The 71410-nt window shown below is 37.3% G+C and overlaps 6 protein-coding genes and 1 long non-coding RNA gene across 9 annotated transcripts; 2 read left to right on the plus strand and 5 right to left on the minus strand.

Moving 5' to 3' along the window:
* Positions 1-945: 945 nt before the first annotated feature.
* LOC135593151 (lysM domain-containing GPI-anchored protein LYP6-like) lies at positions 946-4562 on the minus strand. Of its 2 annotated transcripts, XM_065082989.1 has the most exons (6): positions 3650-4562; positions 2462-2578; positions 1790-1907; positions 1541-1702; positions 1428-1459; positions 946-1326 (listed from the first exon to the last, which is right to left on the minus strand). In XM_065082989.1, exons 1-6 carry the CDS (start codon positions 4299-4301, stop codon positions 1064-1066), a joined length of 1344 nt encoding a protein of 447 aa, XP_064939061.1. In that variant the 5' UTR covers positions 4302-4562; the 3' UTR covers positions 946-1063. The 2 variants fall into 2 exon arrangements, with proteins under 2 accessions (XP_064939061.1, XP_064939062.1); XM_065082990.1 differs by lacking the exon at positions 2462-2578 and having other exon boundaries at positions 3650-4559.
* Positions 4563-8941: 4379 nt separating this feature from the next.
* LOC103998153 (separase-like) lies at positions 8942-35434 on the minus strand. Its single transcript, XM_065082991.1, has 27 exons — positions 34603-35434; positions 34338-34515; positions 34140-34247; positions 27613-27747; positions 27045-27538; positions 26766-26880; positions 26542-26667; positions 24716-25012; positions 24513-24632; positions 24199-24420; positions 23969-24079; positions 23680-23826; positions 23195-23566; positions 23005-23094; positions 19053-19310; positions 18852-18975; positions 17872-18759; positions 17483-17723; positions 17282-17384; positions 16947-17135; positions 13470-13525; positions 13142-13371; positions 12802-13048; positions 12174-12567; positions 11379-11618; positions 9841-9928; positions 8942-9721 (listed from the first exon to the last, which is right to left on the minus strand). Exons 1-27 carry the CDS (start codon positions 35382-35384, stop codon positions 9201-9203), a joined length of 6876 nt encoding a protein of 2291 aa, XP_064939063.1. The 5' UTR covers positions 35385-35434; the 3' UTR covers positions 8942-9200.
* A 4889-nt stretch (positions 35435-40323) lies between these two features.
* Positions 40324-43827, plus strand: LOC135593152 (nitrate reductase [NADH] 1-like). The gene is made up of 4 exons (XM_065082992.1): positions 40324-41421; positions 41515-41655; positions 41965-42197; positions 42290-43827. The coding sequence occupies exons 1-4, from the start codon at positions 40422-40424 to the stop codon at positions 43598-43600; spliced, it is 2685 nt and encodes an 894-aa protein (XP_064939064.1). The 5' UTR covers positions 40324-40421; the 3' UTR covers positions 43601-43827.
* Positions 43828-45878: 2051 nt separating this feature from the next.
* Positions 45879-47752, plus strand: LOC108953764 (uncharacterized). Its single transcript, XR_001979723.2, has 2 exons — positions 45879-46318; positions 47407-47752. It is a non-coding gene; the product is annotated as an uncharacterized LOC108953764 (long non-coding RNA).
* Positions 47753-48594: 842 nt separating this feature from the next.
* LOC135593153 (thaumatin-like protein) lies at positions 48595-49683 on the minus strand. The gene has a single exon (XM_065082993.1). It carries the CDS (start codon positions 49507-49509, stop codon positions 48754-48756), a length of 756 nt encoding a protein of 251 aa, XP_064939065.1. The 5' UTR covers positions 49510-49683; the 3' UTR covers positions 48595-48753.
* Positions 49684-53143: 3460 nt separating this feature from the next.
* On the minus strand, positions 53144-56352 carry LOC135594267 (uncharacterized). 2 transcript variants are annotated; one of them, XM_065084668.1, is made up of 8 exons: positions 56265-56352; positions 55750-55947; positions 55579-55634; positions 55407-55485; positions 55190-55328; positions 54132-54245; positions 53535-53770; positions 53144-53450 (listed from the first exon to the last, which is right to left on the minus strand). In XM_065084668.1, exons 2-7 carry the CDS (start codon positions 55920-55922, stop codon positions 53579-53581), a joined length of 753 nt encoding a protein of 250 aa, XP_064940740.1. In that variant the 5' UTR covers positions 55923-55947; positions 56265-56352; the 3' UTR covers positions 53144-53450; positions 53535-53578. The 2 variants fall into 2 exon arrangements, with proteins under 2 accessions (XP_064940740.1, XP_064940739.1); XM_065084667.1 differs by having other exon boundaries at positions 53145-53450; positions 55407-55488.
* Positions 56353-62006: 5654 nt separating this feature from the next.
* Positions 62007-63982, minus strand: LOC135594066 (probable auxin efflux carrier component 1c). Its single transcript, XM_065084489.1, has 6 exons — positions 63109-63982; positions 62813-63029; positions 62643-62728; positions 62379-62536; positions 62174-62250; positions 62007-62076 (listed from the first exon to the last, which is right to left on the minus strand). The coding sequence occupies exons 1-6, from the start codon at positions 63980-63982 to the stop codon at positions 62007-62009; spliced, it is 1482 nt and encodes a 493-aa protein (XP_064940561.1).
* Positions 63983-71410: the final 7428 nt, after the last annotated feature.

Below are 71410 nucleotides of genomic sequence, written 5' to 3' on the forward strand. Positions count from 1 at the left end.
CTAATGATATTATATTAATTAATAATAACTAAAAAAATTAATTAAAAACTTAAGTTATGAAGATAAACCTTAGAAACTAAAGATCTTAAATTAAGTATGACCAAAATTTAATATATAAAATATAATCTTAATGATTCCAAAGATAAATACGAGAATATAATTAAATTGGATAGATAAGAAATTCTTTTAAATAAAAACTTTTGATATCTTTAATCAATTATATAACAAGACGAATAGATCAATAAATATATTATTTATAAAATAAAAATAAGATATTTAACATAACGAAGGACATAAAAAATCTTGTGTGATCTTTGAGTTTAATTTTTTTTTATAAAACAGTTATAAAACCAATAATACTTTATGGATTTATGGATCTAAATGTTAGACAAAAAATAATATGTACAAAAAATTTGTATTATAAAAATAAGAATGTTAAGATGAGTGTATAATGTTAAAAAAATAAAAAAAAATACTTCTATTTGTAAACAATTAAACATCATTTCGAATAAGATAAAAATCATTTAAGATAATATAAACATAATATTAAAAGATTCTAAATACGATGATAAAAAAAGATAAAATGATTAATATTAATGATAAAAAAAAGTAAAAAAAATACATCAAAAGATTTTAATAAAAATTATAAATAAAAATTTAAATATTTTAAATTTAGCTAAATATATTACAAAATGCATGTGGACAGATACCAAACAGTTAAGACTCACTATTTCGTTATTGTTGTTATATCAAAAAAACAAAAACTCTTCTTCATATTTACTAGAAGGAATACAATGACAATATCAGCCTCTTCTAGTCTTTTTCTGCAACCTGATCTTTCTAATCCACAAGATTTCAGACTGTCCCTTTGACTATAGATACTCGTTACAATAAGACATGGAAAAATTAGTCAGTAGACAGCTTGAGAAGAATGGTACAACCATCTGTTCCAGCTACATGCAAAAAATTAGGTCTTGGAAAGTTAAGATACATCATACAAGCTCGCCAGTGGACCAAGACACGGCAGTACTGACAGATTAAATTTAAAAAAAAAAACAACAATTTAATATAGGAAGTTGAAATGAACCAAAGAAAAGGCAAACAAACATAAAATACAGCAGAATGGACTAACGATAGAAGCCTCAGATGTGCTTCCAGCAGGACCAGAGGCAGGAGCAATACCAGAGAGGCCAAATGTTCCAGGCACCGAAGACCTTGGATTTGTAACTGTACCACCAGCTTGGGCTGGCGATGGTGATGGAACAAGAAACGAATCATGCAGTACTGTTGTCGGTGGGGGTATCACTGGAGGAAACTGATGTTTTCCTGAGCAAATAAAACCAATCGCAATATTATGCTGCATCAGCACTTTGAAATCACATGTAAAATAGTATATAAACTTTAAAAACGGAAGTAAAAAAGATTACCTGGACACTGAGGTTGAAGAGATGTGGTTAACCTGCTCGATTAATCAAAAGTCACAACACACATCTTGAAAAAAGAAGATTAGCAAGATTAAAGAATAGCAGAAGCTGCTTACCTAGTGACAATAGACCCATTTACAAAGCCACCATAATTACAAGAAGTGACACTACAACCAGCACTAGTTTGTTGGGAAGTGAAATTTCCAAGCATAAGATTGCTGTTACTACACTGCATGCTCGAACATGATACTGCTAGGGAGGCTGGTGTGCAGTACAAACTGCAACAATTTACAGTTAGCTGGAAATGAATCAAAATTAAGAAACATAAAGTGCATTAATGGGTAACAAAGCGAGTTAATGATTACTTGAGATTTCCTGGCCCACAACTGCATTGGACACAGTGACTAGCAGTAATGGCATAAGTCCCATTAGCCACAATCATACCATAATCCGAGGCGCTATTGGGAAACATTGAAGCACATGCTATACAAAGGGGAAAACAAGTCACAAGCTTTAGCACACTAAAAAGAGTAATAAAAACATCTTCTGAAAATGTTTGATGTAAGGGCAACCACATTGAGTATAAATTTACAATTGGGAACTTGTAAAATTTCTTGGAGATCTTTGATTAGTAAAATCAAATATCACTGGGTTGTCAGACAGATATGACATGTTTGATTTTTCTAATTTGGAATTGTTAAAAAAATAGACCACAATCATAGGTTATACTACCAATAAAAACATTTTAAATAACCAAAGATACATAATATTTGTGTTATGTATGATGCGAATTATCACATGTAACATGTCATCTAGCATGCCGAAATCTAGGTCTGTGTTAACTTTGGTTAACAAAGTTGTATCATATTGTTTATACCCTTGCTTGTTAAATTGGACCTACTAAGTTTTTATATTTTTGTGAAATCCTGTTTTTACAACTTTTTTTCTGCATAACAATGTATTATGGAACTCACATTACACAATGTCAATGTTGTCAAAAACACTAGGCACTAAAAGGCGTCGAGGTCTCAAATCACCTGAGGTGCCACGCACTCGCCCAAGCAAAGCAAGGCTTTTACTTTTTATCCATTTATTGACCAAAACTTTTGGATTATAATTCTTACACAGGTGTGTCCTTTGATGGTGCCCTTTTCCTTCTTGCACAACAATAAATAAGAGCAAGATTAATATCTTAAATATCATTCCTAGCAAGCAAATAGGTATTTTACTACAATATGACCATTATTGATAATCTTGTTAAAATCATAAAATACTTCTGATGATGTCTAGTTGTGATAAGTCTACATTAGGAGGTTTTCCTTGACAACTATAACAGTACCAAAGCTGTGGCAGTCACCATTCCAAGTAATTCCAAGTACTTGCGGAAACACATAGAGATAAGTTGCCTACAGTGAATATTGAAAAATGAACACCAACAGGCAATAGATTATCCCATGAGAACTAGGTTTGATCATATTAATACTGCCCATAAACCAATTACATTTGGACCAACTTTCATGAACAGAAAAAACTCGATAGAGAAGACTGCTTTACCATCAACATTAATTGAGAAGCATAAACCAGTAGAGTCATTTTTCAAGATTCTGGATACATGTGGCAGGCATTTAATATCTACTTCATTAGCAACTTCAACAATTCCACCGGGAAATTATGTTTATTAATTAACCAATCATATAGCATTCAAGAGTCGTCACCTAGAAGGTGGCGATCATCAACACAGCCCCACTGGATCAACTCTAACGAGGTATATAGATGGGTACTCGTAGTAGTTCATTTAACTTTCCACCAATATCCTGTTTTTACTCACATTTATTCTAAGTCTTAATAGGACTCTAAGCATTGGACGATCTGGTTAGACACATTGCATGCTTCTCCTGTTTCTTTGGAGGTCAGGGCTCCGTGCTTCAAGTTGGCCTACGGTGTAGTCCTTATTGCAACATGGTGCTTGCTTGATCTAAGGACAAAGGGTCAGGTTGAATCTAGCAGCTCATATCAGCCCGATGACCAGAACGAGCATCATCATCAAGATACTAGAATGATCAACCAAGCAACCAACTTGAAAGCAACTCAATTGAAACTCAACTTAATCACACGCAGCAGATGATCCATAGAGGCACAAACAACAAAAATTAATAGGCTGGTTATAGCAACGATCTGCATCCCCCACTATAACAACAACAACAACAACAAAACAGAATTAGTACCTGGCAGCGGTACGGCGAGTATGTCCCCTGGCCGGATCGAAGGGCTCGCCATGGCGTTCACGGTCATAATGTCTGTCACAGTGGTGGCGTAGCGGGCGGCGATGGCCGGCACAGAGTCGCCCTGTTGGACGACGTAGGAGAGGTAAATGGCAGGGAGGAAGTTGTCGGTGGAGTTGAAACAGGTACAGGGGAGGGGGATGACGAGGGTGCTGCCGGCGTCGAGGTCGGCAGGGTCGGGGATGTCGTTGGCCTCCCGGATCTGGTCGGGGGACGTGAGGCCAGCGTAGACGGAGCCGGCGATCGATCCGAGAGTGTCGGCGGGGCGGACCGTGTAGCTGGTGGAGATGGAGCGGCGGATGCCGCCAGAGCAGGAGCAGGAGGCGGGGACGCGGAGGAAGAGGCCGGCGGGGAGGATGTGGTTCTCGGCGTCGGGGACGGCGATGTCGATGGCGTTGGCGGCGAGGAGGGCGACGGGGTCTGTCTGGAAGAGGGCGGCCACCTCGGCGACCTTGAGGTCGGCGTAGAGGGTGTAGCCCAGCAGCGCGGGGCAGGCATCCGTCCCCGTGCACGGCTCGATGGTAGACTTCGCCATGGCGGCACCCGCCAGCAGCGAGACCGAGATGAAGAGGAGCAATAGATGCTTCTCCTCCATCTCTTCTTCTTCTTCACCTTCTTACCTGTGGCGCTATAGGTTTCCCTGCTCCTTCTGGGAAGCCAGACCGTGGAAGCACAGTTTCTCTTCAGCAGCAGCGACGGATAGAGAGAGAGAGAGAGAGATGGCCGGAATGAGAGCGACGAAATGTGGGCTTAGCGGGGAGTGGAAGAGAGGCAGAGAGGAAGAGGGACACAGCTACAGAGTTGAGGGCTTTTCTGGGTGCAGCGCCAGATCCCTTTTTCCACTGAAAATAAAAACGAAAACTACTTTTGGCGCTGTTTCTCCGGTGGTTTTTCTGCATAGTTTTGAATCATAATATGACATATATGTCCCCCTAAATTGCAAGATCCAAATTAGACACGATCAATATGAATATATTAAATTGAGTAAACAACATAATATAATAATAACATTTAAGATACTATGAATATATATATATATACATAGGAGTGATATGTTACTTTTATAACTTTAGAGGGATGGATATGTAAAATTACTCATTATTTTTTAAGGATAATTCATGACAAAAGTAGGAGTGATGGAAAGGGGAAGAGGAGTCGACAAAGCCGAGTGCAGGGATTTGGAGTTTTGTGAGACAGGTGGGGACGGGTTTGGCATCTCGGAGTTGTTCTCGTGATGCCTCCGATCCGCGGATCAACACCCGTTATTTGGATCCTAGACGGATCCGATCGAAATCCGACCCAATAGCATCTTCATGTATGCTATGGTAATTAGAGAGGATCTCGGTCCTACGTGGACACACCAGTATAACTACACTAAGTGAAGGTGGATTGGTTGATGAGATAATTAATTCACTAATTCTATTGAGATGCTTTGATATCATAATGTGGATTCATAGTACTTACACTAAGTGAAGGTGGAATCATAGTAATCACTCATTCCCTAATAATTACTGTATAACTACATTGAATCATTTTCTAAAACAAATATATTACTAAAAACAAAGGGGACCTTTTTGCACTGAACTTTAAGAAGCTATTTGTATAGAATAAAAATTGCAAAAAAAAAAAAAGGAAAATTGGGCAAAACCAATTGTTTCATGCATATTTACTAATATCAACTCAGTAATTGTTAGATTTAAATGGTTCCATTGTTATCTTGATTCCAATCCAAGGACTTAATAGATCATACTAATTTAGATCTAAGCTTTTATTTTTTTATTTTTTTATTATAATATCTTAATTAGTCTCAAATAAAAAATAAATAAGATTCGACTTATAAAAATTTGATGGGTATATTACTATTAACTTAAATCTAAGTTATTTTGATTAGTAGTTTAAGTCAAATAAATTAATGGGTCTATTAACCCATTAGATTCGACATTTGATACCAAAATTGATCTAATGTTTAAGCATAATAAGAGAGTTCGAGTAGAAAAAGATTATTCGTAAATAAAGTCAACTCATTACAATTGTAAAACTATCGTTATGATTTGATTTGGACTATGTTGGATTTTAATAAGAATATTTCTGAAAAAAATATATATATTTATATATATATAATTTTGATTAGTCAAAAATAAATAAAATTAAGATTAATTTATAAGAATATTAAATCAATTTAGGTTAAATAAAATTGATAGGTCAATCAATCCATTAGGCCCTTAGGCCCGGATAGTGACATGTATAATAAAAAAAAATTCGTACTTTTAAGATATTTAAAGCTCAATTTATAGATCTTCCCATTTGATAAATATGATCATTGAAAATGTTTCTAAAAACAAAAACAAGTTGTTTGTTAGTGTTTATAAACATTAAAAGAACAGATCCTTAGTTCTTTAGTACTTACTATTCACACTGCTTGCAGCCGATAAGACTGCAACAAAAGAGCACAATAAATGTCATCGTACAAGCTCGCATGACGGGCGAGGGTCGCCCTTCTCGAAGCCGCAGTTGTCCGAGCGCTGCCCGACGCCTGACTTAGTTCAACTCCCCATAAGCCTCCTATCACCATTAATGCCGCCTCAACCCTCTCTCGCTCTCGCACAGAAACAATTAGCATAGCAAGTAAAGCTCTGAGAACAGTTGTAGAAGGTCAAGGAGCAGTGACTTGTTTATTTGACGGCCTTGGCTTCTGTTGTTGGAGTTGTGTGTTTGATGATATCAACTCCCATAAAGTCATAGGCCAACCATGATGTGCTACATCATGAAAGTGGGGCTAAATCTGTGCCACGGCCAGCTGCCATGGCTTTCCAGAGCTATTTCTGCTATTGCCATGGAAACATGTTCATGGTTCTTTATAGCTCTAGTAAATGCATGCACCGTTCCATCTCTCTCTATCTCTCTCTCTCTCTCTCTCTGGAGTAGTAATCTCAGAAGCAATTTTGAATGCATGTTATTGATTTTGATGTTTCTTGTGGGACTCTGTGGTGCAGCTATCACAGTGACTAAAAGGACTCGGAAGAGAGAAAGCAGCTTCCTTATCGTGAAAAATCTATCTATGGCATCTCCATTCACTCTGCCCACATGAACACTGCGTCAGAAGAGCATTTATGAGAGCCCATATAAAATCCAAAGCTCATTAATTTACGTCAGTTACGAATAAGAGCTTGAGAAATATGAATCACGTGAGAAAGAGAAGAAAACAAAATGATCGCGTAGTTAGTGCTAATGAAAGCAAATGTTAGGAGAGAGTCGAGTTGACAGTGGAAGAAAATGGCAAAGCTGTTCTGAGATAAAAGAGGCTCCGACATGGATTTGCCGGGATCTAAAGTCTATGTTGGGGGTGGAAGAGATAAACCTATACTAAGTAGAAAAAGAAATCAGGCAGCTTACATTTGAACAAACAAGAAACCCAACATGGAGAAAGAAAAGCTTCGTCGACACATGTTTAGCAGCACCCCATCGATGATTTTTGTAGGTTTCGATGACTTCTACCCCTTGAGCAGAAGAAAAGTAAACAGGTGGTGGAAATGCTTACCATCAGGCTGTCAAGCTTCAATGCAGGGCAAATGTTGGCTGAGAGGAATGAAGCCTGGTCCGAGTTCACTTAGCCTCGGCTAAGAAGGAGGTCTACTGAATCAGGAGACAGCATGTGTGCCTAAGTGACCTCGAGCCGGGCAACATTCCCCTTAACCTAACCTCGCCAAAGTGCTAATTCCTACGAACACATCAACATCGAGAAGTTCCACAGGAACGAAGCGCAGTCCTATGTCTTCACACCTTCGGTAGAAAAGATAAGAGGCAGAAGAAGAAGAAGATATAGAGGAAAAAGAGAGAGACAGAAGGGGGATGAGGTGATGGGGAGAGTGAGAAGTGGTTGCTAGTGCTTGAAGAGACGCAAAGGTAACTGCACAATTAAATAAGGTTCCCATTTGGCACGAACTGCCCAACTCACCATTAAATATCATTGCAACTGCTTCCTCTCTCTTTCTCTGAGTGAGATATAAACCAAGCCATTAAACTGTCTTTGTCTCTCTCTAAACCCCAGTTACTGAGACTATCTTTCTTCCATTTCCCAGGAGGATATGGACTCAGTTACTGTTCCCGGTTGGTGTCAACAGGTGATACCTAATATGCACGCTTTTTCCCCATAACCCGACAAGGGACTGTAGCACACATTGTTGCTTCTCAAACTCCGCAAGCCTTTCATCATTGCCTTATTATTTGTTCCTTCAACCATCCCACTCCCCATAAGTACACGTCTTTGACTGTTCCCGCTCTTCTTGGATCTTAGGCCGTGGGTTTGTTGTCTAGGGTTTAGGCTGTGAGTGCTCTTTTTCCGATAAAGAAAGAAGGGTGGGGAGTTCTGTGCTGCTTAACAACCACATCACTCGTATGATGAGACTCATCAGATCGAGTCCTGTGAATGAACCTGTCTCCTGGACTGCAGTTTGGTCAACAGGATCCACTTTCGACTGTGGGTCAAACATATACATCTTGTCTCGTGGATATAGGAGAGCAGCATTCGGCTATAGGTTGTGACACTCTTCCCCAAGCCATCCTTCGAGAATGAATGCATGAGGTCTCATCTTACAGTCTCTGTCAACGAGAAAAAGAAGAATGGGAATTAGTCCGCACAGTTGTTCTTTTTCTAATGAAGAAAAACCCGGAAAAAGTCATTTAATAGACACATAAATGTCTCAGGGCTCAAAAACATATTCACCAATAATTTGTTGACTCCGATGATACAATTTACGCAACATCAAAGAAAATCCCAGAACCACATTAAAAGGACATCCATGTTATATTAAAATGCAAGGACAAATACATTGGTTAGGAACTTTGCAAAGATAGATTCATATTAATCCCTATCTTACCACTAAAATATAAGTAAATGTACTTTGTCTTGACTCATTAGTATTAAAAGTTTCCTATACAACCACAATTCAAATTTTTTTTGTTATATTCTCCAATATAAGTGAAAAGACCAGATAATGGCATCTTAGTCAATAGGAAAAACTAAGTCAAAGAAAAGATTCAAAAAAACCCTAATGAACATTATTCTTGTGGCTCTCGAGCCTGTTGTTTTATAATGCCCCGTTGCATGATTTCATTGTTGTAGCAGAAACACTAGCAAGAGATTTATGATGGCATTTCATTTCTAATACCTGTACAAAGATACAAGGGATATGTTCCAAATTAATTTTCCTAAAAACATGAAACACCAGATGGATGTAGGAAGCAACAATAGCACCTTCTATACAATTCAATGCAATATGCTACAATTATCGTAACATGCTTTAAGTATACAAGGGTATGTAAAATTTGAGTGTGCTAGGGTGCATACGCAGGAGTCTTTTTTTTTGTCTCATTGCCGAAACCAAGGCGACTGCTTAAGTTGATACGGCGTGAGACATACAATGCAGCATCCAAATGGCTAGGTTTGCCTGGAATATTCCTTCATGTACAAGGGCGATATTGCTCGGAGACCACTTCATGATGGTGATTTCTTCCATATAACTGTTGGTACTCCATAACAAACAGGAGATGCTCCAATCAGCATAGGGAGTTTGCATGAATCTCGTGCTTGGCTCATGAATGACGCAATCCTGTTTCTCCTGCAACCCCGGTTGCTGCCATCAGATAAATTACGCAACTTTCCATCGTACACTTTCCTTCTAGTCTTGACAGAGGTCAAAGCGACATCGTCGTCCATGCTCATGCAACTAAACTGTTGCACTAACTGACCATCCCTAGTGGAATTGCTAAGGGCAACTAATTCTTCGTGCAACCATGACTTAAGCAATGCCTTTCCGAACCGGTCAATATCCTTGTCTGTCACATCCCAGAGGTTCGCAATGACAGAAGGCGAACCAGCAAACAAATAGGAGAGAGGAGCACCTTGAGGAGCATAACACCCTCTATGCAGAAGTGAACCGCTGCTACAACCCATAAGAAGAGTGGCTGCACAATGATGCAATTTCTGAACTTCCTTTTCTGGAATATACTGGGTACCTGCATAAAAGAAGTTTTCAGGAATTAAGTCATTAAAGTAGCCACCCCAAAAAGCTGGGGATCTGAAGGACTGTTATTGTAGTAATAGTAGTCGTTGATGTAGTCTCAAATCAACATACCACTTCCATGACCAAAGTAAAGGAACAGATCATGATTTTGCAAAGCCATAATTAGCTCTTTAGTATCAGGAAGGTTTCCAGCTTTCCCCTGTAGCAAATTTATATGACAAAATTCTTGGATTACCGAACATAAAAAATCATGTAGACAAAGTACAACATGATAAATGATTGATCCAATACATGAGAGACCATAAGAAGTTTAATGACATTTTGGCCTGAACTTTATCTTTGGTCAAAAGAACAAACACAATGCAGCGGAAAAAAGGCTCCAAACCAACAAAACAAATCCATATCTGGAAGAAGTAAATTCTGTTTTACATGTAATCTAAGTTCCACAATCATTCTAGACACAACTTAATTGAGTGCCAATTAAGCAATCCCTATTCATTTTGCTGCATCTACAAGCAATTATTTTATATGAAAAAATCAAAATATCTACATGTTTACTTCCACTCATTAAAAAAAGATGCCAAAAAAATTTAATTCAGCCACATGTATGTCTTTTGCATTCAACATAACCAAATCAAACCATTGTAGTCACTAGAGCATAACACCAATGATATGGACATCGAGGCTATCAACTTCCTTGTGCAGCTCAACTGAGCCTCAAACAGCAAAAAATTGGCTGATTGCACAACATGGGTGAATTTCACTCCATTGCACTAGAACACAGTTTTTGTAATCAGGGTATGAAACATCAATATGACCTAAACATGAAAAACTTGTTTCAATGCCAGTGCATATGGAGTTGTTCTGGCCTCAATTCCAATGTCACAAAGGTCTTATGGATCCTCGAAGGAAAGAGGCTCAATTTTACTGATATTCTTTATTGCATAATTTATTCTAGACTTCATTTGAACAGAAATCCTTTTACAATTAGGATTTGTATTTTTTTTCTATAAAAAGAAGGCCAAGCCCAAGTTTTACGATTAAATTTTCATATATATAGTATCATTTTTTTCTCCCTATTCAAGTATTCATGCCTCTTCTCTCCTCTGTTTTTTTATGTGTGGGGACTAGAGCGAAGTCAGTAGGCATCAGAACGAATATTTGAAACTTGTGGAGAGGTTATCTCTACAATATGGGTAGTTGCTAAAGAAGGAACTAGAAACATGTTGATCCTGAAAAATTCCCACAGTGAGCATATTTTACATTGTGGTGAGATCAATGAGTTGACACAGATCAGGAACTTCTGTGAAACTAGCATAGCCATCGCCAAGAAGAGGGTTAGTTACCAACAGTGTGAATTTGATGTTCCAGAAATGATATGCATAACAGTTAATTGTAAGAATGCATAACTATGCCATGTGGATTTAAAATTTGATACAAATAATGTTTCCCAAAAGAAAAGGACAAAAAACAAATGTTTATGGCTCCCTAGAATATCAAATATAGTGACAAAAATCTGTCAAGATTACTGGAAAATAGAAAATCTTTTCTATTTTTCTTCGCAGTGCAAGGTAGGGCTCAGTAGGCATTAGTTAAATTTCTGAATGAACATGTGAAATCAAAAATAGAATAAGATTTGATCAGATTACCTCCAACTCTTGGTTTCTGAACCATTGCTCAAACTCCAATTGTGTATCATTGAGATCTCCACTAGGGTTTAACAAGTAGTAAGCATTTAAAGGGTCAACAGCAGGAATGATGGTGCCAAATCCGCTGTCTCTTTTGTGATGGGAACAGCTTTTGTCAAGTGTTAAAAAGATACTGCTTACGGATGGCATGCGATAAACTTCCTGACTCCTCAATATTGGTAGGTTTTCCCATGGCAGCATCTGCAATCATTTGTCAAGTGCCATCCAGCTTAAATTATTAAAAACAAAAACTGTCATTGATAAAAGAATAAGTTTATGAAGTCATACAACGAAGTGGAGTCATGTAAAAGTTTGCTGATGGATATTACAAAAGGTGCATCAATTGTGAAACAAATAAAGTTCATGGACACTTTTAATTAGTAAAATGTACAAGTTAAAAACAAGTATAAGAAATGCTGTTATTGCAATATTTGACGATGTTGCACAGGTCTGTATCCAGCTTTTACTGGTTTGATGAACAACCTGTTGCTGAAAGTTCCAAGAGTGCTAAAAAAAGAAGCATTCCTTTTGGACAGTATCACAAACATGTCCTTTGAAGATATAAGAGGTGCTTAATCTGCAGCTCTATTCTGAAGCATTTTAACCAGTAACCAGTATTTTATAGGGATAGGGCTCATGCTCAGGAGACAGCACAGAATTGAGCTTTCAAGATTGAAACTAGACAAGGGTCGATGCAAGAGAACATTAACTCACAAATCTCTTATGTAAGAAACAATTTTTATTTAGATGAGTCACCTGAACATCTGAATCCAGTACTATAATTACTGGCTCTCTTGCAACTTGTTCTGCATATTCAGCTAATGCTTCTTTTATTAAATCATGAATGAACTCAGTTGCAAGTCCTGTCTGTGCAACAGCAGAGAAAGCCCTAAACCTTTCCTCCCCGCAGCATGCACCCCGACCAAAATATCCCTTGTATAATAATAACTGATTGATGCACGATTCTGCATCAGCTACAGACTTCGCACCACCAATGATAGCACTGATGAGAGTATAATTTATTTCAAATCTGCCTTCAGATTTCAGAACATTGATTAATTTGTGAACCAATTTCTCAATACGGTCTGGGACTGAACGCTCACCCAAAAGCAAACAACCCCAGGGTCCCAACCATGAAATTTCCATGCTTCTGTATTAAAACATTTGTAGCAATCAGTTTCGTATAAACAATATCTATTTGGGGTGCAAAGTGTCAATGATGCAAGAAGCTTCCATGATATTATATAATTTAGTCACGCAAATAGTAAGAATTATGCTCATACTATTGCAACAAAAAAAACACAAGGTGCAAGATAGACATCAACAATAAAAGAAATGAAACAAATAAAAGGAGTAATTAAGAATAACTTATTCATAGTCTTACTTCAGCAATTTGTTTAGGCGGTTGTTAAGCATGGTTCTTTGAGACCACCAGCTAGCATTTTTCATCTGTATATCAGCTGCTGCAAAGGTCGTATTAGATAGTAATAAAAAGTTCTCTTCCAATAGCTGTTTATAAGATGGCAATATACAGTCTATAACAGTGTAACCCCAAGGGCAATGCCAGTGCTTGATAGATCCTGTGTCGGCATCACTGAATTTTTGGTCAGAAATATCTTCAAGTTGAACTTCTGATGAAAGGTAAAACAGAAATACTTCAGTTATATTTTCTTTTCTGGTAAGAAGTTAACATCTAATATTTTGTACATAAAGAACTAAATTACCTTCCTGAAGGAGATTCACAGGTAGTAACATAACAACTGGTTGGCTGTTACCAAGCAGTCTTGATAGAAGTATCCAAGCCGGAAAAAAAGAAGGTAGAAGTAGCATTTCACCAATGAGGTTTGCATAATCACTTCCGAGCATACTTAAACAGATGATTGGGATAGTAGGGAGACACTTGAAGAAGCCAGTTACATGTTCTTCAAGATCTTCGAGTTTTTCTGGAACAAACCTACAACCAAAACAGGGATAGAAAAAGAAATATGATGTTGTAACCATGTTAGTGTTGACATGAGTTAAAGAACAGTTTGCTGGTTAAAACATTTAAACCTGAAGAATTTGGATGCATCAGCAGTGTTCTCTGTCATGCTAGCATTAGGAAAGACCTGAAAGACGAATGAGATTTCTAGTTAAACAAAAAGAAATTTTTCTCCAAGCTGAAGAATTGATTTACTTGTACAAAAAGCTGTGAAAGGGACAAGTTAATGTCATCCTCACAATTTGATAATACCTAAAAAGTTAAGGAACCAAGATAAATGCATTCAGTACACAGATACACCAGTAAACCATAGAGTAAAGTTCTTAAAAACTCAAGGCACATTGAAAGTACCTCTTGGAAGCTAGATGCAAAGCGACACAATTTATTGAAGTATAAATGAAATATAACCAACATTAAATATTTGTAATAGCCAAAATATATTTTTTGGTTCATTAGCCCAAAGATCACATAGTTATAATTGTGAAATATAATAATTTTGTGCAAAAAATAAGCAGGAAGGAAGCTTAAGAGACCATAAAACTGGTAATAAAGGAGAAATAACAAATAAAGAAATAAATACAAATATGAGGCAACAAGTTGAGATTTAAGCCCACATGATCAGTTTCTATTTCCCTTCCAATAGAGGGAAATTTTCTCTTGTGGTTGTTTTTTCATCTGTCCTCAAGAAGTTCAAAATGTACTCCTTACCCATAAAACCAATACAATCGCTTGTACCACAGAGATGTCATAGCAAATAATGAAAAGAGAACTAAATATTGCAAAGGTGCACTAGGCCTTTTGATAAAAAAAAAATCAGATAAGATGCATGCCTTAATAAAACTGGTGAGCCTCATAAAAGCAAGGCCCAAAAAATGTGCTTTAGTGAGACATTTGCCATTGATCCAACCATTCCACCAGATTAACTGTTCATGTACAAGCTGTAACAACTGCCGCATGAAAAATGGCTCCTCCATCCCACCCCTTGTGGACTGTTATTTATCACAAAATATCAAGGTGAAAACTTCTAATCAAATTACAAGCATTTGCACTACTTATTTTAATAATCCTCTTGTTTGACACCTCTACTATGGCCTTTCTTAATAATTGTATTGAATCAACCACTTCCATCACTGTGATCTCTATTGATATGAGTAGACTTTCACTTCAACTGCTGATGACAATAAAAACATCCTGAAAGAGCACCGTTGGGTGCATTGGTAGTTGGAGATTGAGAAAGCATTCCACATACTCCTAAGTCCGTAGGGACTTAGGAATATGTGTCAAAAGGTTCTTAACAGAAAACTTGTCCTCCATCTACATACACTTGTGTTCCTTTTCTGATAATAAAAGCTTCGCTCCATTCTAAGGACCTCAACCCTCGTCTAGACTAATCCTCATTGAACAATACTTGAGGCAAGGACTTACCTTGCAACGATCACCCTTTTTGGAAAAAGTATTCTTAGTCTTGCCTTGCTGTTAAATTTGTGAACATCATCTTCCATTTTATAAAAAAATCATAGTGGACTTGGTTTTCATTCTTGACCTCAGCAAATTTGTCTCAATGACATGATCTGGGTGAGTGATATGTTGAAGTCTCCACACTTCTGTCATTCCCACGAAAATCAGATTAGGGACTTTTATGTAATCCAAATTCAAAAAGATATAATGATTATTCCTATCATGATTAGGGACTATTATGTAATCCAAATTCAAAAAGATATAATGATTATTCCTATCACAGAAACTCCTTAACTGTGATTAGAAATGAACTGGCTCCAATATATTTTTCTCATCTTCTCTTCATGTCATTTCATTATAAGCTTGCCTGATAAGCAAGATGCAAGGTCAGCTTTGTTGCTGCCTCATTCTAATCTTTGTCTTGTCGTTAGCTTTTGGTTTCCAACTTATGCTTCTGTTAAAAGACTAGCATGTCCCCCTTTTCATAAAATTAGATAAACAGTAAACCCCACAAATCCAAACTTGGTTATACCTTTCTGACAATTTTTGACAAACATGAGTATATCATCAAACTGGTGAGGAGTCATGTCCATTCACAATCAGATTAAATTTGACCTCAAAAGCACTTAAAAAGATTTAATGAAAGAGTTGCTGGCTGTTCTATCCAACAGGGCCCCTGGTCCTTGTTGCTTTGCATACATTGATTTTTTATTTTTATTTTGCTTTACAAGATCAATAATAACCTCTCTTTGCATCCAACTTGCTTACAAATGGTTTCTTTACAATTTTGCATATCTTATTGTTGAGTGTTTCCACTAACAAATGGTTCACCAATACGAGGAGAAGACTCCAAGAAATGAAGTGAGAAATTATTTAACAACTAAGATACCTTTATTGCAATAGATCAGAAAACACACAAGCATGCCCCTTGAATTTACAGAGAACTCAAATATAGGAGTTGTGAAAGAAAAGAAAGTAACATTAAAATTAGACTTTGTAGACTCCATAATGTAGATACAAGAATTAACTGCAAAAACCAGCTTGATAATCACCCAGAAGAAAAAGAATAGTCTATCTCATTCTGCATAGAAGTTGGGTTGAGGACTTTAAGTCTTCCTTCCAATAATGAATTAGATTAACCTTTAGTTTCGGATTCATACCCTTGATAGGAAAGCATTTAACTCTTCTCTCCAAATCAGTGTAGTTTCTTTTTCCTAATCCAATTAGCATTTAGAATTATTTGGCTGGAAAATTTATCTCCAACCTGTCTTGGGTTTTCTCCTTGTTTTGATCTAAGTCATAAGGGAAAAAAAAATTCCCCAGGGATATGTAGGAATCATACAGGCCCTTCTGGGACTCGTGCAGTATGAACAATGATTAACCAAGATGGCATTATGCCAAAATAGACCCAGGGAAGTCATGGGCTGAGCTAGCAAGTTGGTAGGCCTGAATTGTGACACATATCTAGGAATGAGTCAGAAGGATTGTAAAGAATTTCTAAATTCAAATTTGCTTTTTTGACAAAAGTCAATTGTCTAAAATTTAGTAATTGAATTTCCTAAACATTACTAAAAGTATTTTGAAATTTGTCAACAGTAATCCTGTTGAAAAATAGCATATAATAGAATACATTTATAGATACATCAGCATTAATTAAGGTGTGACATCTCATTCAAGAAATAGAAGTTAAAATTGATATTTTTAAATTAGATATCTTACCATGTTTTCTGTATAAATTAAAAGAAGAAAAAAATAAGGAGAAAAAAATGGGGCTAGGAGAGAACTAGTAAAACTTGTGGTGCAAGAATCATATAACTGATTCTTCATAAACACAGCTAAGTGGTTACCTCAAAATAAGAAAAGAAAAGAAAATGCCCAGTCAACTGCCCACTAAGAGAGTTATGGATTGACAGAACCATGTTTAAGATTAGTTTACAAAAATTATCAATAAATATTGAAAAGTCAAGCTATCAATGTAATAGCCATCTGAATAAAGTATATGCAAAACAAGTTCTGGCATATGGAAAGAAACCCTGCACAAACAGATTAGATCCATAATATCAAGGACACTAAATAAATCACCAACAAACCTCAGGAGTCTTAGAGCTGCAGGCCTTGTCCCTTGAATAATATTGGCAGTGTAGATACGTACCAACTGAGACTTGATGGAAATATGCAGCCCAATGGTTTAAAGAGATAGAATTTTCAGTTTGCAAAGGTAAAGAAATTGAACCATCAAGTGTCGTGAGCAGAAATATGGAAGAAAGTAGTCGAGAGACCTGTACCATAAAGGAAATAAAAAAACAAAACTGTCTCAAAGTGAAAAATCGTTGACAAAAAATGAAATATTGCTCATGAAAATGTCACCGCAATCAACTGATAAACAAGCTTCCATGGAATATAAAGTTAAGAATATGCTGAAAACCTTCTGAAAAAGCAAAGGGCTTTCTTGGCAGAGTATGAAGGCTCTAAGCAACCACCGAAGGACAGTGGACATCTGGATCTTGGAAAGACTGCAGCAAGGGATCCTAATAAACACACAGAAATAGATTAGAACAGTATCAGTCAACTCAAGCAATAAATATAGTAGAAACTACCTATATACTATTATCTAGTCCAAGCTCACCTGGGATGCTCTGATATGATGTTCTTCAAAGAATACCAACTCATGTTATACAGTACTGCTGCACGTTCAATATGAAAGAAATCACCTAAACTTTCATCCACAACACACTCAATTAAGCTGGAATCCGGCATTCCACAATGCTTTAAGGATTTCCAATTGAACATCACCAAAACACATTGACCAAACACTTCATGTACTTCATGCTCGCCATGCTTTCCATTGTGAGTACCTAAACACTTTGCTAAACAAAAACCACATACAAATAACTAAATGCCTGAAATGCATATTGATGAATGAACAAACAAATGGCATTCAGCAACTTCAAGGAGCAAATATGTCAAGATGGTGAACCATCTCGTAAACAGGCTTTTTTTTACCAAGTTCAGTACCTATCTTAAGGAGCAGCATCAGTACAAGACGCCGACGATGACATTCCCAATGCAGATGAATGATATTTTGCATGAATCCAGTTTCCATCACTTGATGGATTAGGCACCTCCAACACTCCATTTTGCTGCATTTCCATTCTTCTTTATCTCCACAATCAGCTTCAGCAGCCCCATTGTGTTCCTTCAAAAGCTCTCCACAACTGAATGCTTCAGTACAAAGCTCATGATTTGCAGACCCATTGAACTTGCTATATCCTACAGATGTGGCATTCATGACATTACTGTCTTGGTTACTAGAACCATTTCTCCTCGCTTTAGATTGATGATTAAGATTTTTTGTTGAGCATCTTAAAGATTTTTTAGATATGTTCTTGACTTGTGATTTTCTGTTTACAGTTTTCAAAAGGCTTATCTCATCAGATTCCTTTGGCACTTGCCGAGTATGAAAAACACTTTTATGGCTATTCAGTGAGCGGCAGATGTTGCATACAGATGAGTTTTCTTCCTTGGTAGATGAGCATAATTTAATTGTCTGTTGAATTCTGTTACTGGCTTCCTTAATAGAATCATCATTTTGTAATATGCCACCATTAGCTTCTGGTTTCTGACAGATGTCAATGCAACTCACCATCTCAGCAAGTTCCAGCTTTTCAAGAGCTGATCTATATAAACCCAGAGCATCAGATAAGCTTCCTGTGGACTTGATCTGAGTGCCTTTGTCAAAGAGACTTCTGTATAAATCACCAACTTGCATATCGATTGTAACCTCAAAGACCATTTTGCAGCGAGTGCATGAGATAATGTTGTCATACTCCACAAGCAGCTTCTTAGCAGATTTAAGCTCATTTTCGGCCAAGTCCCATTGATGTTTCCTACGATATAATTGACCTGACAAGAAGTTCCAGAATTGATGTCCACAAGCAAAAAAAACATAGATGAAACATCAAGGACAGCTAAAAGAGTATAAGAAGAAAACAAACCTAACAGCATTGTGAAAGCAATTGCAAGGACTGGGAAACCTTGTAAACAGGATATGTTTTTTCCTATTCGAAAAAGGCATTCTGCCTCAGCACCATTACCAGTTGATTCATGGATAATCCCGACCTGCGAGTTAAATTATTTGTGATATCTAAGAATAAACAGATGATGCTAGATTATAACTTAAACAACAAAATATGAACCTGAAATGTACTTTCAAGGTAGCATCTGAGAACACTCCATGGACTAAGAAGAGAGTCATCTAAGTTCCCTGATTTATTAAAATCTGGCCATACGTCAGTGATAACATTGCTAATTGGCACAAGGCTGATGTGATCATTTCTGTATTGAGTTACTCCATCAGACTTCGATTGCGCTGACTGTTCAACAACTGTATAAATGAATTTCCTCCGTAAAATTTTGTTTCTCAGAGAGAGTGCCTCTTTCGCGTATAGAAGAGCCTAAGCATCATATTCCCATTAAGATATCACAATATGCCAGAAAAAAAATTAAAACAATATACAAGATTGGAAGTATTAAGATGTATAGGTGAAAATGATCAATTCCAACTGATGTGATATAATGATGAAACCAGCTCGGCAACAAAAACTAAATGCGTGTACTATGTAGCCATTATTGTAGACAATGAACTTGGTGATAAAGTGATAGGGTGAAAAGAGTCAGAAAAGAATTATAGCATTAAAATTTGTGTTAGAAGAAGAGATATTGAATTTGTAAGTATTTATACCCCTCAAAAGGACTGCATGACCAAACAAATGGGAATTCTAAGAAAATCTAGATGGAATTAACCAGTTTATGACTTTAACTGAAATCTTTTTCATTGGAGAAGATTCAAATTGTCATATAAGGATTGAACAAGGAAAAAATTAAAGGAATGTTTTGGATTCGGGAGAAGAACGAAGGGAAAGTATAATTTTAGATTTTGCTATATCCTATGATCTTATAATCATTAATACCCACTTAAATTTTTTTAAAGTAATCCTAAGAAATCTTGACTCATCAACATAGTTTGATGCAAACAGATATATATTTTAGGAAATAGAAGAGGAAAATAATAACTGGCTGTCCTATGATTAGATGATGGAATTTAAAAACAATAATAATACAAGGCCTCTTAGAAGTAAGATTGAAACTGAAGAAGTTCAGAATTCGAATGGAGACAATACCAATACCATGTGAAGATTAATGACCACCAGAATCAGGAGGATGACAAAGGAGATTCTTAAGTAGTCTAAAGGAGAAGGCAAAGCTTCAATAGAGAGTTTGCTGTGGCATGAAGAAGTTCAATTTGTGATCCAAAAAATAATAATAAAGGTTTACAAAATTGAAAAAATGAAAAGAAAAGAATATTCATTATAGCTAAAAAGAGCAAAAAAGTTATAAGTACAACAAAATACAAAGTTAATGGTCATTCTTATGATAAGCATGGTATTAAGGAAAAGGAAAATGACAATTATCAGATTATTAAAGCTAGGGAAAGGAAGAATCTTAGTTAGGTTATAGAATATTTATAAATAATGAAGCCTGAAGGATGCTATTTAGTGAATGAAATGGAGATTAATGTAAGTTTGATACTTTGTTATCTTACACAATGAATATTCTACAGATATAGAGATAAGCAATAACAGTAAGTATAAAGTTCATATGTCTGTCCTAAATTCAGAACAAACAAAGCAAAGAAAACTTTCAAGAGAATAAAATTAATAAGAGAATAGGACCTGGTTGGTAGAGTTAAAGGAATCAACCAAAGATTAGCCTGACTAGTTTGTGAACAAAATTTTGATAATTAAATAAATGTCTAACAAATGGAGCAAGAGCGTTTTAAAGAATTGCTCAAGTTATGTAGAAGTTAAGCCACACTATGAAACTTTGAAAAAAAAAAAAAAACAAGATGACTAAAGGAATATTAAAATGTGAATAATTATTTTCGATAATCAATTTGGTCTATAACCCAAAATTCAACCATGAAAGGTACTTATTTATAAAGGAAATTAATGAAAAACTATAAAGAGAAGAAAAATATTTGCATATGGTTTCCAATCATCGAAAAAAATTATGAAAGAGTTCCTAGATAATTATTATGGTGAGTTTTCAAAGAAAGGGTTATCCAGCAATTATATCTATATATGATAAACGACATGTAAGATAGAGTTTTGTAATAATAAGAGAAGATAACTTCCATAAATATAGGGTTGTAACAAGTATAACCTCAAGATATCTTTGATCTATTATTCAACAAGAAAAAAAGTCCATAATTAAGTATTATGATATGTAAGTTTTGTAATAATAAGAGAAGAATTGAGTATCTTTAAAATGAATAGGCAAGAAACCCTTTTTTAAGTAAATGTCATAGATGTCTTGAATCTATTATTCAACAAGAAAAAAAAAATGTATAAAAAACACTGTTTATGAAGTAAAAATAGAATGTTTATAGTCTGTTGTGTGTGTGAACTTTTGCTCCTGACAGTAAATAAAATTTATAAGTTCGACGAGCAAGTATATGGATCAGAGTGTTAAACAATCAAGAAACTAGATGCATAAAATAAATAACGTAGTTGAGATGCATTTTCATGTTACAGGAAAAGCTTAAATAGAAAGGTTTTCATTTGTGAACAATTAGTTACAGGGAAAGGAAAGGCGTACGGGTGGCCCTCTTTGGGGGTAAAGGTGTCATGATGCTATCTTGCTTCCTTGGTTGTCTCGGGAGAGACAGATCCTTCTCTAGCTAAAATATCAATACTGCTTACTGTTGACTACATAACTCTAGCTAAAAGAACTCAACAAGTAACGACGCAAGACATACATTAGTGAGCTCTTTCGCACGACATTCTGTTGCTTGTTTACTTGTTTCATTCATATTTGAAAGAAGGACCGCCCTAGACAATGGTACTTCATTCTTGCCCAGCACAAGATAAATAGGCATTACCGCAACAGTGAAATCAAATCCATCTATCTTGCTTGCATTGTATGGAATAGATTAAAAAACACTGTATTGCTTACTTGAACTTATTGCCCGGTGCGCAAGCGCAACATTTTCTACCTATTGCTTGTTTCAGTGACTAGCCCCAATTTCATTGAATTTAAGATAGCTACACTAATATGGGAGAAAGTCAAAAACCACTAGAGACTCACTCCTATAATATCTGATTGATGTCGGCACGCCGAAGTAATAAGCTAACGCACCCCCTCTAAACACATAATGCTTGCTCAAACTCTAGTCATCCTGGGTAAATTCCCCTACACCTCCTACAAGTATACCCAAGCCAATATATAGGGATTTCCCACACACATTGGTACCGTAACCTAGCAGTGACAAAACATGAAAGAGACGCTCAACTCAAAGGGACTAGATAGGGACACTACACCTTAGGGAAAGACCCACTCAGAGCATCTAGCCTTTGAAAGCAACTACCATGCGCTCCCCCTCGTTTTAGCAAAGCCTTTTGTAAGGGGACGTGGCTCTTCAGGCCTTTGGCTCACTTTTCCAAGTTCCAACTTCTTCCCTAGCAGTTTTTCTTTGATCCGAAATCCGTTATTGAATTCTCTCTTCATAGGGCAGCTAGAATAAAACTTGTTGATTGAAAGGTCTTTCCAGCTTTTTGAAACTCTTCTGGGTTCGTTGGAACACTCAGGAAAGAATTCCACTGGCGCGGGCAATCCTGTTTTCATTCTCCAATTCTTGTACAAGTCTAACAGAGTTCTTAGAGTAGACTTGGCTCATCTATGTTCTTCATTTTAGCCTAAGAACATAGACTTGCTCGCTCCTATCCTAAGAACATAGACCTGCTACTATACTGATCTTATGGGTTCAATTGAAAAGAAATGACAAAATCCCCTAAAATTATACAAACATGTTTAAAGAAATCCTTTTAAATTTTGTAGTAGATGAACCAAGTCTATTAGATTTAGCAGTACAAGAGAGAAAGACATACAAAGAATTTATTAGAAACATCAAAAAAGAGAATTTTTTGCTTGTCCCTTTCCCTTAAAAAATCCCATCAACCATAGCCATTCTCATACTCAAACATCAATGAAGCTTCTACTATCATGATTACAATTAGAGTTCAAACCTCCTGGAAAACCCTGCCTGCAGTAAATATATAGAGAAATTAAGAACACACCCATATACATTACCTCAGAAATTCTTCCATTGGAGAAAAGCCTTTCAGACAAATCATGGTAAAGATAAGCAGCAATGAAAGCAGATTGATAGGTGAAAGGAACCTAAAACAGAGAAACAAAAGGCTCAATAGAACGTAAAGTACTTTCTCCGATCCATGAAGACAAAAACGATTAGAAGTTTAGTCATTTCCAAAAGAATTACCTCAGCAACTAGGGATGTTGCAACCTCTTTAACTTCTTCGGTACTAATTTGTGCACCGAAAGGTCTTTTGGAAGAATGTCCAGTTGCTTCAGAAAGAACAAAATCATTTGGGAACAACTTCTGCAATAACATGCATTGCGATGGAGGATGTTGTTTTATGCAATTTATCCAATAATCCAAAAAGTTGACATGTAAACCAAACTGTTCTGAGATGTTCAAAACAAAAACTTCATCAATTGGAGAGCTACAAAGTGAATGGTTAAGCCTTCTGTTAGACCATAGCATGAAAATGCATTTCTCTGACAACATATTCTCCGGCATGGAGAATCTGATTATCACCTTACAGATTTCAAGTTGAAATTTCAGGCAACCCTGAAGAGTGGCATAATCATAGTAAAAGTTACTGCACAGAATTGATACCAGCAAGCTGAAAGCAAGAAAGTTTTGACAGACAAACAAGAGCATCTCCAAAGTTATCATTTTACCTTTACTGACAACAAATCAACCATAGAGCATAAGAGGGCCAAAATACTCGTTGTTCCCCATTGATGGTAGTTGCTAGGAGAACAATAACCTTGGACATTCATTTCCGACCATAAATTCAGTGCGCAATGAACATTATGCAGGATTACCTGTCCAGACACAAAAAAGTTAAGATACGGGAAATTCTATTGTAGTTCTTAGTTCTTACTCCCTCTGGCTCTAATATCCACAAAGACAGCATCACTAACATTTGCTTCAGAGAGTCCTAAGAAATGCTCATAGAAAACTTACACCACAGTCTTGATTAGCCTCCTGGGCACAATGTGCATACAAGATGTATGTGAGGGCCAATTGATGAGAAACTGAAGCAATATCTTGAGAAGAATCATCAGTTATGAATCTCTGTTACATTTAGAATGAGATGTCAACCACTTATGGGCATGAGATTGAAAACAATATTATGCAAAAACAAAACAATCTAATAAAATGTGCAATAACAGAGAAGGAAAAAAGGAACACACAAGTAAGGAAATAGCTTCAGAAAGGCATTCAAGACACTTGCTTAAGCCTTCTGTTCCATGAGCCCTAAAAGTCCTTCCTTTGGTGACTAAAACCCTAGATCTTTGCAGGTTATAATCTTTCGAGGTATACACATCTTTTAAAAGAAAATCCATAACTTTTAATTCCATTTTTTGACATAACTTTGGATTTCGAGATTCCATCAGGTTATAGGCAACAAGTTCCTGCAAGAATTCAGAAAGCACTCAGACAATTTGCAAATAAAACAAATTACCAAAAATTAAAGCAATCACAAAGAAAAAATAAGTGTCCAGACCTGCTCAAGGATTATGCTTATTATTTTCATTGACCAAGTCGAATGATAGTCCAGTAGTGAGGAATAGAGAACTGGTGCATTATCAACCGCATCAACATCCTTAAATTCTTTACATGTGATCTAAGCTTACAAAAGGAAAGTCAAAAATTTAGGCCAACCTTATAGCAGAAAGTAAAGACTATAAAATAAATTTACAGTGTTACCTTAACCCACTGTTTCATCAAGGTCAATAAGCCAGTCATGTCATGGAGTATATCTTCAGCAGCAGAGAGTTTATAAAGACTTTTAATGATGATTTCTTTTATGTTTTTGGCACCACATTTGTAAAGAAAATCAATTACTGTAGCAATCCTCGACAATGCATCATTAATGGCATCTTTATATTGAACTTCAGCCATATTATCGCTGTAGACTCCCTTTGACTTAGATGAGTACATACCGCACATGAGTTTGACATATGTCCATATTATTTCAATACACAATTGTAATGCTTTTGACGCCTGAAAATGAATGATGAAGACTTTTAAATATGCAAACGGTCAGACATCTATTAGAAGCAAATAAGAATATCATGATTAAATGAGACGTAAATTATACAAGGACAATGATAAGAAGAAAAAACTCTTCTGAAATGGAATATAAGCTAAGGCAAAACCTACATTGGAGATACATGAGCAGCTGATTGAGCCAAAAATTGCACAGAAAATAAACCAATGCAATTCAAATAAGTACAATCCAATCAAGATCCATCCCACAGGTTGCATACCCCTGCCCCTCCACCCTTCCTTTCCTCCTCATTATTTCAATTGTCACCATCTCATAATCACAACGGGAAATGACAACTCATTGCTTTACATTCTACAGTAACATCCTTCACCTTCCCTCAAGGCTTAAAGTATCAGTTTTTTGCTTGGCCCAATCCGTAAAGTTTACCTTTTCAACATCACAACTTGAGTTTCAATACCTTCAGCTAAATAAGTTTTAGAAAATAATAAATGAATCGAAATAAGAAAGAGCAAGATAAAAAAAGTGGCCAAATGTTTTTAAAATGTGTCTATTTTCCTTGGAAAATTTTTAAGCCGCAGAAAGTATTATCAAAGAACTTCACCAGAAATTAGGTTGAAAACATAAATATAGAAAATTCTGAGTTATAGAGTGATCATTTTCCCTATAGAATACAAACCATATGGGTTATCCAAGCTATACCTCGAGAATATACATATTGTACAACAATGTGAACTTTTCTTGATATGGGCTCCACAATTGATGACACAGTAATACGAACTTTGAGTGTTAGAATTACATACTTAGGTGGTTTGATTGCATTCTAGTAAATAGCTTATAACACCTTGTTTATGAAAATGAAATAGTCAGAATTTTAAAACTTAATACAGGCAAATAAAATAAAGGAGTAATTTGCTCCCCTCAAACATGGTAAGCTATCACTTCATTTCTATAACTAGAATAGGAAAATCTTTGCACAGACACGTGTTCATTCACCTAGAAAAAAATAATTTACCAGAAAATCTCAAGAGTGAGAGCTGAAAATTAATAAACTAAAATCAATTAGCTTATGTGAAACTTGTATTTACGGCAGTAACTACCAAATTGCATTAAAAAAAAAGAACTTATAAATTTTAGACCAAAATTAGCTGGAATTTAAAATTAATTCAGTGTTGGTCAACTATTCTGTTTTAGGCAACATGGATAGTTATCAGTCAAAACATTGAACCTTAATACAAGTAAAAGAACACTCAAACCATGGTCCAACTAGGGTTTATAGATTACAGGTGAGGAGTTTTGTGTCAATCTAGCTTTACACATTTTATTCCAATGGCACCCATATTGAATTGTTTGTTTCAAAATTTTCAAGACAACATAAATGCACAGCTTTATTATAGACATCTATACAATGAAAAAAAAAACACAAAGAAATTGGCGAGTATATAAAGAACTTCCATATTATAACTGGCTAGCAAAGGGAAGAAGATATTACAGTCATATAGACATATACTAAAGACATGCATACCTTCTCCAACCATCCATTATTGTAACATACAGCTCCAACATTACTAATTGCTGAAATAAGAAACTTCAGCTCTTGAGGCTCAATCCATGTACTTGAAATGATACAATTGATGTGAAGAAGGCTCTTCTGAAATAAGAAAATAGCACCATGTGGCAGAAAAGTGTATGAGCAGATATTAGATAAAGGATGAATTATTAAATTTGACATATGATGATCAAAATGACCTGGTATTTTCCACCAGTTAGAAGGGAGATTCTGAAAGCTGCAACTGCAACTTGAAGCAATGTTCCATGGCTTTCATTTAACCTCTGCTCCACCCTCTCAGATATATCACTATGTCTACATGTTGACAAGTCAATAACATCACTCATAAAAAATTTAAAAATAAATGAAGAATTCTTCATAAGCTATTAAATATCATGATTAGAATATGATCCAGAATAAATCAAGAAAATTAAAAGCATGCCGATGAACTACCAAAGAGATATTTTTCATACTCTTACCTGGAGGCAGCAAGTATTAGATCAGAAAACTGATGCAACACCTTCTGAACATAATTTAAGGTGTCCGAATGAAGAATAGATTCTTGTTCGGGAGTCAAGTTTTTCCAAGCTGTGTTTACATTTTCAACTATTGGCTTACATAGAAACTCCAAAGCATCTATATATGAAATTAGCGAGGCTTTTCCATGTGTCTGCATACAAGCATCAAACTTGCCAGATTCTGAAGCCACCGCCGGCAAAACCCTCGGGTCTTTGATCTCACTATTGAAAACTGTTTCATTTACATAACTTGACATGTGAAAGCTACTTGCTAAACTGTCCAGTATAATAGACAATTTTTGCAGATCAACTCCACAGTCATGAAATAACATGATAGTGTTGGCATTATTAGAACTATGGAAATCACTCACACTTTCTTTAGGCTGAATACTGCTAAATTTAAAGTGCAAGCCACTAGCATAAAGAGTCAAAATTGATGCAACAAGGGAGGACACCTGAGAAAAGCAAATATTATATTTCATTGAGTTGATGAAATTATAAACTCTGAAATAACAAAATGGTCATGTACCTGAAGGACATCTTCACCTTGTTCATATAACAGGTTTGCTGAACTCCTACATATATCTATATTGGCAGCACAAATTCTGCTAGCAAAATATGATACAATTTCAAGAAACTCATTTACAGCTTCCAGCAAATCAACCTACATAATAATACAGGTAAGTGAAGCTAAATAATGCACTGATGTACATAGAGTAGTATAAAGCATAAATTCATTGAATTCATCTACATAAAAGACCAATAAGACTATAAGTTGAATTTTCACATCATAAGACCAATATTTTTGTACCAGCATAAACTAGTGAAATGTTTTTGTCTAATAATTGCAACTGAATTTCAGTGAAGATCAGTCAAAAGTCAGACTAAAAACAAGGACAGGAAATATTTTTCAAATCTTCTTAACTAATAAACTCTTACTCCCAAGTGAGTTAAATTATAATTGAAAAGCTTTTGGGATGGCTTTTTCATTCATGTGTGCTGGCACATCTAGAAGCATAAATCTACAGTATTCAGGGGAGGCCACAAATAGCCTAAAGAAATCCTAGATGCTCTTAGTTAGTTCAGAGCAAGGTTCATAATTTCATACCATACCGAAGCATTGAGCTCAGCTCGGTACGAGTATACGAAGCGGTACGATCTGACATACCGCTCGATATAGATATAGATATAGATATAGATAGATAGATACATATATATAGATAGATAGATAGATATATATATATATATATATATATATATATATATATATATATAATAAAAAGGTTCAAAAATAAGAAAAAGAGCGACGTCGCCTCGTTTATTCTCCCCGCGAAGCCTTGACGACATCACCAAGGCTTCTTCTCCCCACACGGATGAGAAGTCGCCGACGACACCGAGACCTCATCGCCTCAGACGAGGAGGAGGCGACATCTCATCTATGGCGTCTGGCGAGGGAGGGCAATGACGGATCGAGATCATCAAGGGAGAGTGACACCGGATCTCCAGGTTCTCCCTTTTCTTCTCCCTCTTCTTCCTTCTCCCCCAGTTAATACCGCCTGGTGGCAAGCGGTGACGGTTAAAATCGACCATCACCAACAAATTTCGGATGGTAATGGGGCGGAAACAGTCCCATTCGATGGTACCGCCCGATACGGGCGGTATCATTAGAAATTAAAAACCTTGGTTCACAACTCTAAGAAATTATTGTCCCATGAGAAAAGGTTTTACCGTTTGATTCTTTTTGTGACCACCCTTATAGTTAGTGTTTTCCTATTCTCTTTCCTCTATTCTTCTCTTCTATTCTTTTGTACTTTCATTTGATGAAATAAAATGAGACTTTCTGCCTCTGCCTCAAAAAACAATATTACCTTTGCCTCAAAAGGAAATAATCTAGTAAAGTACATATATCAACAGTATAAATAACAATAACAACAATACCAAGCCATAATGTCCCAACCATTTGTTATAGACTACATAGATATTTTACCATCATGCCAGTGAAGAATATAAGCCTTCCAATAAATATTTACTATATTATATTTTCTTTAGCAAATAACAAGAAAATGCCCATGTACATAGCAACTCACACATAAATAAGTTGACTTTGCCATCTAGATTTCTTCCTGCCTTTTCTTGTCTTTCAAATATATGAAAATTAATAATAAACATATTGCTAATGGTCTGTATCATCAAGGTTCTGGAACCAACTTATCCCGCAACAAATTAAAACATCATTTATGAATCTTAACATAACACTGGTAAGCTAAAACTTTGACTGTTGTATCATGAGTTAAACTTGCACATACAATTGTGTCAAAGGACAGAGGCGAACAAATTAAGATAAAAATATTTGGACATACGATCCAATCCTGAAAAAGAAAAGGTTGCCTTCGGCTATATTTTATTCTTAGCACTAAAAAATAGCACAAAGAGGAGTTAAAGTTTATTAAATGAAAAAACAGAGATACCATGACACTAGATAAATTGTGATAACAATAAATCTCAAGAGAGTAGACCAGATTTTACAAGGAAAAAAAATCAGAGAGAGACAGAAAAAGAGGAATAATACCTGGTGCTTGTTGCCCAGTTAAAGAATTTAATCACAAGAAAATATAGAAAATAGAGTTAACATAAATACATAGAACAGTTAGGGTAATGAACCAAAAGGAATCAATTTTCATTAGATTGAACATCTAGAAAAGCCAACTTTCTACACAACAGCCCTGTAATATATAAACATCCAAAAACCCAAACCATAGACATATAAGAACTCCAAAATAAGCAATAGTTATGCGAGAAGAATTTTCCTCACTAACAACTTCATAATCACATTGATGGGAGCTCACTTAGTTGGTCAATCCCCAAATGTAACGTGGTGAGCATCCAGTGTCAGAATTAATAGTTCACACCCTTGCCAATATCAGTCATTAGTGTTGATCCAGATGGATCGTTGATGGGCTTGCCTCATAATATTCACAAACCATCACTCGACGCATTAGCTGTACACTAACAAGGACTCTCCTCAACTTCCCTTTATCAACTATGCATTTATTTCCCCGCATTCCTCAACTCAAACACCAACTTAAGTATTGGAGGACCCTGCTGAGGTTAGACTTCCTAGCTCCAGGTTTGCATTCCGACCAACTCATTCTGAAGTGATGCCCACTCAATGAAAGAATGACGTTATGTCAGATAACACATACCATGTCAAATAAATGATTAAAAAGTGCAACACCACACATAAACTTCCATCTAATGTTACATCAAAAAATTCACCATACCTGAATCCCGAAGGTTCACTTTAAATCTCATATATAGATATATCTCATATTCACCATATCCAAATACCAATGACTCATTTAAAAGGTGTCCATATGGTTATTAATAAGAAGCCAAAGTCAAGAAGTCATTTATTAAAAGTGAAAATTTTCAAAATGATGTTAGAATTGCGTTATTTAAATTCCATAAAAATGACCAAAATATACTTGTATTTAATCCTATGGACCAACAGTTAGCACATAGCTGTTTGATTGTTTGTTTGATCAATTAATGTTATCATAGACCACTGGCATATCGATACTGAATGACCACCAATGATCAATGGGTCAATGGTTATTCAATTGACACCAAGCTCTCATATGACTAAAAGAGGGTCAACTGATGGCTAATTATCAATCACCTATGATTCTGCAATAGGTCGACGATCAAACTATTAACTGTTGGTAAACAATTAAATATTGAGCAAACATCAATCATCAGTAGATCAATAGCCATCATGTGGTGATCATGGATGTTTTTACATCTGACTAGTTCATGATTGTCGAGGGTTAACAATCAACTTACTGTAATTACCAAGCTAATGATGGGATAGGAGATTGTCATGCATGGTGGGTAAATAAAGAAATCGATTGAGATTAATGGTAGCTCAACAACTAAGTTTTTTGCTATAAAAAATGGAAATTATATCAATATCATCCAAGCCAATCCAATTTTAGCTGATTTCTCAATCGAATAGCTAGAAATAGATTTCAATTAGTATAAATCTATTGAATTTGATCAATGTTCGCTAGTTTTTTTATAGGTTTAGTCAATTTGATAGGGACAAATGAAGAAAAAGAGGGGAGGTGCAGAATGAAGCAAAGGATAAGAGAGCAGTTGAGATGGAGGAGTTACGAAAGGAAATATATGACAATGCACAACATAGAAAAGAAGGCACCAGTAGTATTTCATTTGTTATTTATTGCAACCAGTGCATTGTCATTTACCACCACTGCATGGTGTTTCCACTGCTATATAAAAGAGATCGGAAAGGATATAGAGAGAGGAAAGGAGATGAACAAAGAGTAGGTTTTGAATTCTTAAGGAAATAAGAATATTATCATGGAAAAGAAAGATGTCAAACAATCTAGAACTTATCTCAAATTCCACAAGTGCTCTATTTCGACCATATTCCTATATCTTTAAATTACTCTTATTTTAATGCTGATTATAGAAATATTAGTGAGACCAAGGAGTAAAATCTAGGTCACATATTGATATGGGTAATCAGATGGACCGAGACAGTACTGGAACCTATAGTGTAACAGTATGGGTCAATACTGTTGAATTTGGAGTTAATAATGAATAAGAATATGATTTTACCATCAATGGCACACAATATATGCTGAAAAAATGATAAGTAAATTAACAAATGATGCATGTATTATAGACATCTAATCAAAAATTAAATTTCATACCTCACTAAATAGCCTACTACTACCACCAAGATTATTGATGTGATTTCAATGAGATGTAGTTCAAATCTTCAATTTACTCAGTTGTAGATGAATATTATAATTTTAACGAACCTACTGGCGAAATTGCTGATGTTTGGTGCTGATGTTTGGTGTGTATTGATGAAGTAAAATAGTAACAGTCATGACCTCAGTGTCATCAATGTAATAGTTGGGATAGGTACAGTTGTGGCAAGTATGGCAAAATGATCAATTGTTATGATATTGTTGCTCAAGGGATTCATGTTGGTAGGAAGATTGCAACCAGAAAGAACTTTTATCTGACTCAATATCTTGTAAGCATTCTCTCGTCTCCATGAGGTAATCAATTACCTTCCTTTCTCCTTGTTTTTTCCAACCATAAGTAACATTGTCCCCCTGATTCTCGTATTCATCATGGATGGATGATGTAGATGTCCATCTGTCAAGGTCCTCCCTCTAGGTTTCTTCTGCAGATTTAGGACTTTGGGCATCCAATTTTGCTCTACTAGCCAAATGATGCTTTATCCTAATTATTTCTCCAATCTAATTAATGTAGTCACAATGGATGCTCTTGTCAACGACAATGGTAGTCTGCACTTAATCAACATTTATTATTCTGATAAAATTTGTCTAAAAAACCAAAAACTTATTCAGTGCAAGACTATAAAAATTAGACTTGATTTGTAAAATGGTTGACACCTGATTAGATCTACACAAATCTAGACAAGAAGCACAGGTGTAGGCTAAATTCATGCAAATGTATGCCTACTCTATAAGGATCTAGGTTGGGCCCAAGGAAATTTAGACTGAATTCACTCGGATAGATACTAAATTTAAACAGAGCTAAGTAAGATGCATGTGTATTTAGGCTGAATCTGCATGGGTCTAAACTACATCAACCAAATCAAGGCTGAGTTGTACAAATGTTGCCTATATTGATGCAAATAGAGACCAGATTCATACCTATCTAGCTTATATCTATGTGAATTTTGACTAAATCTATGGGGATCTAGATGGGATCTACATGAATCTTGGGAAAAAAATCCAAGTAAATATTGGTCGGACTTGAATGGATCTTGGCTGATTCATGTAAATTTTAACTGGATCCCAGCAAATCCAACTTCGAAGGATGTACATCTATGTTAGATCTGCATCGATATGGTCTCATTTTGATGAGATATTAGGAGAGGGAAACACATAGATATAAAATTAAGTTGCTATCTGATTAAGAGAAAATAGTACAATAATAAAACTAAATAACAAAGCTTCAACTAACCGAAACTATGAAAAAATTTTGAATTTGGACTTCGGATGCAGCTTCATTAAAGAAAAAACCAAGTAAGGTTTCTCGAGTTTGATTCTCTATTTGCTAAATTTTAAAGTTAGAATTTAGAAAGAACTAATGACAGATTGGAATCCCTAACATGCCTGAAACAAGCAATAGGCCCAATTTGATATTATTTTTAAAATTTAGGCATTAAATATTCCCCTCTATCACTTTGTCTGTTGGGCAGGAGACTGAGAAGGGCTTTTGCCTCGTGCTGGCACCCCCTGCTCATGCTGCTGACGCTCACTTAGTAGTTCTTCTCCTCCTAGCTTGCTCCTCCTCCTCCTCTTCTTATTAGTCTTCTCTAGTTCTTCTCGCCCTCATCCTCCTCTTACTTTGACTCCTTTCCTCCTTCCCCCCTCCTCTTCTTCATCTCTTGTTCCTCTTCTTTTTACCCTCAACCTCCCCTCCCCTTCTTGATGGTGACTGGTATATCAGTGTACCATGTGTTGGTACGCTGATACATACCAAATCTGTATCAGTTTGGCCCCAGTGACCGAAATTTTGAACCATGATCTTAATCAAGGTAAGAAACTAGAAGTTCAACTAAGTCTCCTCACCTACTCCTACTGGTATACACTTTAAATAATCCATCTTCCTATTATATTCAAACTAGTTCCCCACCACTATTTTACAACCATTTTAAAGATTTTCTGTAAATCCTTTGTTTACACAAATCAATGTCCAAAGTTCATACATGACACAGATAGGAATAATGATATGAAGCAGCAGGAATATTTTGAATTGCATAATAGGTACATAAAAAATCAAATCTCATTATTTAATGAGAACTTAGATTTACATGAGATTTACACAAATCAATCCAAAAACAATGTGTATTAACATGAGTCAAAGGTAAGTTTCCAAGTATCTTTGGTTGCAAAAACATAGAATTTTCATGAGAACTCCAAACTTATAGCATTTATTATACTGGAAATTATTGATAAAAGAATTAACGGGAGAAACACATATCACCTTGCAGCTACACACAATAGACTCCAGAGTTAAATTTAGAATGCCAAGCAAAAGGAAGCTCCCACCAGCCCACTGCAAGTTGATAGATGAAGTGATCTTTCTCACCATCTGCTAATTGGAAATCCAATAGTCAGCATCCATTTAGACAAGCATGTTTAAACTAAGAGAATATAACCAGACTGTTATCCTAGTACATACACTTGCAAAGCGATCTACTGAACGAGATATTATACACTCCCTCAACATTCTGAGGCAAAAACGTTGCACCAGCTCTTTTTCAAAATCTGTGTATTCTTCAACTAAGAAAAGTGAACACTTGTACAAGGTATTTACAAGCAAAACCTGGTACTTCTGAAGTGCTTCTGGATTTAAGAACCTGCGATGTATTGCTTTTTTCTTCTTTTGCTTGATCCACAATTTTGGAAAGAAAACTAAACAGTATGTAATAATCTGAAAGACATACCGAAGCCATGGCTGAACCTGATCAACCAGAGTCAAAATTCTGTCATAAGCAACTTCCTTCGTGATCTTACTCTTGTACGCACAGCCACTGAGGACGGTAATGACCTCGATAACCAGCATGGTGATTTCCGGATCATCAGCACCAACTTGTTGTGGATCAGGTAAGAAGCAACCACCACCAGCAATCTTCATCTTGCGCGACTTGGGCATAGAAGCAGCCTCGACCAGTATTGCCCCGAGGCTCTCGAGGAGTGCCAAAGCCTCCTCTTCAGCCTCCGCGTACCTCCCACAGGCTTCCAAGCAGACCACAAGCCGGCCCCTCTGGAGGTGAACCGAGTACGGCTTACCAGCGAGGCAAGGGCCAATGCACGCCAAGCAATCAAGCAAAAGCCGGTACACCGCAAGAAGCTCCACGATGCGCCGGTCGTCCACGTCGGCATTGGTCGATTTGGGGCTCTTGCGGAGGAGTGCGGGGAGGTGTTTCAGGGCGCGGCAAAGGAAGGGTAGAAATTGCTTCGCAAGGGGGCGGAGCGCCGCGGGATCTGGTTCCAGCTTCTTCTTCTTCTTCGGAGGGCCTCTCTTCTTGGGAGCGGCGGTGGCGGAGACGGAAGACGATGTGGTGGTGGTGGCGCCCTTCTTGGTCGCGGGTGGGTTAACGTTGTGGGAATGAAGAGGAACGAAATCGCCGAACGGGAGGAGGAAGGAAGCGAACCGATCATAGAGGCCTCGGTAGTCGCAGCTCTGCAGGGCATCGAGAAGGAGAGCGGAAGCGTCGGGCTCCATTAGCGGTGCCCGATCGAAACCAGCGGGGGGAGGAGTGATGACGAAGGGAGCGGCCGGGTAGGAGGAATGGGGCAAGAGATGGGAATGGGCGGGAAATTTATGCGATTCGACGCAAGAAGATAATTTCCCTCGGCGTGACAACGGGCCGTACACGTGTCAATTGACGGCCCAAAATCTTTGACCCGTAAAAGGTGTAAATGAGCCCTAGCAACGTCAATAGATGGCCCAATGAGATTTGGGCCTAAAATTGCTAGAAGTCTGGAATCTATAATATCCGAATAATTAATTAACTCATAAGAAATGAATGAATTGTAAGAAATCACAAGAAGTAGGGCATCGACAAATTTCCTCTTCTCATCCTCGAATCATCCATCAAGTATTCAAATACCCAAAATCAGTATCAAATTGATTTATAATTTAATAGCTTAAAATAAAACGATTTCATGACTTCCAACTAGCAATTCTTTTTTTATTATTTTTCTTTTTTGGGGGTGATAAAGTATTATAGTATTAGGACATACGCCTTAGACCGAATCCAAATATAACACGTATTTTATTTTTCAATAATCATTTTAATACTAATTAGTAGTTACTTTAATCCAACTTATAATATTCATACATGAATTATATCTTATATGTATCTCATGGACCTCCAAATCAACATGTTCACACTTTCTAATTTCTCGAAGATAGGAGAAATAAAAAAGTCTAGAAATAAGCTATGAAATTTTCTTTTAGGTTTAATTTGGAGAGTGAAGATAGTTTTTGGATCATCACATGACCTAATTACTAATCCAAAGGGGTACATATAAGGGCCCATCGATCCACCAAAATGTGAGGTATGGGATAATCAATTTACACAACTCTACTTCTGCGTATGTAAATATTATTTCTATGAATTTTCATTATCACTGTATTTGAATCTACTATCATTAATGGAGTCGCCACTTGACATCTTGTTATGCTTTCTAAAATGTGTTCAGACTAAATTATGTTGCAGTTGTTTGATTTTGGAACATTATAGATTTGATTAGTGATGTCCCTAAAACACCTATATTTTTACTAGTGCGTGTGATTTGGAGTGAGTTACTTTGGAAATCTAACCACTCTCGCTTTAATGCACATTGGATTTCGTCGTTGGGCATCGTAGATAGATTTGCTTAATGGTGTCGCTCACTTCCTCCCTAGGTTGTCACCTCCACGGGATCTTAAAACCTCTGCTGATAACGAACTTGGAATTCGTTTCACTTCCTCCCTTGGTTATCACCTGCACGAGATGTCGAAATCATGCATGACCACGGCGACGACGAAGCTTCTGGGCAGCAACTCACGTTGTGGTCATTGCACTCTCGCCAGAAGTGGCCGATGGATAATTAAGAGAGAGACAGAAGTGGCTGGTGGCTCAACATCGGCTAACGATGTAATTAACTCATTAATTTTCTTTTTATTTGAAGATTTAGAACATCATTGTATAAATTTTACATGTATATTAGAGATAATTTTTTGACGGTGCACAAGTGTTCTTGTCCTGACTCCATAGCCTTGCCAAGAACACAGCAAGGCCACACCACATACGAGGGAAGAAGGATAAGACAAGGTAACCAGTGGTGGAGTTCATGGCACATGAAGACCGAAGACTCTCGTCCTCGAGATACGAACACCAAATCTAAGCTAAACCCAGCGGAACCGGTGATCCAGATCCCCGGGCCCCACCCATCAGACGACGACCGGCCGAGCCAGGAGAAGACGCACAGGGACATGGCCCCTCCGGTACCACCCCTTGTTCTGGGCGACACAGTGGGCACAGAAACAAACAACGGCGGGCGAGGAGGGAGAGGGGGCAACTCGGCCGATGGGTGACTGAAAAGGGAGCCAGCGTCGTGTTGGCCCTTCGGCGCAGGGTTGGGGCCTGGCCCTTCGGCGGAGCGTTGGGGTCACCGAAGCGCTTGGAGAACGGTGAGCCGCTTCACAGTCTTTGACTCAGAAGCAGCTGCGTCTCCTTTTCCTCGTTGTTTAGTCTGCCTAATGGTGGAAAGCTCGTGTTAAAGAAACACCGCGACACACTTGACCGTGAACATGCATGCATGACTGCATATGCTGTCGAGGGCGATTAGAAATGCATGCTAGAAAAGATCCAGCTGTCTCGGTGTCCACTATTGGTTGCAATTTAATCTTGATACTTTGGTTGCAGCTTTAATAGTAGGATCATTCTTAAGATCGGATGGTAAGATTAACCCCTTTGATTTAAAGGTACATCACACAGTGTCTATTATGTGATTTGGTTGTCTCTTTATTTATCTGCTAGTGAAATCACGTATAGTTTACAAGAGGTAGTGGTCAAGTTGTATTTGTGGATATCACATCAAAGGATTAAATGCTGCAAATGGAGCAGTAAACAGCTCAGTTGCAGGGAACCAAACATGAGTAGAGTATTGTAAAAGAGTGGATTCAGAGAACCCATGGTTTGTAAGGTTCTCGCCAACCTTACAGGCTCTGAACTTTTGACCGAGAGAGGCCGGAGAGGGAGGCTTGTCAAAGCATCAAAGCTCAAATGACTCACGGTTGTCATGGGATTTGTGAGCTCCTCCTCCATTAGCCATTCAAAGTGGGTGGTGGTTGGCATGGAATTTCATTAACAAAAGGCCATGGAAATGAACCTTTACACTGCAGAGCAACCGGTCCAGAAGACATCCTCAAAAGTGAAAGATGCAAACATCCCCTAAATGATGCACGTCCAACATAAAGCTGAAGCTAATCAATCATAAAGTGGTAAGTATACATTTGCAGATATTCTTTCATATGGGCCACAAAGAGACTCCCATCGTGCAAGGAAAAAATGTCTGGTCTGATTAAGTTAATGCAGCTAAGCTTATGAGAAAATGAATTTGCTTTTGACTGTTGGATTCTGCTGCACTTTTAGAGGGCCCCAAGTACGAAGGAAAATTGCATTACGTTCGAGCTGTGGGCTTATCTCGATCTCCTCCCCTCACCAAGCTGACATTGATATTTTATCTGTAGGCTGAAATATCTCAATCTTCAACGCGCGATGCATGTCCCATCAAATCATCTTCACCACTTGCCATTTGTGACCTTGAGAAATCTCCAGCATCCAATCTAAATCCACAGTGGGAACAAGCCAAAGAACAGAACAGCGCAGTGGAAATTTGAAGCCATTGGTGGAAATATCAAGATATTTATCGTTGTAGAAATTAAGTCAGCCTCTTGTTTCAGAAAAAAAAAAAAAAAAAAAAAAGAATTATAAGCCAGCTGCAAATGTTCTACATATCCCAGGAGATGATGATTTGGATGGTAAAAGTTTGAGTCAATTCAATATGTTTTTGGGTGAAATATGATATTTAATTATCCATCTGTATCACAGTTTAAACTGTGCTGATTTCTAAGTTCACAGTCAGAAGCAAAAAAGAAAAGAAAAATCTTAGTTCATTATGTGTTTTTATATCTGACAACAATCATATAAGCAAGTCATGTGATATTGATTTTATCTTTAGATTCGATTACAAAATCCATACAAAAATAATATGCTCCCAAAATTCCCAAACACATGCATTTCTACTAAGTTGAAGTCTGTCCACATATGCTTCTCTGGTGTCCCTCTTTTATGCTATTAAAAAAATTGAGAACAACATCTCCAAATGCAAAATATATAAAATAAATCTTACTCTTGTTATAAGGTAAAATATCTATGTCGTGTCCGGAAACATTGAAAGAATTCTAATGTCGGAAAACCCATGGTTTATCCATTGTCGGTCAGTGCAGTAAGCTTAACTAAAACCAATGTGTTCAAGCAATAGAGTTGATGAAGTGGTGTCGATCCGAAGGTCAAAGACGAAAAAGATCAAAGGTTGAAAAGAGACGATTCTCCTCTACGAGGCACAAATCAAATGAAATGTCAAAATATACTTCTACAAGAGCTATGAAACGTAGGAAATCGGGTCACGTCAACATGAATTATTTTTTCTCTTGCACGTATAGTACATGACATGCATGAGTGGGTGCATGTACGTAGTGTCTCCATACTAATTTTTCCCAGCACGGAAACAGCGACGTTGTAGCCAAAGGAAAACTGGATCGTCTATGCATGAGAAAAGTCATGAAATAAATCCTGTAGCCAACCGGAGGTGGCTTTTCTATGGTTGGTGAAATCTCACATCGCAGTAATCCTCACGCAGGTAATGCAGAGGAGACGGAAATGGCCGCGACGGGGATCGTTGTTTGGACTATTGTGGAATCTAATGGCATCCCATGAGCTCGAATGATTGCGATATCTCTTCCTCTTCTACTTCTTCTTCTTTCCTACACCACAAATTTATGATGGGTGTGAGAAACGTCTCCTCTCCAAGCCCCGGCAGCGCCACCAGATTTTAACGATGGAGATGATGGTGGATCGAGGAACTCTGAAGCGCCACAAACATCTGTGACTTCTATCGGATCTTGACATCAGTCGATCAGAGCGTGAGCTTCATCAGAGACGCAAGCTCACTCCATTTAGTTTCAGCCTCGTACTAAATTTATTTGTAGGAGAAATAATAAGAGGTGGTGATGAGATTGAAATGTATATAGTTATGGTAAAGTGCATGTTTATATATAGATTTCATACATAATTTTATGGGAATCTCATTTCTTCTGAATATTTCCATTCTCTCACAAATCGGATTTAGTTTTGGTTTCAATTATTCATAGTTTATTTTCATTTCCCATCCATCGTCCTGACAAGTGTAACGTTGTATACAGTGAGAAGTCGATACACTAGCAAAAACTGAACAAGATTCGAATACGCCAACCATACAGCTTCACACCACCATTACGCCAAGGGTACTATACATAGGGCCCCGTGCTCTTCGGACCACCACAAGATCACTTTTTCGTTCTGTCTCTCAACCTTCTTCCCCACGACTCTATATATAGGCTATCTCCATGCTACTTCCAGGCTCACCCAACCAACAAGTTGGAATCTCGTCTAACCTCTCTTTCTTAGAGCTTTCCGAGTAGTTCGAGAAGACCATTCTTTCACCAGTCATGGCGGCGTCTGTCGATAACCGACAGTTCGGCCGCCTTGAGCCGGGCAATGCGCTGGTCAGCCCGGTGGTCGGTAAGACGTTCGGCACACACCACCGCTCCGACTCCCCTGTGCGCGGCTGCAGCTTCCCTCCCCTCGTGCCCCTCTGCCGCGACGATGACGAGGAGGACGAGGAGGAGGAGGCGATCGACTGGAAGAAGCTGTACGGCGGCAGCCACCTGGAGGTGGAGCCGTCGGTGCGCGACCGGAGGGACGAGGGAACCGCCGACGGCTGGATCGAGCGGAACCCGTCCCTGATCCGGCTCACCGGGAAGCACCCCTTCAACTGCGAGCCACCGCTGGCCCGACTTATGCACCACGGGTTCATCACCCCGGTGCCACTCCACTACGTCCGCAACCACGGGGCCGTGCCCAAGGCCGACTGGCGCACCTGGACGGTGGAGATCACCGGCCTGGTGAAGCGCCCGGTGCGGTTCACCATGGATGATTTGGTCCGGGACTTCCCCCCGGTCGAGATCCCGGTCACCTTGGTGTGCGCCGGGAACCGTCGCAAGGAGCAGAACATGGTGCAGCAGAGCATCGGGTTCAACTGGGGCCCCGCGGCCATCTCCACCACGGTGTGGCGTGGCGCCCGGCTCCGGGACGTGCTCCGCCGCTGCGGCGTCATGGGCCGCAAGGACGGCGCCCTCTTCGTGTGCTTTGAGGGCGCGGAGGACCTCCCCGGTGGCGGCGGCTCCAAGTACGGCACGAGCCTCCGGCGCGAGGTGGCAATGGACCCGTCCAGGGACGTCATGCTCGCCTACATGCAGAACGGCGAGATGCTGACGCCGGACCATGGCTTCCCTGTCCGCGTCATCATCCCAGGCTTCATCGGCGGCCGCATGGTCAAATGGCTCAAACGCATCATCGTCACTCCGCAGGAGTCCGACAGCCACTACCACTACAAAGACAACCGTGTTCTCCCGTCCCACGTCGACGCTGAGCTCGCCAACGCCGAAGGTATTGGATTTTCACTAGCTTTCAAACGACGCATTTGCTTCCGAATAAAGGGTTCGACAATGGGACTGATCAAAGACCGGTGTATGTGTACAGCTTGGTGGTACAAGCCGGAATACATCATCAACGAGTTGAACATCAACTCGGTGATCACGACGCCGGGTCATGATGAGATTCTTCCCATCAACGCGTTCACGACTCAGAGGCCGTACACCATGAGGGGCTACGCTTACTCCGGTGAGTTATGCGGACGGATCCAGATGGATTCCAGTTCTCGATTTCGTTTTAGATTTTTAATTGATTCATGTGTTCGATTCTTTGTCTCGTTTGTTTGCATCTCCTTTATGAGATGTGATTAGTATAGCTGGCAGTGGACGAGATGGTCCAAAACCTGCCCAATAGTTGGGGGAGAAGCGAAACTTCATCGTAGGACCAATTGTTTCAGCGATTTGGATCTAAGTTGGCGTCCAAAGAGAGAATAATATATTGTAAAGTTGCAGAGGAATTGTATGAACACAGTGATGCGAACTCGTTTCCGTCAAACAGGTGGCGGAAGGAAGGTGACACGTGTCGAGGTGACACTCGACGGCGGCGAGACGTGGCTGGTGTGCGCCCTCGACCACCCGGAGAAGCCCAACAAGTTCGGCAAGCACTGGTGCTGGTGTTTCTGGTCCCTGGAAGTGGAGGTCTTGGATCTGCTGAGCACCAAGGAAGTAGCTGTTCGAGCTTGGGATGAATCCCTCAACACCCAACCTGAGAAGCTCATTTGGAACGTCATGGTAAGTTACTGCATTACTTTGTGTTTGGAGAAAGATTCGTCTGAGATCAAAAACAGGGGAACATTATGAGCTAAGAACTGGCGGTGATGCAGGGGATGATGAACAACTGTTGGTTCAAGGTGAAGGTGAACGTGTGCCGCCCCCACAAGGGCGAGATTGGCCTCATGTTCGAGCACCCGACGCAGCCCGGGAACCAGTCCGGGGGATGGATGGCGCGGCAGAAGCACCTCGAGACGTCGGAGGCCCCGACCCTGAAGAAGAGCACCTCCACCCCCTTCATGAACACCGCCACCAAGCAGTTTACCATGTCGGAGGTGCGCAAGCACGCGTCGCGCGAGTCCGCCTGGATCGTTGTCCACGGCAACGTCTACGACTGCACCGGCTTCATCAAGGACCATCCCGGCGGCGCCGACAGCATCCTCATCAACGCCGGCGGCGACTGCACCGAAGAGTTCGACGCCATCCACTCGGACAAGGCCAAGGCCCTCCTCGACACATACCGCATCGGCGAGCTCATCCCTTCGGGCTACATCTCCGACACCTCCGTTCATGGTGCGTCCGACCTCTCCCACCTCTCCACCATCCGCGAGGTGTCACGGCCATCGGTTCTCGTGAACCCCCGTGAGAAGGTGCAGTGCAAGCTCGTGTCCAAAACGATCGTATCACACGACGTTCGCCTCTTCCGCTTCGCGTTCCCCTCGGCGGACCATGTGCTGGGCCTCCCCGTCGGGAAGCACATCTTCCTCTGCGCCACCATCGACGGCAAGCTGTGCATGCGCGCCTACACGCCCACGAGCCCCGTCGACGAGGTCGGCTTCTTGGAGCTCCTCATCAAGGTCTACTTCAAGGGCGAGAATCCCAAGTTCCCCAACGGCGGCCTCATGTCCCAGCACCTAGAGTCCCTGCCCATCGGCTCCACGCTGGACATCAAGGGCCCGCTCGGCCACATCGAGTACACCGGCCGCGGCAACTTCGTTGTCAACGGCAAGCCAAGGTTCGCGAGGCGGCTCGCGATGATCGCCGGCGGGACCGGCATTACGCCGATGTACCAAGTGATCCAGGCGGTGCTGCGGGACCCGGAGGACCGCACCGAGATGCACCTGGTGTACGCCAACCGGTCGGAGGACGACATACTGCTGTGGGACGAGCTCGACGGCTGGGCGCGGGATCGCCCGGAGCAGTTCAAGGTGTGGTACGTGATCGACGAGGCAAAGCGGGGCGAGGAGTGGAGGTACAGCACGGGCTTCATCACGGAGAGCATCTTAAGAGAGCACCTCCCGTTGGGCGGCTCCGACGACACGCTCGCACTCGCCTGCGGGCCGCCGCCGATGATCCGGTTCGCCGTGGTGCCCAACTTGGAGAAGATGAAGTATGACACGGCCAATTCACTGCTGCAATTCTAAACGCCACCACCGTTCGATCTTCCAATCTCTGCTACATGGACCGTGGAAGGACCGGACTACGCAATCGCAATGTACTACCATGTATATACGCATTATTCCTCCCTTCTCGCTGCCATCATTTGTTAGATTTTGTTGTCGGAATCACCGAAACGAGAGGCAGATGTTGCTGATTCCAAACGCTACCTAATCATCTCTTGGAAATAAAGTTTTGCTAGATTTCGCCGGCACGTCTTCGTGTCTTCTATATGGGAATAATCATCTGCAGCAGCAGTTCCCTCTGCTTTGGAGACGGGTGCTGCTCCCACTGGTCCACCTTCCGTCCAATTTAGTCCTTCAGCTTGCAAGAGTTCATTTATGCTTCGGTAATATCTTTGGAAATGGGTTAACAGCTAAAATATTCGTGGGAACTTCGTACAAAGACTACCGCAAGGTTTGTCTCTCAAACATGCGTCGGATTCAAATTATGTGTCGAAGCTACTTCGGATTTATACAGTTTATTAGACGAAAGTGTTTGATGATGACCTAAGCTTTTGTCCTTTATTGGTATCTACTCTACTTGTACCATAATTTTGATTAGTTATTTTGGATTCGCAATAAGAAATCCAGCATCGAGATAGCTACTCATTACTCGAGCGTTTCGCCACTGTTGTTATTGACTCTTAGTGTACGGTCCCGACTAAGCAAACTTGTCATTGAGGTTGATGCTCCTGTGAAACGGGAAGTACGCTTGGACTGGAACACCGATCTCAGAAATGACATAACTAATGTACGTCAAGATGCTGACCAAGTGATAAGCTTCATAAATATATGTTCTTTTTGCTTGACCGGCATATTCATAGATTAAAAAATCAGATAAAATAGCATGGCTCACGATTTCCACTTACTTCCTTTGGTTTACTAATCATTGGACCTTTAATCAATTCGATTCACTAATTGAACCGTCTTTTATTGGTGTATTATTGTAGTATCGTGTATATATATATATATATACTATTAGTTCTTTTAGTTTTAAGGATATTTTAACATTTTCAGGAATAAAAAAAGGTCATATGCTTTTTTTTAAAGCCCGTATTATCGAATCATCCTTTTCAATCAGTCTCTCTCCTCTTTTTTTTTTAATTTTCTTTCGTCATTTTTTTCTTGTTGTCTCTCTTATTATCTCTCGTCACTGTTTATAATTTATCGCCAGCATTCTCTTTGTTTTATTACAGTCATTTTTTTTGTTATCACATGTAATATGTTAATCTATTTTTTTTATCTTTGGTGAGTGTATTGTGGCACAAATAATATATATTAGTTTTAAATTATACCATTCGATATAATAAAAGTTTCGGCACATTCCAGTATCGCTCTCGTGGACGATTGAACCTTGGGACTGAGATAGAGCGTCACATCGGATATACCACCTCGAACTTGGGACGATGGTTGCCCCTTCCTGCATCGTCCAAAGTCGCACGGGACAGCATCGTATGATTGAAGGCCGCTACGAAATGCTCAGAACGACATCGCATGGTATCGTCTCATGCATCTCGATTGGTGATCGCCCAAAGGTACATTCCAACCGCCCAAGAAGTTGGTCGTCATCGTTGGATCACGTACGACCGACTCTCGAACGTAAGCATAAAAGCTCCCTAATCAGCATCAGGTGGGGGGAACAATCTTTTTACAGAAACTCCACTCCATACTTACTTAACCTTTAGAGCAACCTAAGTCAAGAAACCCCTCCCCTCTCGACCTAGTCCTGTGTGCAGGAGTTTGGCGATGACAAAACAGACAACGTGTCGATCAAAGAATTATGTACGGAGCTAACCCGAAGCTTAACTGACTCGACGAAGGCCTCATGACATGGACGATCCTAAACAATCGGCAATTGAACTCAGCCGAGCTGATACCTCGGTCTCGGCTAGAGAAGTTCATTAACACTTCTATTTTTTAAACCTATTTTTCCTATAAAACCATCTCTCTGAAAATTAATTTTATGAAACTATTCTATAACAAAGCGATATTCACAACTACTCTTGGCTATGAATTTTTGAAAATATTATTCTTATAAAAATAATTTATCTCTTTTATATAATAGATATACATAGATATATTTGTCCCAATAATCTAACTACACCGTCTTTGATGCAGATATGATAGATATCTATGGTTAACGTTGCTTTCAATGGATACCAGCGTAGGGGCGTTGCAGACTGGAATACATATGTATCTGATGCAGCAGTAGGAGCGGCGGCGAATGTCGATTCACGAGCATCACATCGATCCGAGAGTAGTAATCATTGACAGCACCAAGAGATCGCACCGCGGCCGCTCGTAAGGGTCGCGTGGCCCTTCGTTGCCCCCAACGGGCGTGGGCGCAGTGGAGCGCATGGCCGTCGCGTACGTACGACGACCCCAAGTCTGCATGGGCTGGTGACCCTTTGCTATCCTTAGCAGCTGGTGGCGGGGGGTGGGGGACCGGGGAACCCCCAACGAGATCCGTAGGACAGCAACGCGGAGGCGTCCGTCGACTCCACAATGAGGAACACATGGGCGCCGTTTGCCCATGTACGAGGGACGGCCGTGAGCCATGGCGTCCACTGGTCGGTGATCCACACGACATATGCGTGCGGCCGGGACGCGTACGGCTGCGTTCCGGAAGTCGAGGCATCCAACCCTCTCGTCCGCAGATCTATCTGAGCCCTGTCGTCGGACGAGATCCATAATATTTTGACAGTGAGTAAACATTATGATTGATTTATAAGAATCAGTTGAGTACATTATTATAAATCTAAGTTCAAGTATTTTAGATTAATGATTCATAGTCAGTGAGAGGTTGATTCATAGCAAGCTCATAATTATGTGTATGAATGTTATTTCTTTGATGAGCTCACATAGAAGTTTGTTGCAAAGACATACGATGCATACTGTTTACTTCATATTTTCTAGCATATATATAGTTCGAACTTGCTTGCGGAATCACATAGGAGATTGACCAACGGATGTATCACATCATAGTTAGGAAGACAAATTCAATGAAATCAATAATGAAGCAATCATATGAGAGGGCTGTTCTTTGATAGCTCAGTACTTGTGCATATACATAAATATGTATCACATCATAGTTAGGAAGTCATATTTTTATGAGCACCTTTTTTATTTATATATGTCTATAATTTGATTAGTCTCACATTGTTGATAGGGTATACATTGCATATTATAAGATAACAAAATAAAATAATAATAATAATATCATTAGTATGTTTTGTTTAGTAAGGAAATCAATAACTTATAAACATCATATTTACTCTCGAAAAAGTAAAATCATAAATAATTTCTTTCAAATCTTCATATTTAAACTATCAAAGCCGTTCTTTTACCTTTAAAGATATCTTTCAAAGATTATCATTTATTTTTAATTAATTTAATATTATTTTGAATCTTGTGAGATGACTCGTCGACTTAAATATTGGAGAGGTTTTATTAAGTTTTTTAAAGTCTCTATTCGACGAGACAAGCATAATCTTGATTAATACGATTAAAACGTACAATTTACTCTAACATCATGATAAATATTTTTGATTGGATAATAATAAATGTTTAAGGCTTGAGTTATTAGAAAGAATGCATACACTGCACCCTTAAGGCTACCTGGGAAAGGATTGAACCCGGAGATACAATAACTTGTTCTTTAGCAACGAAAATAAGTGGATTCTTGTAAGTCCAAATCAAAAACAGCCCCAACCAGTAGTTAATTTGATGTTTAGGTGCTTTAGATCTTGCTCTCGGATTCTTGTCAAGTCTAATCAACAGGATCAAACTAGTTCACAACAGGCCTGCAGATCCAAGATGAGCTGGAGATTCCCGAGGAACTGTGATGACACATGGCTAATGGAATCCAAATGTGTGCCAAGAAGATACCGGCAGATGAACACCCCGAACTAGAGGAGATTCCCTTTTGCATCTTTTCATAGATAGCTGCTCCGTGACATGGTTTATGATTTCCAACTTCAAGTACATGTAATTGGCCAATACAAACTGCACTTGTAGGTCCATAGCATACGAAGAACCATCGAGATAGCAAACTGGATTTGTTCATGGAAAAAGTTGGTCTTGCAACTGTTAGAACGTACGATTTCATAAATGGATATTAATTTTTTGGCTTTGTTACATCTCCCTTATGAATTGTTATGATTTCTCGATTACAAAGGTCATATTTTCTTGATGAAGTGAGATATCTTTAGTTTAATCCCATGTTGAAATTACGAGAAAAATTAAGCTGGTTCATAAGAACTTGATTGATTTTAGGTTTTTAATGCTCAATCATCTTATATTATAAGATATACGCATGATCATAATAAAAAATATTATCTATTGTGGACTTAGTTGGTTATCCACATGATAGATAATATAAATTCACTGTATTCTTGTGCAACAGTATCTTATGAGAGTTTTTGATTATATAAAGGTATGATAGCCTAATATAAGGAATTCAAAATCTATTTTGTTCTAACATGGACAGTCCAACTCAAGGCCTAACACAAGACGTACATGGATCTTCTTGTGCTGGATCCACTTAGAACATGCCATGCCTACAAGGCTTAGGGTCATTGGCAAGCTAGTTTTCCTTTGGTCTTGATAAGAGTTCATTACGAGAATTGGGTACCATAAAGAGATTATTGGATGCAAGAGTTTGTGATAGGGTTTTTGGCGGAGGGAGAGTTCATGGAAGAGAGAGGTGTAGGATTATTAGATGCTGACATAGGAATTAGCATTGCTCATTTCTTGTAGGGTTTCCATGACTCTCCAGTACTATAATTTACATTCACAGAAGTCTAAACTTGAACCAAACTTAATTTGTCACTACATTCTATCACAGTTTACTCATAAGATTAATTTTTAGTCTCTCTTTGATATCCTCCTAACGAGATCTATAATTTACAAGCGTTGACATGGTCATTCTCTAACTCATCCCACAAATAATATCACAATTATTGAGAGAAAACACCAGATTAGTGACTGCAAGCCTTTCCATAATAACAAGAACGTACATGGCGGCACATTGTGGGAAGGAGAAGGAAGATCATATGACATGCATCGGAGTATCCTACTGAGATCATCATTTGAAGTCCGAAGGTAACGAAGAGTGCTGCAGGAGGACAACACAAGGCTTAGCGTTGAGGGCAGAAGGTGATGAGGTAGCTGGCGCCGGTGCAGGTGAGGATGCTCGTGGGGTCGTCGTAGGCGTACGAGTACGCGCGCGGGCACGCCGCCTTGAACAGCCTCGAGTACGCCGTCGGCTTGCACTGCTGCGGGCCGCCGAAGCTGCCGGTGCAGCAGTACCGGGGGGAGCCGAAGGCGGAACAGGCGCTCTTGCAGGCCACCACCCGATGGTCGCTGCCGGCGCGCACCGCCAGGCCTGCCGGGCACACCTCGTTCAGGTCGCTGACGCACCCGGCGCGCCCGCACTGGCCGCTCCCCCGGAACGGGGCCATGGACATGCCCAGGTTGTAGCCGTCCACCAGGCTGACGTCGTAGAAGTCCTGCTGCCGCCCCTCCCCGAGCGTGATCTCCGCGAGGGTGGCCGGGGGCTCTCCCCCGATGCCGTTACAGTAGAGAACGCCGCCGCAGTCGCCGGTGGCGCACCGGCCGCGCCCGGTGGCCGGGTCGAAGGAGCAGCCCTGGCGGCCCCAGACGCGGCCGGACCACCCCTCGGGAAGGCGGAGGGAGTAGGCCTGACTGGGGAGAAGCTGGAAACCGCCGCGGGCCAGAACGGCCTTGCCGGTGCTCGGCTGGATACCCGGCCACACGGTCTCCCTGCACTTATTGTAGAAAGCTAGCGTGGCGGCCGACGACGGACCGGCATTGGCGAGAGCTAAGAACAAGAGCACTACAACCGAGAGCCTTCTCAACCCGGAGTACCCCATCTTCACTCTCCTCCCAACGACTCTTCACACTAAAAGGTGCGATGCCAGACGAAAGACTGCAGTGAATGGGAATGCAAGTGAGACAATGGCAGCTGCTCGAGGAAGAGTGTTGTCAGAGAGACGTATATTATGGTGTGGTGAGCGTGCCAGCTACAGACGCATGGAAGAAGAACAGATTGGGAGCTCACGTGATCGAACGCTTCCAACCCCCCTCCCCCCATCACAACGGTGTAAAAGAGCTTTGGAACGGGCACCGTCGCCGAGGCTGCAAAAGACATGGTGGATTCTGACACTGGGCCGAGAAAAGAAAAGGGGAGCACGTCAAGTAGCAACAGAGGAAGGGGTGGTCGCCATGTGACTGGCAGAGATTCTCTCGGCAAAGTTGTCGTCTTGTCTGCTGTCTGTAAAAGTTCTGCTGCAGCTGTGTCATCTCGTGGTAGGTAGTGAGAGAAGTGTTCTTTCCTGCTTCCTTCCTTCCTGCTTGCCTTCCTCCTGAACAGTTTAACATCACCTGCCATGAATCAGAAGGCAAAGCAGGCGGCTATGTACATACCCGAGAGATCAGCCAAAACTGAAGGAGAAGACCTTTGCAAAGCGTTCTCGTACGTTACCATGGAATCCGGGACCATGGACAGCTGCAAACCCGTCCATTTACGCCATTGTATGTGATCTCAAGCTGTTCGTTCGTTCCTATGCACAAAGTACCGCATGCCTATTACTCACCTCTCGACGTACTTATGAATCATCAACTTATACGTCAAGGAACGCACAGGCTATTAAATCAACAGTGGTAAATGTTTGCGAGGGACATTAATCAAAGTTGTGCCAACTCCGTCGCAGTTCAAGTACAAGGAACCTCTGTTATAACATTTGTGTAAAAATATTAAATCGTTAATCTAAATAAATATTTAGTAAAAAATATAAAAAAAATATAATTATAAAGGATAAAAAATGTTCCAAGGTTAGATCTCGTCTGACCTACTTAGTTACTCGAGAGAGGATTTTTTTTTTTTTGTGTAAAGGATATATGAGGAATGTGAGATTCAAGTGATTCAATAACTTTTTCTTAATTTTGAGTTATAAGATATTAATAAAAAATTATAAAACTAATCATATCTTTTTTATATTATCAAAATTATTATATTATAATAACAATGATAAAATAATAAATCTCAACTATTTTGTATCAACTATATGTATCTCTTATCGCTATTGAGATAGATAAAAATTCATATATTTAATTAAAATCTTTTTAGATCTTCCTTTAACTCTTTTCATACTATTAATATTAATTATTTTATTTTATTTTATTATCATATCTGAATATCTCTTAAGCATCGGTTATATCATCTAAAATGATTTTCTCTCATCTTATCCTCTATCGAATTACTACCTAGTTATATAAAAATAAAAATATTTCTTTTACTATCTTTTCTAATAACTTCACATATCTATCTCAATATTTTTATCTTTGTAATATAAATTTTTTATATATAATTACCCAATAATCATATCCATAAAGTATTGTTAGTCTCATAATTATCTTATAAATTTTTTATCTTAATCTCTAAGATATCCGATAATCACACGAGAATCCTGACACTCATTACCATTTTAATCGTCATATTTTTACTTTATAAATAATACATTCATTGATCTTTCTATCTTATTAAGTAATTGATCTAAGATATCTAATTTTTTTTCTTAAAGGAAATTTTTATCAATCCAATTAAACTATAATATCTTATCTATTTTTAGATTCACATAAATTATATTTTATATATTTAGTTTTACTTTTATTTAATCTAAAACATATAGTTTTTAAAACTTGTCTCCATAGTTCAAGTTTATAATTAATTTTATTTATATTTTCATCAACTAAGATAATATCATCAGTAAATAATATATATTAGGGAGGTCTATAAGTGACTAATAATTTCATCTATTAATAATATAAAAAGATAAAGACTTAATACATAATCTTAATATAATCCTATGCTAATAAGAAACTCACTGGATATTCTTATTATAATTTGAACATTAGAAGCTATATTATCATATATATATATATATATATATATCTTTAGAAATCCTATTATAAACTTCATCTAAGTCAATAAGAATCAAATACAAATCATTTTTTTCTCCCTATATTTTCATTAATTATCTTAATAAGTAAATAACCTTAATGGTTGATCTTTTAAGTATAAAATCAAATTAATTTTTAGTAATATTTGTTTCGAATCTTATCCCATTTTTGTTAACTCTTTTTCAAAGTTACATAATATGGCTCATTATTTTAATTCTTTTATAATTTGAATAATTTTGTATGTTACCATGATTTTTTTAAAATTGATATTAAAAAACTATTTCTCCATTCATCAAGTATTTTTTTTGAATCTCATAATTTTATTAAATAAGTTTGTTAACTAAGCTACTCTTTTGTCCACTAATTTTTTTAGACCTCAATAGGGGTATCATTTGACCTTACACTCTTAGTTATTTTTATCATTTTTGATATGTCATTTTACGAAAAAATCTATTATTATTAAATCTACTATCATTTATTTATTATTAAATCTAAGTTTTTTTGTAGAATATTTATTAAATAATTTATAAAATATTTTTTTCATTTTTGTCTAATCTTATTATCATTAACAAGTATTCTTTAATCTTCATCCTTAATGCATCTAATGTTTATTCTTCTTATGATCATAGTGTTTATCAGTTCCAATCTTTTTTTCTAAAAGTGTTAATATATTCCAAGTTACTAACTCATTTCTTTATTCTTGGATGAACTTTTTCACTCTCGGCTCAAAACAAACATTTGAGTTACTTTTGAGCAACCTCCTATCCCATAATTTGTAATATGGGACACTTAGTAAAAATGTCTCACGTCAATTAAAATCTATGTACATAAGATCGAACATAATTTTATGATGGTTATCAGTGACTTAACATAACTCTCTATCATTTTCATCTAAGGTTGAGACCAACATTGACGGTATTTGCCAAAATCATTATATAGCCTTTAATTTTATAAATGCTTTGAGGAATAAAAACCAAGCATAAAAACAAAACAATCAAAATGATCATACAATTAAACTAAGAAGAAACAGGTGAAATGGGTATGATATTTAATTGAGTCAAAATGAATGTATCATGAAGATGAAGCGAGAAATTTTGAGTTTGTTCTCCTATAATTATAACAATTTCAGAATCCTCATCTAAAATCCATGGCATAACCTATAAGTCAGTCATCTCTTGATGTTGTATAGAATGATAAAGTTAGGGAAGCATGACTTTTTATTTGTGGTGCTCAAAGCACATAATTATATATATATATATATATATATGTATGAAGGATCAATAAATGTAGTCTTATTTTTATAATTAAAAATTATAAATCAAGAATTCTTGATGATTGATATGGTAGAAAATGATCTTGTAGTGATGAGAGGATCATCTTCATAGAAACAATATAGCAATATGAATTAAGTTTGTTTTTTGATACAAAATAGGTGAATTTAATGTTCTTAATTAATAACATGAGTCTAATATGGGGTGTCATTGAACGAGTTAAGAAGCATTCTGGATTTAATATGGTAAAAAAAAAAATCCATCATCAACAATAATCGTCACAACCTGGAAATAATCAATGATATCTTAAACTAACATTGTTCCTGTTATTCTCCATCTAATCGATGGCCATTCTTTTCTTTTTATTCTGTCGAGTTAAAGACTGGAAAACAATATGCATATGCATGGAGAGCAGCACCTCACAAGTTGACGTGGTTGGATGTCAGCAATCGTTTTGAGCTTCGCGGTGACAAGCTCAGATTGAATAGAATGACATAATCCCAGGAAGAAGCAGTCTTAGAGAAGTAAACATGCTTGAAATTGCTTTCTCCAAAGGTATTCAGATCGAGCATAATCAGATTCTACACCAAAAAAGACAGCCATTGATGTCGATATCAAATAAGTGTCTCATGCATTGATGTCGGAAGACAAATTGCTGGTGTCACCTGCTCATATAGAGAAAGAATTGCTTGCAGGGTTGCCATGGATATCATTCGAGAAGCTTATTGCATGTCCCCACACCAACTGCTGCAGCAAGGTGCCAAGCAGCATGGATGTAAGGAGTTTCTGGGAAGAAATCATCAGCTACAAAAAGTGCCCCTCCCAGTAGAGAAGATAAGGTGTGCAGGTTATGTGCCATCCTCAACTCTGGTTTTATCAATGCCCTTCTGGCAAATGCCACCTGGAAATAGCCAGTGAGATCTACTTAGTTCATAATAATGCTAATTAGACTCGACGAAATTGCCTACTCGGCATGCTGGTGAATTCTGCTCAGTACAGAGCTGGTCTGATCGAAATTGGAATCCTTAGAATTTACATTCACAGAATATACTATGATAGGCAAATTAACGATCAGTATTTAATTTACCAATACCGAGACATAAAGTTTGATACCGGTATGATACTGTTCACTGTAATCTTTTTGCTTTTTTATCGAATAATTAGCATAAGTCAACATAGTGGTATCAATATCAGATTCATCTTGCAAAAACTTGTTACGGCCTCATAGCAGAAATACCACAAGAGTGTTTCAACTTAATTACCTCCATCAACCCAGTGTGCATAGCTGAAACCATGAAAGGCTGAAATGGCAAGAGTATTGTAGATGCCACCATCAGCAGTCTTGGATTTTCATTTCTGACTGCTCGAGACAAACACTGCGAAAGAGGAAGTGAGTTTAAGCTGCCACAGAAGGATTGCAAGAGATTTATTAACCTTCCCAAAAAAAATAATAAATTACAATTGTCATTATAAAATGCTGTCAAGAACTATGCTGAGACAAAAGGAAGACAACAGGAACAACTAAATGCATGGTTATGCAAACACTGCACAAGAGGAAGTGAGTTTAAGCCACCACAGAAGGATTGCAGGAGACTAAAACTTCCCAGAAGGAACGATAAATTGCAATGGCCATAATAAAAGGTTGTCAAGAACTATATTGAGACATAAAGAAGAGAATACAAACAACTAATTGCAAGTCAGTCCATATAACACACAAGAAAAACCACAAGTTTGAGTACAAACACATCGAAAAGGTTTTGTTTGCACAGGTTAAATTTTCATCTCAAGCATCAGGACGTACCAAGTGATCGTGCCACAGCAAGGAACGCTGAAACAATTAGCTGATGTATGAATGTCTTCTAAAAAGGTTTTCATGCTTTAGTTTAACAAACACACAAGAAATATCCAAATCATATAAATTTTATTTTGCACACATCATAAAAATCGTAAATTGCATTCGACACAGCTGATCATTCGTAAGAAAATTCTACAATTGTTTCTGAAGTGATATGTTTGAAGCTCAATTTTCCTAATAGGATATGAGACAGCAAAGTTCTTGAAATCTAACATAACTAATCCAAAGCTAAAACACATAGATATGATCTAGGAACGTCAATACCTTATATCATCTCTCTACAAAACACAAAAGAACTGTCTTCATGGTGAAGACATGGTCTCTATAAAGAAAGGTATATGTCCAGTGTATCATGACATACTGCCCAGTAGTTGTAATCTATCAGTTAATATGGATTCTTGTTTGTCTTTCACAAATAGCTTATGGTTTCCTCTACTGTGACAGCAACAATTTAAATTAACTTACAACTGTAGTTGTAGCTATCATTGTATAGTCTGCCCATCTTAGAAACCTTCTGGCTTGTCCTCTTGAAGAATGGTACAGACTTGAAGCAATACCCACACCGATCAAAGAATTAGCATATAATGCAGCATTCAGGTTCTTCCTGCAGGTTCAATCAACAAGTTCGAGGTACTGATCCAAACAAAGAAGTCCTACGGATTTATTCCTTGGAGAAACTTGCCTTGGAGCCTGAAGTCCGAGAACAATGAAAGGCAATGAAGTGATTACATTGGCAATGGTTTCAGCAATGTTCTGATCACCTACTACAAGAAAAAGACATTATTTACTTTCTATGAAGTGAAACATAAATTCTTTTCCTTTAAATAGTGAAGCGTAAAACATGTTCAGCATACCATGAAGGCTACAGTGAATCGGCCTCAAGCATGATGGTCTCTGCTGCCATATTCTTCTGAGAACAAGTAAAACGAGTCACTCTGCTTGCTCTGCAAGTATGATGTACCCAACCCGTTGCAGGCTGATGAAGTTTGCAGGTGCATTGGATCAGTGCATTTGCTATGACTCACCGAATTACCAATCGTCGGCTTGATCCAACAATCTCGGGCCCTTCGCAGGTCGAGAAGTCCAACTCCCCACAACGAAGTGAATCTTCTCTTCCATACGTTGACTGATCCACCAGCTGCACTCCACGAATCCCCTGTAGCAACCCACAGGGACCCCAAGGTCGATTTACACCCATATTCAATGTCAGCTCGCTCCCTCACCTGCAAAGATACTAATTTGTGATCATCATCTGCGAGTACAAAAGAAAGAGAAAAAAAAGGCACTTCGCATAAGAAATATACTCTTAAGCAAAGAAGAGCAAGTAAAAAAGAAGAGCAAATTAAAGATCTCATGCGCTCAACAATTTCAGCACTAACTTCACAAACCAATTCAAATGAGACTGAAAACCAGAACTAATGTTACAAGAGATGTCTATATGAAATCAAAAACCTCCTTAGGAAGTATAGGATAATCAAAATAGTAGTAGCATCAATTATTATGAAAGCAAGAAGAAGAAGAAGAAGAAGAAAGAACCCACCTGGCCAGGAGCAGAGAGAAGGGGTGGCCACAGTCCAGCAAAATGGGATTGGTTTGGGCACGTATAAAAGAGAGACAGAGGGTCTCCAAGGAAACGATGGAAATGGATGCCGATTCCCGAGTATCTTTTCGTTGGGATACGAGCATATTCTATACGTGGAGCGAGAGAGCAGCATCCGTCACCCCAGGAAAGAATAAGCAACCAACACTCCTACCCTTTTATCAAGTTCCCCGATGTGTACCTGCCTGTTGACTGGAGATTAACGTGGAGAACTCGTGGGACCCACCATGAGTACCACAAAGCAGTAGGTGTTATACGTAGAAACGACGTCCGCCAAGAAGAAGAGCACAACCCTCACGCCATAGTGTAAGGTCGAATTTCCGGAAAAAACTCTTTTTGATTTTTTTGTTCTGTTCCTATAAAGCGCATCTTATTTTCAGAATTCTCAGATAATATATATTTTTGATACTTCAAATAATATTTTATTTTTCTTTCCTACAAACTATTCGTAGGATATACCAATCTAGTTATAATTTTTTTATTATATTATAATATTTTAAATAATATTAGAAAATGTTATAGTATTTATATATATTTTTTTTATAAAAAAATATTTATAGCGTTTTTACAGTGCATTATAGCGCTTTTAGTAATGCTAGAAAAATACTATAGCATAATATTATTTATTTTTAAAAATATTAAAAAAATACTATCACTCACTATAAAAATACTATAATAAAAAATATTGTAACTAAATCTGTTCACATATGAAAAAAAAGAGAGAAAAAGGTAAGTGACTATAGATATTTTAGGTATTAAGTAAAAAAAAAAGATATTATTAGAATTGATCGGAGGACACCAAAATATAATCCAAAAGCTTTAAGTTATTAAATTGTAAGTCAAATTTAATACATATAACTTGACTCTGTTTCAATTTTCTTCCCATACATAAATGATTTCTTAATTTAGGATTATTCATAGTCTCCTAAATTACATGAGATCAGCCACCCACCAAAATTTTCAAGTAATTATATTTATTAATTTGTCGTTATTGACCTGAATAGTATTTTTTAATTCACGAAAATGTATTTTGAATAAACTATTCTACATGTTTGGAATATTATCTGTTTATTCAGAAAATTTCAAGAATTTTTAGGTATTATTAACTTGAATAATATTTCTTAATCGATGAAAAATAGTTTCTGAATCTCATTGATCATATATCTATATCGAATAATTCAGGATGTATTTTGAAATATGTTCACAGGATTTTATCTGAATCATTCATTATTATTGAATTTTTTAATTTGAAAAATACTAGTTATTGGTATTTAATTCATGGAAAACATTTTTGTGTTCTGATAAATTATGTTTTTTTTAAACTTTAGTTAAGTTATTCTAATGACTAAAATTACTGTTTGATTATTATAAATTTTTTGAGTTATAATATGATTTGTTTTAAATTTTTTTTTTTTTAAAGATATAAGATATACAAATGTACATTATAGCATCAGTCTTAAGATTAACTTTGAGATATAAGATCGATATAATGATAGGACCTTGATGATTCCAGAGTTACTATATTGGAGAACGATTTCCTTCGTGGATTAATATGTTATTAGCTAGAGGATTGCTTTATTTTGGGAGTAATGCGCTCCAATTTGACGAGGGAAAGACATCAATCCATGTTGAAAATAAAAATTAAATCAAAATTGAAATTGATCGGACTAAGGTCTGACCCGAGTCAGATTGATCGTTAGATCCATACAGGTCTAGCCAGCCCACTGCTCACAGACTAGCTTGATTTAGAGTTAACCCGAACTATAGCTTGGTCCAGCGTGATCTCGAGCTCGTTTCTTTTTTCTCTCTTGCTTGTGCATGTGCAGAGCACATGAGTCAACTCTGGACCAGTAAAAAACCAGCCCACCACTATACTCAGCTGGCTCGACCTAATTCTAGCCCGGTGTTGGTATGGATTTGGATCTTGGTTGGCCGATAGCTCAACGATTTTGAGTTTGGGCTCGATTGATCCTTAAATTAGATTTGAATCAAAACAGTTTGATCCATTTTGATCGGATCAAGGTGATTCTGATCCGATCTAGATCAATTCAAACTTGTTCTGCTCGAATTTGACCTAACAAAGTCTAAGTTAAATCAATTGGTGATTTCAAACTATGTCATGTCAGTTCACGGTTCAATTAGGTTTTTACTGAATTAAGTTTGGTTCAGATCAATCGGATCGATTTAACTAGTGTTCAGGTCAATTAAGAGTTAATTATGGTATGATTTCTTATATTTACGATAGATTATTTATGAATTTTAAATTATCAAGGCTAATTTATAAGTTTAATTATGATTACTCGATAAATGAATAATGTAATGAAATTGATCTAGATATGAGATCTTCACTAGTTATGTCTTACATAACAGAAGTTTCGAGCTCATTATGTAGCAAGTAGTATTTACTGAATCAAATCCCTCGTATAATCCTTCTGGTGCAAATGTACGTGATAGTATAAATCATAAAACCAACTTAAGATATGAGATTGATATGATTAAAGTACCTAGATAATCCCTATCAACCATAAAAGTATTAGTATATTAGAGAAGAATTTCCTTCGGGGATTGACATGCTATCAAATATGGTAGCTAGATAATTATTTCATCTATTTTGAAACAAATTTTGACAGCTAAAAATATCATTTCATCTTTTGTTGTGAATGAATTCATGAGAAATAATATCTTTATTTGTTGTTGAGAGTATGTTCGATCGAATCGAATGTGATACATTCAATAAAGGTTTAATGGGAGCCATGTCCTCTCAAAATATTTAATTAAATCATTAACATATCATATTATAAAATTATCAGTATTTTATATATAAACATCAATCAATTATAAATAATATTATAAACATAGTTCTAACTCTTAAAGTTCAATCTCGGAAACACAGCTAAAAGAGATATTAATATCAAGTCTCATATTAGATCTAGTGACATAACGTATGTCTATAATGTTATATTTTATGATTTAAAAAAATATATTTTATTTTAAATATAATTACTTAATTAGTGTATACTTTCTTCCTTCTTGTGCATGCAGTGCACTTCTTTTCTTCATTAATTGACAAGCATGAAGAGGAAAAAGTTCTTTAATTGACAAGTATGAAGAGGAAAAATAATAAGACAAGCAGAACAAAGAGGAAACAAAGGAGCTTTGAGATTGAATTGTTGGCTCTGATATCAAACTTATTAGCTGTTGACTTTTCTATAAGATTTTTCATGGAAAAAAAAAAAGTAGAAGAGACTATGAATACTTATAATCTATAATATTTTGGATTGACTGAAGAACACATATTTATATTGATTAAAGATAAAAAAAAAATATTTTTTTAAATTACCATATCCCAATAAATATTTCATTCTCATATATTTATTTAAATCTATTTTTTTTCTTTTATTTTATCTAATCCTAATTATTTGAATTAATTTTATCATACTTAATTCAAAATAATTGAAATTAAAAGTTATCTTCGGAATAAAATTTTTTTGTCATCAAAGTTTTTGTGAAGATATCGGTAAATCGATATTCGGTATTACAGTAATTCATTTAAATTTTTTATTAATGAATTTCATAGATTTATAAGTTTTTATAATCTTTGGAGGGTTGAAAGTCATTCTTTTGAAGTTTTAATTAATTTTCTAAAGAGTTTTAGTGTATCCCTTCTTTCACATTAAAATTTTACCCATTTGTTTTCTAGGTTCACCACATTCATTTGTTTCATGACAGAAAGTGGCCTCACTTGCTTCTCATATAATTCAACTTTCTCGAGGTTGGTGTGAGTTGCAGTTGACAGCCCATATGTTCAGTTCAAGATAGGCTTTATCGGCCTATAGTTCATCCCCTTTGATCTAATTTTAGATTAAAAGTTAGAGGGTGCAGGGTTTTCATCTCAGGTTAGATCAAATCTGCAGTAGATTCTTGCTGTGATTATTTAGGGAGAATTTAGATATTATGAACAGTGACATGATCCTTGTATCTCAATTATTCTCTTGTGATTGTTACTAGGGTTTTGGGTAAGAGATTGAGATTTATATATTCATTATTCTTATAGTAAATTATTTCTAGTTTGTCATGTGGTTTTTACCCTTCACATTGAAGGGGTTTTCCATGTATATCTCGGTGTTCTATTTGATTGTGATTCCATTTAATTCTATTACGTATTATGATATGCTAGTATTTGTTCATATACAAAAGTTTATTTCTCTTTATATCTCATCAGCAGTCATTATGAGATCTAATAAGGCTTCAATAAGGCTTCTTCCTCACGTCCATGATTAAGCTTATAAGATGCAGTTTCCTGCATTATCAAATCAAGTTTATTTTCTTCAGTCATGGCATTCTTCCACTATTCAATTGCAGAGTTGAGTATTGCATTATCACCACCAAAGATACGAGTGTACGCCATTCTACCACCCATGCACTACGAGTGTCGCAACAGTTGCAGACATGTTTTGGATATCAGTAACCTTTGATAGGGACTCATTAGAGATCTGAAAACGCCTAACAACACAATTAATTTGAGCATAGGCAACATCGATCTGTTCTTATTTTTATATCATTAATTAAATTATTGATAATTTTGTTTTAAATAAATAAACACCACATTATTAATAAATTTTTTATTATATTTGGTGTTCATAATAATTATTTATTTTTAACTTTACTATCATTTCTCATCTGCACTATATATTTGATTGAATCATTAAGTCTTTGAAACACATTTGTATCCCTATCATATGATTACTATATCCATCATCTAAAAATCAAATAGATTTATAATAAAATAAAAAATATTTAAATTTTTGTTTTTTAATCAATAATTTTTTTATTAATAAAAACATTGACAGGTAAACTTAGTAAAATCATTTCAAATTTTAGAGATAAACTTGGTAAAATCTTTTCTACTACAATTTGATATTTTAAGTTTTCACTATAAGATATCATATGATTTACAATAGAAAAGACTTCTTATAATAAATTAATGATAGATTCAGAATCTTCAGTTTAGAATTCACGTCGAAGAATTTGAAGCTTTGAAAATTTTATCTTGTTTATGCCTCTAAACACATTTTTTAATATTTTTCAAGCTTCTAATGATGTTGATGCTATCATGATTTGGGGAAATAAAGAATCATCTATTACTTATTATAGCATATAGAGGGCTCTTGCATCTTTCTGTATATTTTTATTCATCTGATTTTTTTTTATCCTTAATAATATTATAATCATGAAGATTATACTCAACAAAATTATCTTTTATCAGATTTCATAATCTTTATGAAATAAATAGAGTTTTCATCTTAATAACCCGAAATTAGTAACTATTACTTTTGAAAATAAGAAAAGTTGATTAGGAACACTCACTCCTTATTTCTGACTTTAGGACGCAAAAGAAGAAAATAATAGAAGAGACTAGGAGTACTTCTATATGCAATGTTTTTGATTGATCTAACAGTTCATATTTATATTGATCAAAAGATAAAAATATAATTTTTTAAAATAATAAAAAAAATATCATATCGCAATAAATCTTTCACCCTCATATATTTATTCCAATCTAATTTTTTTTAATCTAATCTTAATTATTTTAATTAATCTTATAATAAATGAAGAGTAATTTTACAACAGAGTATCTCAAAATAACTTTATTATGGCCTGTGGGGATAACCGTGCCTTCCATCACACTAGACCAACTATAACGTAATACACCAATGTTATGGGCAGCGCAATTATCATCCCAAATATCACCCTGTGACAAATGGAACACCAATCAGTCACGCACAGCAGAGTCTATGGCCAAAGCTCTCATGGCAGAAAGAACAAAACGTGGGCAGAGATGGACTCACGCTGTGCTGAGGATCTCAGCATGCAGGTTGTACTCCTCTGCGAACACAAAGGGGACAATGCCTTGCGGGAGCGCCGCCTGCCGCCGTTCCAACATCCGAGAAATGCAGATCGTTCATAAGGTCAAACGAGTCGCAATGCTTAAGACGAGAGAGCGAGCTTGGGATGGGATGGGGTGTTGAGAACCGGTTAGGAATAGAATAATACCTGCACAATGGCGATGCGCAGGAGCTCGCCGCGGATGCCCACGGCAAAGGAGGCGATAGCCATGAAAGCAGGCCCTGCTAAGAATCTGATGGCCATGGCAATAGCTGCTGCCAAATTCCCACATGCTATGATCCTCGGCTGCAGCCCCATGAACAGCCCTGACCAACCCCAAACAAAGGAACCCCGTTAGTAGAACGATCCTCCATACCTAAAAAGAGCCAGTGATTGGCACGGGAGGGAGGGGTCGGATGAGTTACTACTGACCGAGGCTGAACATAGCCATTCCGAGGCCTGTGTCCGACATGATGGAGATGGATTTCGCCACAATCACAGGCATGTTAACGTGCAATCTACAGCACCAACAGCAAGAAAAGATTAAGACGTATCAAACAGTCGTGCTCGTTACTTGAAGGAGCGGGAGTGGTATGAGTTACTTGAAGGAGACGAGCGACCAGGCGAGGCCGATCAGGCTGGCGTAGTTGTTGGGGTTACGGATCAGCTTCCTCCACACCACGACGAGGATCAGCTTCGTCATCACGCTCGCCGGCGGCATTGTCGTCGGCACTATCGTGAGCGCGCCAATGGCTGCCTCTTGGACCATCTCGTCGCCGTCTTGGGGCCCGCTCTCCTGGTTCTCCTTCCGCCCGTCCGCTAATAGAATTGACCACAATCAAATCTCGGTAAGGAAAACATCAAAGAACGAGGAAAGTAGTGAGTGGTCGGTTAGTACTGTGGCGCGGAGGAACTTCCACTCGGATTTCTTGAATTTCCGATGGACCGGCGACGGGGAACACAACGGAGAATGACGATCTGCGTGGTTGGACGTCGGCGTTGTTGAAGCTGGAGCCTCGGGGCGTGGGGTTCTTGGACGACCGCCTCGAGTGGATCTCGGGGTTGGTGAGGTTGGACGAGAAGCGCATGACGTCGGAGAACTCCATGGACCGCCGCGAGAGGCTGCCCGATAGCGACGAGCTCGACTTGCGCACATTGACGTGGATCTTGCCGTCCTCCCTGATCGTGCTCTCCGTCTCCAGCATGTCACGGTGTCCGTCCAACGACGTGACGTCGGGGTCCACGGTGACGGACGCGACGTCCCCGGCGTTGACCGGGAACTTCTCCGCGATCAGCAACCGGCCGGCCCGGTACTCGAGCAGCAACAGCATGAGGGTGTACCAGATGATGCACTGCAGCACCACGATCTGGACCATGAGGCTGCCGGAGTACTCCCCGTACATGCCCTCGAGCAGCGGGATGCCCATGACGAGGGTGTTGGGCAGGGTGGCCAGCGAGAAGATGGTGATGGTCCAATCGAGTGACATGCGGCGGCTGAGATTGCTCCAGACGGCCAAAATGACGAGCACGATAACCTTGGACAACGTGTCAGCGCCGATGAACCGATAATTCATCTTATAAGGATCGTTGCCGGCGATGAAGTGGAACGACAAGAGCGGCACCGCAAAGAGCGCCACGAAGCGATTGATCCCTGCGCACTGGTCCGGCGTGAAGATCTTCCACCACTTCACCGACAAGTACGCCAGTATCATCGCCACGTACAACGGCACCATGCCCGTCATCACATGGTAGAAGTCCGTACCGGTAATCATCTTCTCCTGCTTCCTTTTCTTCTAATTCTTCTTCTTCTTCTTCTTCTTCTTCTTCTTCGATCTCTGTGTCTTCTCGGTGTGTCAAGAACACAAGTCGCATGAAACCGCTGATACGTAGATTCGTTTTAATATATTCCAATGGCAGATCAAACATTTTGACATGTCGATTAGCAAATCATAGCAGATATGCATAGATTTCATCGGTTTGGGAAGCTGAAACGTCCAACTTTTTTGTGCTTACTATTTTTTTTACTGTTATGGGGAGGTTAATGGGATCTCTTATTATTTAGTGAGAAAATAAGAAAGGAGAAGGGAAGGTCCAAACACAAAGTGATCATAGAATATGGACTGATCAATTTAAGTCGACAAATGCTTTTTATGAGTTTGAGAATTAATTACTATAAAGCATTCGAAATTTGAGATGCATGAAGAGTATTTAATCTATGTTTTAATTAGTAGAATTTTATGAATCGCAGATTTAGTTAATGGCACGCTTTCGATATTTGTCATGTATTCAATCTACGTTTTAATCGATAGACTTTCTATGAATTTTGGAATTAATTAATTGTATAACATTTTTTATGCATGATAAAATTTAGAATTTCTTATGGCAAATTTTAATTAGATTCCATATCTTTTTATTGATCGGTTAATTAATTTAAATCATGTCAATTATTTTGTTTGATGCTTATATTTGTCAGATTGAATTTAATTGATTGATTATGCAACATATTACAAGATTGTTAATTAATTGTTTAAATAAATATTCATTTATTGTGGCATACAAAAATCAAACATATTGAAATGCTAAGGTAAAGAGTAAAGGAAAAAGAGAATATTATATGCTTGTGGACTTTTACCATGGTAGGTGACGATGATTTCGACTTATATGCATGGGTGAAGTGCCGGAAGATCGTCGTCATGTTGAGCCAATGCTCTGGGATCAACCATTTTTGTGGCGCTCTAAGATGCATCTCTTGTCTCCCCGCATGTATCTGACCATGACCGGCGGATTCATCTCCCACGGACCGTCGTCATCGGATATGATGTTGGACGACAGGAACGCCATGAATCAGTTAATACTGGAGCAGCACCATCTTCCTAACACTTCATCGACGCACCAAGCTCATCATCCCATGGTAGAAGTGGGGAAGCATGATCATCTCCTCTTACGTAACCTTCTTCATCCGCTTATATGCCTTCTTGGCGTGCAAAGAACATTGATAGCTTGCACGGAAAAACCATAGCAGTAGATTCATTTGAATATATTTTTAGGGATATGAATTGTTTAGCACATATATTAGCAAATCATAGCAAATATGCATAGATTTCATGTGTTTGGGGTGACGAAGCTTCTGTTTTTTTTGTTGTACTTTTATTTTTATTATTATTATTTTTGACAGTTTTAGGAAGGTTAATTAAGTTTTTCTAATTAAAAGAAATAGAAAAGAGAGAGGGAAGATCCAAAACAAAGTTATTAGTTTGGTAGACGGCGTGAACATAACGAACAACGAGTGTTATATCTCTATCTATTTAGGATATTTTATCAAAAAAAATCCTTCACTTTATTTTAATCGAATGACACCCATATATTTATTTCCACTTAGGACACTTCTATTTTTACTCGGATGAAAAAGGACCTCACACTTAAGACTTTTACTTAAATGACTTGATTACATATGCAATTTAGAGAATTTTAATTTTGATAAATATTTATCATAATTTTTTTTAAATAAAAAAGATATTAATAATCTTCCAATCATTTCCTAGTGATTCCATCAAATTTTAAGTTGGTTTAATTGAAGTTGATTGAGTTACAGTAATTGAAATAGGTTATAATTGACCATACAACCTATTCAAAAAACTATAATTTTGATAATTAATTATCATAAAATATTTTTAAAAATAGTGATTATGTGAAACTTTGAGTTGGTTTAGTAGAAGTCGACATACTTATACTCAAAATTGAATTAAGTTATGTTCGACTATAAAAAATATTCAAAAAAAATCTCTAACCTTAATAATTAATTATAATAAAATTTTATAAAAATAAAAAATAGTACTAATCATATTAGAATCATACCTAAGTAGTTTAGGAAAAATTTGAATTAGTTTAATAAAAATTAACCAAGTTACATGCCGAATTGAGATAAGTTACACTTGATCATAAACATATCAAAAAAAATTAATTAAAGAAATAATATTAATCATCTTAGAACTATTATTAGTAGTTTTGTGGAAGCAACGGTTGGTTTGGTTAAGTTAATAAAGTTAAATTTGATTACAATATCGGTTCAAAATTTTTTAACTTGGTAATTCATTATCATAAATTATAAAAAATAATATTAATAATTTAAAACCACATACTAATTATTATGCAACAGTTTTGCAAGATCTCATATTTATAAAAAAATTATTTTTTATTCATAATTTACATAATTTGAATTATTATTTTTAAAATACTAATTTTTTTAACTAAAAAAATGAATCATGTCTTCTTAGTAGAATCACAAAAAAAATTCTTTCACCCGAGCTTCAAATTTATTACAAAATAATAGGTTATTCTGAAAATAAATATATGATAATAATACATTTCAATACTCGTCAAATATATAAATATTAATAATTTAATATAAAATGATAATATATCAGTTTATTATGAAACTCATGTATTAGAAAAATAATGATAATTCTTATGTAATAAATAAAATTATGCATTAATCACATGCAACATATCACGATGATATACATAGATAATAAAAGCTTATATTACGCCGATACACTCTCATAATAACAAATGAAGAAATATACTCTAAGAATGAATTCCTCCCAACAACGAATGAAGAGAACTCATATTGCATTTCTACTAGTAGATAGAGTGATATCTCTCACTGACCGTTATGTTTGATTGTTTGTTAATCCCTAAACAAAATTATATTATCTACCATCAATACGATACATTATCAATTATGATTATTTATGTATATTCTCATTCATTCATCCAAATAGTAATACTTTTGCATCACACTATGGTGAGTCCTAGCTCCTTCCACAAGTTATATTTTTAATATGGGTCATTTAGTATAATCACATATTCTACATGATAACAATCATATTAATATCATTTAATTTAATTTAAAAATAAAAAAAATTATTAATTAATTTCAAATGACATATTTAGAGAAAACTTTTAAGTTTATCAAATTATAAAATCACGAGGCATCAATTTCTTAATAATTCTCAATTAGCAAAAATCTTGATTGAAATAACTGAATTGACTTTAACCAAACTCAATTCAATTATGATATAATGGAACCAATCTTATCAAGCTAGTTTTATTTATTATCAAGCTAGGATATAATGGAACCAATCTTATTAGTTTTATTTATCAATCTTATCAATCTTATCATTTAGTATAATTTAGATTTAATTAATTTCAATTAGGTTAAGTGGATTTAAACTTATCAAGCTAGTTTGGAATCACATCGAATCAGTTTGAACTAATTAAATATGTTTGATTTAGTCAACTAACAAACTCAAACAAATAATGATAAAAAAAATTGGATAGTCACATAGTGTTAACCTAGAACTGACCCACTTGAGCTTTGGATGGGTCACATGCACTGCACATGCCTATCCCAGGCAGTAGGTTGGGTTGAGGTACAATGAGTTGAATAGAGGGATGACGATATGTCTAGCGCTAATTTCATAGTTGCATGAGCCTAGGTTTTTGACTCGAGTTGAGCCTTGCTCTTGAGTTAGATTGAGTATTACTATTGAATTGATTCACAATTAACTCGTGAGTTGGGTCGTGCCTAGCCACATAGGTTGGATGACACATGACCACATGAGCTGGGTCATGTTTGGCCACATGATATAGATTGTGCTTGGCCATATAGGTTGGGTCATGTTTAGCTACATAGGTTGGATTGTAAATGATTACATGGGTTGGTTTTTGCCTAATCATATAGACTAAACTATATTTGACCACATAAGTTATGCCTAATCACATGGGTCGGATTGTATTTGACTACATGAGTTAGGTAATGTCAAACAATATTGTTTGAACTATACCTTACAACATGGGCTAGGTTATAATTCATCATATAAGTTAGATTATATCTGATCACATGGGTTGAATTGTACATAACTACGTGATCTAGTCTAACCAATTAACTTAACTTATGTCAAATTCTAATTTGATCCATCTTATTAAATCAAATTAGATTTTAACATTTTTATAAGTATTTTAAATATTATAAAATAATAATTAACCTCAAATCTATTTGTTTATAAATTACCTAATTTGGATTCATAATTCTAAATTTAAAATAATTAAATAATAATAATTCATACATAATTCCTTAAAAATATAAATATATATAATTAAATAAATTAAAATTATTATTAAATTAACAAGTCATTCTAATATCATAATTTAATAAATATTATTTAAAAATTATAAAAATTAAAAATTAAAGTATTATTATGCACCATACAAATTATAATAATTTTAATATAAAAATTTTTAAAATATAAAATAAAAACTAGTAACAGGAAAAAAAAGGATCCTATCATTTCTCATGATCATTTCCTTGAAAAATCTTTTGCTCGACCTGACAAGAAATGAGTAAGAGAGAGTCTCTTTATATAAAAAAAGAACAAATGATAAAGAATAATTCTATATAAAAGAAGATAAAATTATAATATTTACACATAAAAATAGAATTTGAACTATTTACTTTCTAAAAATAAAATCACTTATTATAAAAAATAATTAATAATTTAATTGATTAACAAAATTTTTAACTTATCCAGATGATAAAAAAATAATTTTAATTATTTTTAATCATAAAATTAATAATTTATTTATGATAATTTGATTTATATCAAGGAAGAAAAAATCATCAATGATTATAAGTTTAGATTAGTTTAGTAGAAATTTATTTAGGTATACTAAAAAATAAATCAAATTATACCTTAGTTATACTCCATCATTTAACCAATCAAAAAATTCTCCCATTTTAAGTGGATTTGATTCATAAACTTTTTTGTCATTTAAAATACCCCATCTATTTCTCTCTCACCAACCCATATGATTTATAAGCTCTCCGTCTCTCTCTTCGTCTCTATCAGAAAGCCAGAAAGCAAAAAAGTGTAACCACAGAAAGCAAGAAAGCAAGAAAGTGTGATCATAGAAAGCAAGAAAGTGTGACCACAGAAAGTGTGACCACAGAAAACAAGAAAGTGTGAGAAAGTGTGACCACAGAAAGCAACGTGAGAAAGTGTGACCACATAAAGTGTGACCACAGAAAGCAAGAAGGCATGAGAAAGTGTGACCACAGAAAGTGTGACCCCCTCATGTTGCTTCTTAGTTCATGAGAAATTGTGACCACAGAAAGTGTGACCCCCTCTTTGTCTCTCTCTTTGTCTCGATCCCCCTCATGTTGCTTCTTAGTTCATGAGAAAGTGTGACTACAGAAAGCAAGAAAGTGTGACCATAGAAAGTGTGAGAAAGTGTGACCACAGAAAGCAAGAAAGAAAGAAAGTGTGAGAAAGTGTGACCACAGAAAGCGTGAAAGTGTGACCACAGAAAGCAACATGAGAAAGTGTGACCACAGAAAGCAAGAAGGCATGAGAAAGTGTGACTACAGAAAGCAATAAAGCAAGAAAGTGTGACCACAGAAAGCAAGAAAGTGTGACCACAGAAAGCAAGAAAGCAAGAAAGTGTGACCACAGAAAGCAAGTGTGGCCACAGAAAGTGTGACCCCCTCATGTTGCTTCTTAGTTCATGAGAAAGTGTGACCACACAAAGCAAGAAAGCAAGAAAGTGTGACCACAGAAAGCAACGTGAGAAAGTGTGACCACAAAAAGCGTGAAAGTGTGACCACAGAAAGCAACGTGAGAAAGTGTGACCACAGAAAGCAAGAAGGTATGAGAAAGTGTGACTACAGAAAGCAAGAAAGTAAGAAAGCAAGAAAGCAAGAAAGTGTGACCACAGAAAGCAAGTGTGGCCACAGAAAGTGTGACCCCCTCATGTTGCTTCTTAGTTCATAAGAAAGTGTGACCACAGAAAGTGTGACCCCCTCTTTGTCTCTCTCTTTGTCTCGATCCCCCTCATGTTGCTTCTTAGTTCATGAGAAAGTGTGACCACAGAAACCAAGAAAGTGTGACCATAGAAAGTATGAGAAAGTGTGACCACAGAAAGCAAGAAAGCAAGAAAGTGTGAGAAAGTGTGGCCACAGAAAGCAAGAAAGCAAGAAAGTGTGAGAAAGTGTGACAACAGAAAGCGTGAAAGTGTGACCACGGAAAGCAACGTGAGAAAGTGTGACCACAGAAAGCAAGAAGGCATGAGAAAGTGTGACTACAGAAAGCAAGAAAGCAAGAAAGCAAGAAAGTGTGACCACAGAAAGCAAGTGTGGCCACAGAAAGTGTGACCTCCTCATGTTGCTTCTTAGTTCATAAGAAAGTGTGGCCACAGAAAGTGTGACCCCCTCTTTGTCTCTCTCTTCGTCTCGATCCCCCTCATGTTGCTTCTTAGTTCATGAGAATGTGTGACCACAGAAACCAAGAAAGTGTGACCACAGAAAGTGTGAGAAAGTGTGACCACAGAAACCAAAAAGTGTGACCATTGAAAGTGTGAGAAAGTGTGACCACAGAAAGCGTGAAAGTGTGACCACAGAAAGCAACATGAAAAAGTGTGACCACAGAAAGCGAGAAGGCATGAGAAAGTGTGACTACAGAAAGCAAGAAAGTAAGAAAGTGTGACCACAGAAAGCAATAAAGTGTGACCACAAAAAGCAAGAAAGCAAGAAAGCAAGAAAGTGTGACCACAGAAAGCAAGAAAGCAAGAAAGTATGACCACAGAAAGCAAGTGTGGCCACAGAAAGTGTGACCCCCTCATGTTGCTTCTTATTTCATAAGAAAGTGTGACCACAAAATGTGTGACCCCCTCTTTGTCTCTCTCTTCGTCTCGATCCCCCTCATGTTGCTTCTTAGTTCATGAGAAAGTGTGATCACACAAACCAAGAAACTGTGACCACAGAAAGTGTGAGAAAGTGTGACCACAGAAAGCAAGAATGTAAGAAAGTGTGACAACAGAAAGCGTGAAAGTGTGACCACAGAAAGCAACGTGAGAAAGTGTGACCATAGAAAGCAAGAAGGCATGAGAAAGTGTGACTATAGAAAGCAAGAAAGCAAGAAAGTGTGACCACAGAAAGCAAGTGTGACCACAGAAAATAAGAAAGCAAGAAAGTGTGACCACAGAAAGCTAGTGTGGCCACAGAAAGTGTGACCCCCTCATGTTGCTTCTTAGTTCATAAGAAAGTGTGATCATAAAAAGTGTAACCCCCTCTTTGTCTCTCTCTTCGTCTCAATCCCCCTCATGTTGCTTCTTAGTTCATGAGAAAGTGTGACCACAGAAACCAA

Source organism: Musa acuminata, chromosome BXJ1-9 (assembly GCF_036884655.1).
Source record: "Musa acuminata AAA Group cultivar baxijiao chromosome BXJ1-9, Cavendish_Baxijiao_AAA, whole genome shotgun sequence".
Taxonomy (NCBI): Eukaryota; Viridiplantae; Streptophyta; class Magnoliopsida; order Zingiberales; family Musaceae; genus Musa; species Musa acuminata.

What these genes read in the sequence shown, in the direction of transcription:
- LOC103998153 (XM_065082991.1), bottom strand. Translation starts at nt 35,384, where the DNA reads ATGGAGCCCGACGCTTCCGCTCTCCTTCTCGATGCCCTGCAGAGCTGC. An exon ending in CTATTGTGTGTAGCTGCAAG is followed by an intron (nt 27,748 to 34,139) that starts GTGATATGTGTT and finishes ATTATTATGTAG; the next exon opens with GTTGATTTGCTGGAAGCTGT. An exon ending in GCCCTTTGCTTTTTCAGAAG is followed by an intron (nt 17,136 to 17,281) that starts GTTTTCAGCATA and finishes TTTATGGTACAG; the next exon opens with GTCTCTCGACTACTTTCTTC.
- LOC135593153 (XM_065082993.1), bottom strand. Translation starts at nt 49,509, where the DNA reads ATGGGGTACTCCGGGTTGAGAAGGCTCTCGGTTGTAGTGCTCTTGTTC.
- LOC135593151 (XM_065082989.1), bottom strand. Translation starts at nt 4,301, where the DNA reads ATGGAGGAGAAGCATCTATTGCTCCTCTTCATCTCGGTCTCGCTGCTG. An exon ending in TGTGGGCCAGGAAATCTCAA is followed by an intron (nt 1,703 to 1,789) that starts GTAATCATTAAC and finishes AAATTGTTGCAG; the next exon opens with TTTGTACTGCACACCAGCCT. An exon ending in TCTTCAACCTCAGTGTCCAG is followed by an intron (nt 1,327 to 1,427) that starts GTAATCTTTTTT and finishes TTATTTGCTCAG; the next exon opens with GAAAACATCAGTTTCCTCCA.
- LOC135594066 (XM_065084489.1), bottom strand. Translation starts at nt 63,982, where the DNA reads ATGATTACCGGTACGGACTTCTACCATGTGATGACGGGCATGGTGCCG. An exon ending in TGGTCGCTCGTCTCCTTCAA is followed by an intron (nt 62,729 to 62,812) that starts GTAACTCATACC and finishes TTGGTGCTGTAG; the next exon opens with ATTGCACGTTAACATGCCTG. An exon ending in GCTGAGATCCTCAGCACAGC is followed by an intron (nt 62,077 to 62,173) that starts GTGAGTCCATCT and finishes CATTTGTCACAG; the next exon opens with GGTGATATTTGGGATGATAA.
- LOC135593152 (XM_065082992.1), top strand. Translation starts at nt 40,422, where the DNA reads ATGGCGGCGTCTGTCGATAACCGACAGTTCGGCCGCCTTGAGCCGGGC. An exon ending in TGAGCTCGCCAACGCCGAAG is followed by an intron (nt 41,422 to 41,514) that starts GTATTGGATTTT and finishes GTATGTGTACAG; the next exon opens with CTTGGTGGTACAAGCCGGAA. An exon ending in GAGGGGCTACGCTTACTCCG is followed by an intron (nt 41,656 to 41,964) that starts GTGAGTTATGCG and finishes TCCGTCAAACAG; the next exon opens with GTGGCGGAAGGAAGGTGACA.
- LOC135594267 (XM_065084667.1), bottom strand. Translation starts at nt 55,922, where the DNA reads ATGGGTGTAAATCGACCTTGGGGTCCCTGTGGGTTGCTACAGGGGATT. An exon ending in GATTCACTGTAGCCTTCATG is followed by an intron (nt 55,489 to 55,578) that starts GTATGCTGAACA and finishes TTTTTCTTGTAG; the next exon opens with TAGGTGATCAGAACATTGCT. An exon ending in TGATAGCTACAACTACAGTT is followed by an intron (nt 54,246 to 55,189) that starts GTAAGTTAATTT and finishes CCTCTTTCGCAG; the next exon opens with TGTTTGTCTCGAGCAGTCAG.